The sequence below is a fragment of the Ascaphus truei genome, unplaced genomic scaffold (assembly GCF_040206685.1).
Source record: "Ascaphus truei isolate aAscTru1 unplaced genomic scaffold, aAscTru1.hap1 HAP1_SCAFFOLD_400, whole genome shotgun sequence".
NCBI classification, from domain to species: Eukaryota; Metazoa; Chordata; class Amphibia; order Anura; family Ascaphidae; genus Ascaphus; species Ascaphus truei.
In genome coordinates this window covers 66,837-138,925 of record NW_027456731.1, presented here as the reverse complement: position 1 = coordinate 138,925, position 72,089 = coordinate 66,837, and the positions used below count along the sequence as shown (strand labels likewise).

The following is a 72,089-nucleotide window of genomic DNA, read 5'->3' as shown; positions in this document are numbered from 1 at the left end:
TGAATTGTTTAATGGGATGTTCAATTTGATGTTTATCACATATCTTGTTATCATAAAAATGGACACACAACACATTTCCCACATGGGTAATTCCCCTGGGGTTTGTGTAGAAAGTTATTTGAAGGAATTTTGAGTGTATCTTTTTTCAGTACACTAGGGTCCAATACATTCTTTAAGTTAGTGGCCTTCTTGAAAGCCACTTTTGGCTTATCACCTAGTATACCCTTTAAGATAGGATCTATCTCTAAAATATTCCAGTATTACTGGATAATTCTCTTGATGTTACTCTCCTTATTACAGAAGGTAGTCATAAAAAGTGGTGTACTTGTATACCCATCATCCTTAGTGTTTTTATTTATAGGGCGTTGTGATTTAGGAACCAATAAAGATTCCCTCTGATTATCCCTACTTCTATGAATGGATTTTTCAATTAAAGCTGGATGATACCCTTTCCCCAAAAACCTGTCGCTCAAAACTTTGATTTGTTCATCAAAATCTCCTATTGACTAACAGTTTTTGCGAACCCGTAGCATTTGTCCATAAGGGATATTATTAAGCCACTGTCGTGAGTGGTTACGTGTAGAGTCCGGATAAGAGTTAACATCAACCTGTTTAAAGAATGTCTTGCTGACAATACATCTGTCAACTATTTTATGGTTGAAATCTAAAAAGTTAATCTCCACTGGATTATTCTCTCCAGATAACACAATATTTTTAGTGTTATTATTCAAGTAATCAATAAACTTAATCAGATCATGTGGCGGCCCTATCCAAATCATCAATATATCGTCAATATATTTCTTATAGTATTGAAGGTATTGCCTAAATTCACTATGGTTCCATATGAATTCCTGTTCTCACAAACCCATAAAAGGTCCCGCGTAATTAGGAGCAAAGCGGGTCCCCATGGCCGTCCCGGTGGCCTGGAGATAGAATTTCCCCTCAAACAGAAAATAATTGTGCTCTAATATGAACAATATACTATTAATAATAAATTGTTGTTGAAGAAGTGATAAGGTGTCATCCTGGTGCAAAAAGTAAGATACTGCTTCCACACCTTGTGAGTGGTGAATACATGTATAAAGCGAAAGTGACATCCAAAGTTACCCATAAAAAATGATCCTCCCAATTAATATTAGGGAGTGAATTCAAAACTTCAGTGCTATCACGTAAATAAGCCGGAAGTGCCATAGTGAGGGGTGCAAGGAAAGTGTCCACATAATGTGAGAGATTAGACGTAATAGAGTCTATTCCAGACACAATGGGACGGCCAGGGGGATCCGTCAGAGTTTTATGGACTTTGGGGATGTGGTACAGGATAGGAATAATAATATAGCAGGGAATACACCAGTGTACTGATTGCAGAGTCTGAGTGATGCCACAAGACATTTTCTTAAACAGTAAGAGGCTCTCAGAAATGCCAGCAGCTGCTCTGATGATTTTGCCCCTCCTGACAAACAAACAACCACAATGGGAGAATTCTCTGTTTCAGGAACCAGTTGAGTTTGATAAAGTTGCAATTTACTTCTCCAAGGACGAGTGGGATTATTTAACAGAAGAACAGAAGGAACTTTACAAGGATGTGATGATGGAGAATTACCAGGCTCTCTGCTCTCTTGACTAGATAGGTGTATCAAAGACAATACACTAAAGAGTCCCTTTCATAGGCACACCGCAGACCTTTATATAATAAATATAATAAATGGTCAGGGGTGAAAAAGTGTAAAGTGTTCAATTATTATTATTGAAGTATTTTACTTTATATGTTTTGTCAATTGGCACCTCCCCCCAGAGCTCACTCCTCCTCCTTCACCCTTTTAACTTGGAAGGTCATTTCACTTGCTGTAGGATCAAGACCCATTATGGTTTTCCCCTCTCACAGAGGTAAAAGGAAGGGTTCACAGTGTAGTGTAGGACCTGCATTATTTTGGTTATACCTTGACGTTGGTATGCAGGCTTATGACGCCTTTGGCTAAAGGGTTAACTAAATAACCAATTATTATTATTGAAGTATTTTACTTTATATGTTTTGTCAATTGGATGCAGCATTGGGCACCCCCTGTCTCTTGTTATATACAATTGCCACGCTCAGTAGCTCTCTGGTTGACATAAATATATATTCACTTTGTGGTGGGTGTGGGAGTTTGAGCTTGCTGGGTACCTGTGTTAACCTATGTCTCTTTGGAGGCTGTGGCACCTCCCCCCAGAGCTCACTCCTCCTCCTTCACCCTTTTAACTTGGAAGGTCATTTCACTTGCTGTAGGATCAAGACCCATTATGGTTTTTTCCCCTCTCACAGAGGTAAAAGGAAGGGTTCACAGTGTAGTGTAGGACCTGCATTATTTTGGTTATACCTTGACGTTGGTATGCAGGCTTATGACGCCTTTGGCCAAAGGGTTAACTAAATAACCAATTATTATTATTGAAGTATTTTACTTTATATGTTTTGTCAATTGGATGCAGCATTGGGCACCCCCTGTCTCTTGTTAAAGTGTTCTTTTATTTAAATTTTATTAAATCGTATTGTAATTAAAACAGTATATATTGTAGTTTAATATACTGATTAAAAATAGACACCTAAGGTCTATTCAGTATCTACCGTAAGTCTCTTATTGCTCTTCTGAAATTACCCAAATTGTTGTAGTGTGGTTATAGAAGGCTATGGGTCTTTTGCCGACAAACAGTAACTCTACCTGAACCTCCTACAGCTCACACAAAGCAAAACTTGTGCTTACATATACTCATGATTATCCATTTTGATACACCCATTTAAAGAGGTGTTAGCACTGTGCTTTCTTTGGGACGATACTTTGCGCAGTCAGCCCCTATGGGGAAAATACTTACAATTTGACTGATCTCCCCATGAAGGGGATATCTATAACATCAGGTGGAACTTTACCTTGTCTTGCACAAACGCAGCAAATATTCGAATTGTGCCATAAAAACGAAATGAGCATAAACATATGAGGCCACCCGGCTCCTGCTTACCTATAAGTACTATTGTAAAAACTCTATAAGTGTAACTCTACAGTACAGGTGACTACACAGTTCCGTTTCTGACGCATGCGCAGTCTGATTCCCAACGGAGAACATTACGTGGGATATTAATCTGTCCGGAATATATGCAGCCATGCTCTAAGTGTGTCATAACATCTAACTTAGCCTAACACATAACGCGACGTATCTCTTACTTACCCTATAATATCAGAGTAAAACCTTGTAAGGGTAACTCCAAAAAACAGGCAACAAGTCCTGACGCATGCGCAGTCCGAATTAGGAGATAGCCAGGACCTATGCGCTGCCCATAGCCCCGCTTTCGCGCATGCGCGGCTAACCCCAATAGGGGATCCACACGCATTCACCTTAACAACCAATGATACACTAGGACAAGCGCTCCACTCATTAACACGTATGACAATCATACTCTAACAATCCCTACCTGTTAGGCTGCTAGATACGAACAACTTTCAGCAAGACAAAAGTAGTGTCATTGCTCCATCCTCACGCATGTGTAGCAAACCCCAATAGGGGCTATACACGCTGCGAAACGAGTATAACAGGGACGCTATGAATATTGACTAATGGACAGCAACACCACACTGTCCATGAGTATAGATACATGCTGCCAGTGCACTTACTATCAAGCTTGAATAAAATAACACCACCTTGCTTTTTATCACTACTACTTCTGATTACGAGCACTATAGTAAACCAAGGTGCCCTGGTGGCAATACAGCCCCGTCCTAATATTTACGAAGCAGTGATCATGTATGCCCATAACCTGACCCGCTCATGAAGGGGACTCTAAACATAACCCTTTACGAACTGACAGGCATTTATTGCATGTATGTAGAACCTAGTTTTGTTCTCTGCATATAACAGACATCTAGGTGGTGGACAGGGATACCGGGACTCTCAACGTATTCCAACAGCTTCATTAGAGCTAAGATCTCCTGTTCCCAAAACCTGACCCACTCACAAGGGGAAGTGTGTACAACTATCTGACAAACTCACAGTCCCCCCAACTGCACATAAGACAGGTGTCTGTCCATCTACCTACACTAAAGGACACTGGGACTTCGGGCAGAGACACAGGGTTTTGATTAACAGACAATCATTGATCTGACTTCTATAACCACACTACAACAATTTGGGTAATTTCAGAAGAGCAATAAGAGACTTACGGTAGACACTGAATAGACCTTAGGTGTCTATTTTTAATCAGTATATTAAACTACAATATATACTGTTTTAATTACACTACGATTTATTAAAATTTAAATAAAAGAACACTTTACACTTTTTCACCCCTGACCATTTATTATATAAAGGTCTGCGGTGCGCCTATGAAAGGGACTCTTTAGTGTATTGTCTTTGATACACCTATCTAGTCATATTTGACCTATCCCCGGGCAGCACGCCTCCTCCACCAAGGGGTATCAGAGCGAGGTTTCCCTCTATAGTATCTCTGCTCTCTTGGTAAGAAAATATTACCATAATTATGCCAAATAAGATAATATACACATATACACATATACACATATACACATGTATATGTATATATGTATATGTATATAGTGTTCGACAATTAATGATAACTTCTCGCCCGTGGCGAGTGGATTTTGGCCGCTGGCGAGCCGTGCTGCGGCTCTAAGAATTCCCCCTGCTCGCGCCAATTTAAAATAAATAAATAATCCCCCTCCCTGATTCGTGTGACGCGGGGAAGAGGGCCGTCTGGTCAGCCCCAACCCCCCCTGCCCCCGATCCCCGCTTGCTGCTCGGGGCGGGAGGTAGGCTGGGGGGGGTCCCGCGGCTGCTGCTGCTCAGGCGCTTCCCCTCCGTCCCACGGCTGCTGCTGCCCAGGCGCCTCCCCTCCGTCCCACGCTCTGGTATTGGGAGCGGGGAAGCAGGCTGGCAGCTCTGGCTGCAGCCTGGGCATGCGCGCGCACGCGGGGGGGGCAGGAGGTATGCTGGGGGGGGGTCCCGCAGCTGCTGTTGCCCAGGCGCTTCCCCTCCGTCCCACTGCTGCTGCTGCCCAGGCGCTTCCCCTCCGTCCCACTGCTGCTGCTGCCCAGGTGCTTCCCCTCCGTCCCACGCTCCTTTTGCACACGCGCGGGGAAGCAGACTGGCAGCTCTCCCGTCGCCATGGCTGCAGCCTGCGCACGCGCACACGGGGGGGGGCACATTCCTCTGGCCACGTTCCTCATGGAGAGGTTGGTGTGGCCGTGTGGCTGGCCCCCGATCCTCCCGCCTGGCTGCCCGACCCCCGCGCATGTCGGCTCGACCTCCCGCCTGCTTGTCGGGTTGCCCGAGACCCCCCCCCCCGATTGGCTGCCGACCCTCAGCTGGCATGTGGAGGACAAGGCCTGGATGAACAGGTGGGCCACCTCCCTTCCAATCAATACCCACCCTGTGTGTGTGTGTGTGAGTCTGTGAGTGTCTGTGAGTCTGTCTGTGTGTTGCCCTCGCCCTGTGTCGCCCTCTCTCTCGCCCTCTCTCTCTCTCGCCCTCTCTCTCTCTCTCTCGCCCTCTCTCTCTCGCCCTTTCTCTCTCCCTCGCCCTCTCTCTCTCCCTCGCCCTCTCTCTCTCGCCGTCTCTCCCTCGCCCTCTCTCTCTCGCCCTCGCTCTCTCGCCCTCTCTCTCTCGTCCTCTCTCTCTCTCTTTCCCTCTCGCCCTCTCCCTCGCCCTGTCGCCCTCTCTCTCGCCCTGTCGCCCTCTTTCTCGCCCTGTCGCCCTCTCTCTTGCCCTGTCGCCCTCTCTCTCGCCCTGTCACCCTCTCTCTCGCCATGTCGCCCTCTCTCGCCCTGGGGCCCTCTCTCTTGCCCTGGCGCCCTCTCTCTTGCCCTGGTGCCCTCTCTCTCGCCCTGGCGCCCTCACCCTCTCTCTCGCCCTGGCGCCCTCTCTCTCTATCGCCCTGGCGCTCTCTCTCTCTCTCTCTCTCTCTCGCCCTGGCGCCCTCTCTCTCTCTCTCGCCTTGGCGCCCTCTCTCTCTCTCGCCCTAGCGCCCCCTCTCTCTCTCTCTCTCTCGCCCTGGCGCCCTCTCTCTCTCTCGCCCTGGTGCCCTCTCTCTCTCTCTCGCCCTGGTGCCCTCTCTCTATCTCGCCCTGGCGCCCTCTCTCTCTCTCGCCCTGTCGCCCTCTCTCTCACCCTGTCGCCCTCTCTCTCTCTCTCGCCCTGTCGCCCTCTCTCTCTCTCGCCCTGTCGCCCTCTCTCTCTCTCTCGCCCTGTCGCCCTCTCTCTCTCTCTCGCCCTGTCGCCCTCTCTCTCTCTCTCGCCCTGTCGCCCTCTCTCTCTCTCTCTCTCGCCCTCTCTCTCGCCCTGTCGCCCTCTTTCTTTCTCTCTCACCCTGTCGCCCTCTCTCTCTCTCTCGCCCTGTCGCCCTCTCTCTCTCTCTCGCCCTCTCTCTCTCTCGCCCTGTCGCCCTCTCTCTCTCTCTCTCTCTCTCTCTCTCTCTCGCCCTCTCTCTCTCTTGCCCTGCCGCCCTCTCTCTCTCTCTCGCCCTGCCGCCCTCTCTCTCTCTCTCGCCCTGTCGCCCTCTCTCTCTCGCCCTTTCGCCCTCTCTCTCTCTCGCCCTGTCGCCCTCTCTCTCTCTCTCTCTGTCGCCCTGTCGCCCTCTCTCTCTCTCTCTCACACTGTCGCCCTCTCTCTCTCTCTCTCTCTCTCGCCCTCTCTCCCTCTGGTCAAGGGATCGTCACTCACTGGTTCCGACTCCGCTTCCCTGGGATGACTGGTTGAGGGTTCCTCACTGTTGGCACCGGACAGACACTTCTTTGGGGTACACGACTTCTGCGTTGGGCCCTCTGGATTTTCGGTTAACTGTGGGACGAATTCTCCATTTTCTCTAGGCCGCAGGGCAACTCGGTCCCCATTTTCCTCCACAGGATCTGCGGACGTGTCTGTTACTTCCACGGTAAGTGAAGAACCGCTTTTCTTTTTCTTCCTTTTTGATTTGGATGACACCGTCCCTTCAGGGACACTGGGGTCTCCATCTTCATTTGAAGTTTTAGCCACTTCATTATATACTGTACGCCAGGCTTTTCTTGAAGCTGCTTTAGCTGACAGAAATATTCGGTGATCCACTGCTCCCGCTCTGTCTCCTGCTGATCATATTCGTCATCAAAGGGAGCGGTCTTTTCTGTTCGTGCCGAGTTCAGGCACCCCCACCATTCTTGGGGTGTTTTGTGGGTGTGACTCGGTTCGGGTTCCCCGTAAGAGATGCCTTCCTCTTTATTGGACTGGAAGGGCCACTCTTCCGTGGGGTAGGGTTCATTACAGGAACGCTGCATCTTGTCCTCCATTTTTAGGCTATCAGGTGTCATTTTCTTCCTGACCTCAGGAGGCGCTATTGCAGCTGTTGCCACAGTATTTGCTAGAAACCCCAATTGTGGTAGTCCTACAGATGGTCATATTTTGCTTGTAGAGGTCGTAGCTCTCACAGGCATCTCTGTAGACTTTTCTTTCTTGGGTAATTTTTTTTTTCAATATCAGCAGTGCTGTTGTGCATGCATTTTCTTTTATCAGGTATACAAGATGTGCAGTTGCTAGGTAAAAAAGTATATTTGCTATACACCATTTACTTGCTAGGTGCAATTCCTCCGCTTCAGCAACAGAATTTGGTTTTCTGCCTGAGTTCAGTAATTTTCAGTCTCATCTTTGGGTTTTATGGCATTCACACTTCACACTTTGGGTGTCTGTTTTGCTCCCAAGATAATAGGCATACTTTTTTACTTTCAGAAAAAAAAACATTCTTTGCAGTGGACTAACACTCAGCAATTGGCTTTGAAAAAACTTTTCCTTTATAGGGCAATTTTACACTCAGCAATTGTTTGCGAAAAATTCCCCTGCTTCAGCACAGTGTTGTATCAATTTTCACACTTTTCTGCATATACTCCATTCACAGCTGGTAGCCCTATGCGGTGTGGCAACCTTTATTTGCAAAATCAGTACCCCTCATGGGTCACCATCTGTATTCACTGCTTCAGCGAAACTTTTGAAAACAACAAACACCTATACCTTTTTAAGGGCTGACTCACTTCTTGAACCCTGACTATGGCTAGAAGCAAAATCCCTATTTCAATGACCGTATTACACTTTGTGATAGGCAATTAAAGGTTTACCTGCTTCAGCAGTCTCTTGGGATTGGGGAAAAGAGTCCATCTGTGGTTTTTGTAAGTTTCAGTGCAGTGTAAGTTTCAGTGGTGTGTATCACTTTAACTCTGCCTCTGCTGCATGAGAGATTTTTTTTTCCAAGTTGTTTAGACTGTTTGTAGGCAAAAAGCATAACAAAAAAATTTCACATAAAAATCTCCGGTCCCTTTTAACTACAAAGACACCTCTTATCCCACTTCTGACACCAAATGTAGACGGACGTTCACAGAAGTACACAATGGGAGGCTTTATAAGGGGAAATTATAATAGGCTTTATTGTGCCTTTTCCTTTTTATCAGGAAAGTATCCAAACACAGGGGGGGGAACAAAGCTATCCACTTGGGAGTATTTCTAGTGAACTCCTATGCAATTAATTCACATCTCCGTTAGTTAAGCAATTCTCCCAACCCCAAACACATAGCATGCAATAAGCAGATATAAGCAGTCTTTTAAGAATGAAAGTCTTATCTGTTCCTTGTGGTTTGGAGGGAAAATCTTCACTGTCCCTGCTTCAGCTCCCTTGTCTCCAGGGTTGGTCAGCATACAGGTTTAGAAGTTTTCCCTGTGTCTTGAAAGCAGCTCTGCTATCTTTTTGCAGAGCTCAAGACACGTGTGTCTCCAAGTTCAGGTGTCAGCTAAAGAGTTCTCACTTCCTGGTTCAAAGGCAGGCTTTTTGTAAACAATCTAATCAGGCAGGTGGTGTTTAGTAATTAACTACCACACTGCTAGATTAAAGGCACATTACTGAACAGGGATAAGTCCCCTGTTACACTCCTGCTCTCAATAGAATTGATGTATTTAAATGATTTGCGCTGGCGCCACCGTTTCCTTAGATAATAACAGTGATAAAACAATATAAACAAGATATAATAACCATGAAGTGATTACCCAACCGGATACTTCTCAACCTCTCCTGGAAATGTGCTAAGATTTCCCACGATAGAAGTCTTGGTTTGGAGTGGAAAGGGAGCGCTCCAGTCAGGGACACATCATGTAAATAGAAAACATAAAAAGCAATAATTGTGCAGTATGTTAATTCAAATGTTGATCGGATGCAGTTCTTGGCTCTTGGGGCAATTGTACTTACAGCAATAATGAGTATTTAAAGCCTGTATCTGACTTAGTCAGAAGATGTGTAGATTGTTGGTATTGTGCTATCAATTATTCCCCAGACTTTTCTCCCGCAGTTTGGGCTGTTCCAGAGTTGAAGAGACTCAAAATCCCATGTGGCAATATGTAAGTGAAGAGATAAAAAAAGCCCAATGGTGCAGATTGCAGAAACAATAGCTTTTATAAAAGTAATGGGTAAATGGATGTACTCACACTTTGTACATATACATTGTACACATAAGGGTGTCTTTCGGAGTATAGTATAGGTGTGTGTAGCGGTGTTTGTTCTCTCCCGATCCTCCTGTGTGTCCAGCCGCGCCGTCGACAGTGGCGTCTGACGTCACTTCCCTTTCGCGGTCAATCGCATCAACTTGGAATGGATTGTGACGTGCTGGAGGGAGGTCTGTAGGGGAGTTCCAGCGTCTGGCGTCTTCTCGTGAAGGCAGCTGCAGCAAGGCTCTACGCGTTTCGCTGTTACTCACAGCTTCGTCAGGAGCAGTATAATGTGTCATGTCTTTGTCTTATATTTATACCAATACATAATTGATTATATAATTGCTTAATTGCTCTGTCTAAAGCATTTTTGGTTAAAACTTCCAATCCACATTTCTATTACTAATTTTACTCCACAGGTTCGCCTTTACATAGGCACAAATAACCCTGTGGTCCAAAGAAATAAACTTTATTTAAATCATCTTTAAACACAATATTAATACTTAAAAATATGCACATAAACAACAAGAAAAGGTTAAAAATCGGATGACTAAAATATATACTATATCACCAATGAAGATTGGTCTTCATATAATTGGTACTCTCATTATTATTAAGTAGTTGGAGGGAGGAATAAGAGGAATAACACGGGGGAAGAAAATGGAGAAATAAAAAAAGAGTAAGTCAGAGTTTTAAACATAATTAATATGTCATGCATAAGAGACAAGGCTAAATATATGTGAGCATATAAGGGAGTGAATTTTGCAAAATTACATAAATGGATATCTACTATAAAATAACAATAGTTATCAAATATAGCATACTTTTTTAAGAATATCCATTTATTTTAAAATATTGATATAAATATATTAAAATATCATCTCAGATATTTAATTCTTAGACTAAAATATATCCAACTTTATACATATAAAACCATAGTGGATCATAAAAAATCTAAAAAATGACTACAAATTCTTACACAAAAATATGCGATTATCTGAATAGAGGTGCATAAAATAAGGGGCATAATGAAAGGACATGAGAGGATCGAAGCATATATATATGTGGGCTAGCAGGAATTAAAATAGTTATAAAAATTATAAAAATTGTAAAAATTAGTTACGTATGTAAAAAAGGTAAGATCTCAAAATCTGAATTCAATCCATGTGGAATTAATGTATGCAACTTGTGAATCCAGTACATTTCTCTTTTACTTAGGTCTACCTCTCTGCTACGCCCCCTCCAATGTTGTTTTACTCTTTCGATGACAGTAAATTTGAGGCTCTCTGGATTAGATTGATGATATTTCGCATAGTGTTTAGAAACACTATGAGTTAAAATGCCCCTTCTTATGTTACTTAGATGTTCTATGATGCGGGTACGTATGGGTCGTGATGTTTTCCCTACGTATTGTAACCCGCAAGGGCATTGAAGGACATAAATAACGAAATCTGTTGAACAGTTTATATATTGTTTAATTTTAAATATTTCTTTGCTTTTAAAATTCATAAAACTTGTTTTGTCTTTCATTTTATATTTGCAGGCTGTGCATGATCCACATCCATAAAAGCCTTTCAGATTTTTTAACCAGCTTTGATTGTCATCTTTCTTATTCTTTAAAGCGCTTGGTGCTATTAAACTTTTAATATTTTGAGCCCTCTTAAAAATTATTTTTGGCCTGTCCGGTAAGATTTCATTTAAAATGGTATCTGATTTTAAAATATGCCAATGTTTGCGTATGATTTTTCCTATATTTTTTGCTTCTTTATTAAAGGTTGTAAGAAAAGCTGTATCGTATGTATTATGTTCTGAATTTGAAGGTTTTTTCTGTGGTTCTAAAAGGTCTTTTCTTTTTAGGTTCTTTGCCTTTGTTAGTGCCAGATCCAAAGTTTCCTTACTGTAATTTTTTTCTATAAAACGATTTTCTAAAATCTTACATTGGTCTTCAAAAATGTCATCTTCTGTGCAATTCCTACGGAGTCTCCTATACTGACTGTAGGGAACTCCATCCATCCATTGATGGTGGTGGCAGCTTGTTCTTAAAATAAAATTATTACAATCAACGTTTTTAAAATGTGTTTTTGTTTTTATTGCACCTCCTTCTATATATATATTTAGATCCAGATATTCAATAAAAGTATCGCTGATTGTATGTGTGAATTTCAAATTAAAATCATTTTGGTTTAAATTTAAAATGAATTGCTCTAGACTTTGTTTGTCTCCCTGCCAAATTAAAATAATGTCATCAATGTAGCGCCGCCATAGGACAAGCTTTTCCCCCAGCTCGCCCCTGGACCAGATGGTTTGGTCTTCCCAAAATCCCATGAAGAGATTTGCGTAGCTGGGGGCAAACCTCGTTCCCATGGCGGTGCCACATTTCTGAACATAAAATATGTTGTCAAACAGAAAGAAATTCTTATCTAAAATGAATTTAATACTATCAAGGAGAAATTGGATTTGCAGATCTTGTAATTCTGGATCGTTCTTAAGAAAGTATTCAACGGCTTGGATTCCTAAATTGTGAGCTATAGAGGTATATAATGAACTCACGTCTATAGTTGCCATTAAATAATCATTTCTCCATACGAATGTGTCTAAAATTTTAATGATGTCGGAGGTATCCTTTACGTACGAGTTCATCTCTTTTACATATCCCTGAAGGAAATTATCGATGTATGCTGATAAGTTCGACGTGAGCGAATTTATTCCCGAGATTATCGGCCTACCGGGTGGGTTTTGAAGACACTTGTGAATTTTAGGTAAAATATAAAAGATTGGAATTTGGGGGTTCTTGTTAAGTAGAAATTTATATTCTGATTCCATTAAAATACCCAAGTCCCTTCCTCTTTCTAATAACACAAAAAGATCTTTATTAAATTCTTCTGTCGGATTTTTATTCACAATTCTATAGGTGTCAGTGTCGCCTAAAAGACGGCTAATCTCACTTAGATAATCTTCTCTGTTCATTATTACAGTTCCGCCACCTTTGTCGGCTTGTTTAATAATTATATTTTCATTTTTAATAATTTCTTCTAAGGCTTTCCTTTCCTCTAAGGTCAAATTATTTTTTGTTGTAGTTTTGGAGTTTTTAGAGAGTGCTTCAAAGTCTTTCACAATGAGGTCGTAAAAAACCTCCAGATGTTTTCCTTTATAGTATGTGGGGTTGAATGTTGACTTATTTTTTAATGTGGTGTGTTTAAATTTACTCTTATCTTGCTCTATTACTGAATTACTGGTGTGTAATCTAGATTCTACATTTTTACTCTGAAAAAATCTTTTGACCGTGAGTTTACGGAGATAACGATTAGCGTCTAAAAATAGCTCAAAATTATTGGGCCCTATCGTGGGTGCGAATGAGAGTCCCTTTGAAATTAGTTTTTGTTGAGGTATTGTTAGTTCGACTTTACTTAAATTAAAAATGTTTTTTGTATCTGAACAGTTTCCTTTATTTACTCTTTCCCTTTTTTTTCTTCTACCTCGTTTCCCTCTCTGATGTTTTCTCTTTTGTGGTATGGCTTTGGATCCCTCCTTTCTTTCGGAGGTGTGTATGAGTTCGGTATTTCCCAAACACTTAAGGTTTTGTCCATTTCTAAAAAAGAGTCATGTCCAGTGGCCCCAATTGGTGACCTAGACCTGCTTGTTTTATGCTGTTTATCCAAATAATGTCTATCTCTTTCTCTTTTTCTTTCATCTCTTTCTCTTTTCATCTCTTTCTCTCTTCTTGCCTCTTTTTCTTTCTGATATTCTTTATCTTTCAGTTCTTTCTCTCTCTGTTCCAATTCTCTCTGTTCTCTATGATAGAGATTTCATCTATCTCTCTGTTGTTCTCTATGTCTAAAGATTTCCCTTTCTTTAAGATATTTCTCCTTATCTTCTTTTATTCTTGTTTCCCTCTCTCTCTGTCTTTCTCTCTCTCTCCTTCTGTCCTCCTCCATCCTAAATTCTCTCTCCCTTCCTCTCTCCCTCTCTCTTTGATGTTCAAAGTCTCTACGTTTATCCCTTTCCTCAAATATAGTTTTTTCGGTCCGTATATTGCTTGGTGTTTGGGATAAATTTGGGACATATTTTGTGTCTCTATTTATCTGTTCTCTTGATTCCCTATAGGTTTGATGGGATTTATCTTGAGCTGGAATATATTCTCTTTCTCTGCGGTATGAACTGTTTATGTAATAGGGTTTTTCAGTTCAAGGATTGGTATTTCCATATCTATTCTCATTTTTTCTTTCTATATGGTAAGTGTTTTGCTTTTTCTTCCAATCTCTCTGTTCTCCTCTTTTATAATCCTCCTCATCTCGTAGGAATTTGTTTGTTTTATTGATATATAGGTCATTTTCTAATTTGTCAATTTTTTTCTTTAATTCTCTATCTTTAATTCTAAACTCTGGCGTGTCTTCCAAATGAGCTAGTTTTTCCTCTATTATTGTTACCTCTTCATCTATCTTTTTTATGTTTTTCTTGTGTTGGTTGACTAGTGCTAGCATTAAGTCTACTGAGCATTTGTCAATGATGTTATACCACGTTTTAACAAATTCTTCATCTTCCTGATTAGAGGACGGATCTTTCGAAAGTCTCAGTCCCCTTGGTATCCTATTACATTTGATATATTTATTTAAAAAACTAAGATCTAACCATTTTTTAGTGTCCTTAATTAATAATCTATCTAGTTTGTGAAACTCCTCTTCTAATAAATCATATGCGACCGGTGTGTGTGTGGTGTCTACATCATGATAATTAAATTGTGATTGTCTAGAGTGACGTTTAGCAAAAATATTTGGTGAGGTGATATCCATACTTGTGTTTCTAATCTAATAGAAAGTGTTCAAGTGTGATAAGGAAAGTAAAGGCAGCCTACAAATCAAAAGCAAATAGACACAATGTATTTAAATGATTTGCGCTGGCGCCACCGTTTCCTTATATAATAACAGTGATAAAACAATATAAACAAGATATAATAACCATGAAGTGATTACCCAACCGGATACTTCTCAACCTCTCCTGGAAATGTGCTAAGATTTCCCACGATAGAAGTCTTGGTTTGGAGTGGAAAGGGAGCGCTCCAGTCAGGGACACATCATGTAAATAGAAAACATAAAAAGCAATAATTGTGCAGTATGTTAATTCAAATGTTGATCGGATGCAGTTCTTGGCTCTTGGGGCAATTGTACTTACAGCAATAATGAGTATTTAAAGCCTGTATCAGACTTAGTCAGAAGATGTGTAGATTGTTGGTATTGTGCTATCAATTATTCCCCAGACTTTTCTCCCGCAGTTTGGGCTGTTCCAGAGTTGAAGAGACTCAAAATCCCATGTGGCACTATGTAAGTGAAGAGATTAAAAAAGCCCAATGGTGCAGATTGCAGAAACAATAGCTTTTATAAAAGTAATGGGTAAATGGATGTACTCACACTTTGTACATATACATTGTACACATAAGGGTGTCTTTCGGAGTATAGTATAGGTGTGTGTAGCGGTGTTTGTTCTCTCCCGATCCTCCTGTGTGTCCAGCCGCGCCGTCGACAGTGGCGTCTGATGTCACTTCCCTTTCGCGGTCAATCGCATCAACTTGGAATGGATTGTGACGTGCTGGAGGGAGGTCTGTAGGGGAGTTCCAGCGTCTGGCGTCTTCTCGTGAAGGCAGCTGCAGCAAGGCTCTACGCGTTTCGCTGTTACTCACAGCTTCGTCAGGAGCAGTATAATGTGTCATGTCTGTGTCTTATATTTATACCAATACATAATTGATTATATAATTGCTTAATTGCTCTGTCTAAAGCATTTTTGGTTAAAACTTCCAATCCACATTTCTATTACTAATTTTACTCCACAGGTTCGCCTTTACATAGGCACAAATAACCCTGTGGTCCAAAGAAATAAACTTTATTTAAATCATCTTTAAACACAATATTAATACTTAAAAATATGCACATAAACAACAAGAAAAGGTTAAAAATCGGATGACTAAAATATATACTATATCACCAATGAAGATTGGTCTTCATGTAGCGGTCATGTAAAATGCCTACAGTCATCTCTCCTGCTGGCAGCAAAGCCTGGTAAGTGTGGGCATGCCAGCAGTAATCATGGAGGTTTTCCCTCACATCCTGGTGGGGTGCCCTGTGTATGGATGGGACTGGTCACATGCTCTGACTCCATGGTTAGTGATGTCAGAGGTGTGTCAGCCTCAGAAGTTACATAAGGCACAGCACTGTGTCAAGAGTTAGTTCTGTCAGCGTTCAAGGCGAGTACAGTTGCTGGAAAGTTCGGGCAAGGTTCAGGAAGGAGTTCAAGTTCTGCAGAGTGTTAGTTATGTTCTAGTAACTCCATGGGAGACTGTGTCCAGGGACCTGGCACAGGGCAGTGATTCCTGCGGGAATAGTGAATCCCTGATCTAGGTGACATACCTATCAAAGGGGAGCACGGGCGAGATGATCGGCTAAATACACCCCATTGTGGAGGGCCGCTATGCCCACCGTGACAATAAAGATGGAGCTGATCAGAGAAACCCCTGTGTGTGAGAGTCCAATGATTACACAGGAGGTTGCACCACCGAGGAGTTCCTCGTCAGGATCATCCCCATGCGGACGCAGGGGCCTTGGTGAGGTGGAGGCGCTGCACTGGAAATAGGTGAGACTCAGCACACTACCTCAGCTGCCTGTCTGACGGGTCCTCCCCACACACCATCATGCGGGAGACTCAGGAGTCCTGTAGCCAACAGGTGCACCATCAGGCTGTACTACACTGTAATGGGGTCCGGTTAGACCACAGGGGCCAATGTGAGATTGGGTGGGTCAGGCCGGGCCAGAAACACCGTTACATTCATATAATTGGTACTCTCATTATTATTAAGTAGTTGGAGGGAGGAATAAGAGGAATAACACGGGGGAAGAAAATGGAGAAATAAAAAAAGAGTAAGTCAGAGTTTTAAACATAATTAATATGTCATGCATAAGAGACAAGGCTAAATATATGTGAGCATATAAGGGAGTGAATTTTGCAAAATTACATAAATGGATATCTACTGTAAAATAACATTAGTTATCAAATATAGCATACTTTTTTAAGAATATCCATTTATTTTAAAATATTGATATAAATAGAGGTTTAGAATTGAGACAGAGGATGAGACACGCACTCAATATCAATGGTAATAGAGGTGGGGTACTTAGCTACGTTTCGGCAGTCAAATACTGCCTTTCTCAAGGTGAGCCTTCACCTTGAGAAAGGCAGTATTTGACTGCCGAAACGTTGGACTATATGGCATATTAAACCTCCTTTTGAGTAAGACCGTGTGCTCTTCTTCTTTGTAAGACTTCTTTGAGTAAGACCGTGTGCTCTTTCTTCTTCTCCGTGTTCTTCTTCTTTGTACTCAATAGAATTGAGAGCAGGACTCGCGATGGAGCGCTAGGCCATGCCCCCGGCGGTTCAGCCTATAAGGGTGAACCTGCCGGGTGACATCATGGCCGTGCCCCCATCACTCCCCCGCCACACCCCTACCCCCCCCTCTGGTCTCTCTTCCTGCAGCTCACTGCAGACCGGGGAATCGGCTGCACGCGCCACCTGCCTCGCAGGCACGCGTGCAGCGGAGGCACTGAGGCCTAAGCATATCCGCTCCCCAGTCCAGCAGGTTGAGAATAGTGGAGGGGAGGGGGGTGAGGGGAGGGAAGAGAAGAGGGCTGCAGATTGAGAGGTGGCAAGCTGATGGGAGGAAGGAACACATTCCCACATTAATACATGCACACACACCACACACACATCCACACACACACCCCACACACCCACACTAATACATGCACACACCCCACACACATCCCACACTAATACATGCACACACCCATCCACACTAATACACACACACATCAACACTAATACATACACACACATCCCACACTAATACATGCACACACCCATCCACACTAATACACACACACACATCCACACTAATACATGCACACACACACGCACACTAATACATGCACACACACACGCACACACACACACACACACACACACACACACACACACACACACACACACACACACACACTAATACAAACACACACCCCACACACATCCACAATAATACATACACCCCCCACACACACATCCACACTAATACATACACACCACCACACTAATACATACACACACATCCCACACTAATACATGCACACACCCATCCACATTAATACATGCACACACACACCCCACACACATCAAGACTAATACATGCACACCCACACACACACACATCCACACTAATACATACACACCCTGGAGAGGGAGGGGGGGAGCGGAGAGAGAGGGGAGTGGAGAGAGAGGGGGGAGTGGAGAGAGAGGGGGGGAGTGGAGAGAGAGGGGGGGAGTGGAGAGAGAGGGGGGAGTGGAGAAAGAGACAGGGGGAGTGGGAAAATTAAATCCCGGGCAATGCCGGGTATATCAGCTAGTAGTGAGATATTTTGGTGAGATGGAAAGAGGGCCAGAGAGGTGTATAGCCTTAAAAGTGAGGAGAAGAATTGAGTGTATGAAACTGGATTTGATCGGAAGCCATGAGAGAGATTTCAGCAGGAGAGACGATCAGACAGATTTAGGAGAGAGGAAAGTGATTCTGACAGCAGTGTTTAGGATAGATTGTAGGGGAGACAGGTAAGAGATAGGAAGCCCGGACAGCAGGAGGTTACAGAAGACAGGAGAGAATACAATATATACAGAGCACAGTTACAGATTGTAGAGGAGACATGAGAGAGGCAGGAAGGCCAGACAGCAGGAGGTTACAGAAGACAGGAGAGAATACAATATATACAGAGCACAGTTACAGATTGTAAGGGAGACATGAGAGAGGCAGGAAGACCGGACAGCAGAAGGTTACAAGAGACGGGGGAGAATACAATATATACAGAGCACAGTTACAGATTGTAGGGGAGACAGGAGAGAGGCAGGAAGGCCGGACAGCAGGAGGTTACGGGAGAGAATACAATATATACAGAGCACAGTTACATACTGTCATACAATAATACAAAAAAAGATGGGATACCAGCACTCCTTATATAGTAAACAGGAGTGAACGGTGCACAAGGGGATAATAACGAGTCAACACGAAAAAACTGAATGACATGTTCCAGAGGTTCAGAAGCAAGTCCCCTATAAATGTGTACTCAATATCACTAAAAGGGAAAGGATGGAAAATGAGCCTAAATGCACAAATGGGTATGAGAGTTCCCCCTAAGAACAGTAGATGGTACAATGGTATAAATGTAAAAATCTTTTATTATATCAAAATCATTAAAATATAGGGTTTTAAAATGTATCCTCAATATGCCAACAGTGCTGCTTGATATAGGCACTACTGGACGTGTTGTAACGTGTAGCTCACCACAATCCAGACGCGACCGAGAGGCTGAGGTAGGGAATTGTATAAACGCCAACCCACAACCGCGAGGGCGCGCCTAGAGTGTAGATTGGTCTTGGAAGCCGGGTCAGGAGTACAGAAGGTAGAATAGTCGTTTATACTTGCCGGGTCTGGATTGGAGAGTAGCGGATCGTTGGGGTACTTTGCCAAGGTCAGGATTGGAGAGGGGAGAGTAATCGTTGCAAGGATAGCCGAGGTCAGGAGTAGAGAGTTCAGAATGGTCGTACGTAAGCCGGGTCAGGAGAGGAGAGATGCAGAGTCCAATTACGAAGCAGGGGTCAGGCAGCAGCAGGAACAAGGCAGGATGCAGTCAGGCACAAGACAAGGTGCAGCAAGGCACAAGGCATAGTGCAGCAAGGCACAAGGCAGGGTGCAGCAAGGCACAAGGCAGGAATGCAGCAAGGCACAGCGTCACATAAGGCTATGCTCAGCAATGAGGGAATGAGCAAGGCAGCTATTTAAGGAGTCATCAACCAATGGAGAGCCAGGGCGGAGCATAAGAGGGTATTCTATAGGCTGCTGGGTCACGCAGGTGTAGCCTATGACACAGCCCGATTAGAAGCGGAGCTATATGTTGCGCGCTTCGCCGACGTGGAGGACTGGCGACCTGGTCGCGCGTCACTTGCACACCGCGCATGTCCCTCTGTAGAGCGTGCCTGAGTTTTGCAGGTGCGCGGATCCGCACACATCACTGGGGTCAGGGGGCGGAGACCGGGATGCGCTGTGACAAAGTACCCTCTTGCTATGTACGTTTTGTCCAGGGATCAGCACTTTCACACAGCCTTCAAGGTAGAAGAGACTTCTGATACAGAGGTGAAAAGCTTTGGCCTGTTTATTTTGCCATACAAATGCTACAGCAGATAACAGGAGTAAAACAAACAAACAAACAAACAAAACAAAAGTCTTTTCTTTCCTGAACACAAAACAGCTTTTCAGTACACACTTCTTTGAGAGTAAAACAAGCTCTGCCTTGCTCTGCTCAGAGCAGGCTTTTAATCATCTCCCTGCTCAAATCAGCTGCTGCAGTCCTGTGAAAGCAGGGAGAGCTAGACGTCTGGATTCCACCTGGTAAATCTCAAAACTGTGGAGAGTACAAATCAGAGGCCCTTAGTCTAAACATACCAAAAGAAACAGAAAAATTATTAGAAATTAACTTTAATTTTAGGTGCCAGCAGAAAGCCATAAAATATCTGGGCGTGTATATTAAAAAAAGCGCAAAAACTTTATTCCAAGCAAATTACCCCAAACTTCTACAGGCCTTGAAGAAAGAGTTGAGAGATTGGGCTTCATATGGCATCTCTTGGATCGGGAAGATCTGTAGCGTAAAGATGAACCTTCTCCCCCGTTTATTATACCTGTTCCAGACTCTTCCGATACCCGTGGTGAGATTAGACATAATATCCATGCAAGCTTTAATCTCGAAATTTATATGGAAAAACAAAAAAACACGGATTAGGGCAAAAATTATGCAAAGACCTAAAGAGTCTGTAGGCTTGGCGGTACCTGACTTGTATTCATATTGCAAAGCGGCTCAATTATGCCAAATTGCACAATGGCACACAGATTCAGAAGCAAAAAGTGGGTGGCTCTGGAAAAAGAGCTATGTGCCCCACTGGAGATTAGCGATCTAAGTTGGTACCCTAAAAATAGACTAAATAGGATTAATCAACTGCTTTCCTCTGTTCTTAACTCAGTGCCAGTTTGGGAGGCATCCAAATGTAGTTGCTCATTAACTACAAAAGCCACTTTGATGGCTCCATTATACGATAACTCGGAGTTTGCCCCAGGATTAGACAGCAAAAGTTTCCAAATTTGGCGACAAAGGGGGGTCACGAGACTAAAAGATCTGGAGGGTGGAAACTCTGTAAAGACATTTGAACAAATTAAGTCAGAAAAAGACATCCCTAACACGGAATTATATTGATACCTCCAGATCCGGGAATTTTACAACAAACACAGAAACAATGGTGTGTCCACCAATGGTCATGGTCCACCTTGTCACGGTAACTTGTGATAGGATATAATATACACCAAATATCTTGATTGAATTGAACACGACTTAGATATACCGTATTTCCTCGATTCTAAGATGCCATCGATTGTTAGACGCACCATCGATATGGCCCTTAAAATCGAGGAAAATTACTTTTTCACTTGCCATGTTTCAGGAGAGGTCCCATGTCAGCAGAGGATGAAGCGGGCGGTGGCGGCAGGAGAGGTCCCACGTCTGCAGATGGTTGAAGATGGACAGCAGGCGGGCGGTGGCAGGAGGAGATCATAATAGCAGGAGAGCTGAGCAGGAGCAGAGCGGCATAGGGGAACGGCTGGGGAGGTGCGCACTGTAACACCGGAAGTTGACCGGTGTCTGACTTCTGGTTACAGTGTGCTCATCCCCAGCGGTTCCCCTATGCCGCTCTACTCCTGCTCAGCTCTCCTGCTATTATGATCTCCTGCCGCCACCGCCCTCCCGGTCTTATTATCTTCATTTACCTACAGGCGTGGGACCTTTCCTGCCTCCTGCTTCTTCCACCGCCGACATGGGACCTCTCCTGAAACATGGTAAGTGAAAAGAGGGGGTTAGTACTCTAGACACTTTTTTTTTAATTTTATTTTTTAATACATCGATTCTAAGGCGCACCCCGATTTCAGACATGTGAATATCGGAAAAAAGGTGCGTCTTAGAATGGAGGAAATAGGGTAATAAATATAGTTTATTCCTTAAAGAAGGTGAACACACAAGATATACAAATAACAGGCAAAATATACTCTTACTTAGGGGTTGGGGTGATGAAGTAATCAGGTTACAGGATTAGCAATTCATCCAGCAATCAGACATCAAGTAGTTGGTAATACAGGTTCAGATGAAGACATCACGAAAAAACATGAAGACCCTGAGCATAGGACTGACACTGGTTTATATGTAATTCCAGTCCTATACTTTGTCATTGAGTGCAGATCATTGGAGAACAATAATCTGCACCCAATTTCTCCTTGCCACCTCACTTGAGGGGCAACGTAATACCTGCCCACTGGCGGATATTATTCTAATCATGGGCTTATTTCCTTAGCCACCCTCCCACAAGACTGGCGTCTGAATGTCTGCTTTGGCAAGGAAACAGTTTGTCTCGAGGTGTGAAACACGACACTTATCCTAAAGTGCCCACGTCCTGCTATTCTTTGTGCTAACATACACAAGCAGGGTGGGGGAGCCTTTGATCAGGGGTTTATTGTAGACCACTTGTCTCCCCCCTGAGCATTAACATACCATATGGGCTCGTAGTTTTTATACCAGACCCAAAATATAATTCATTCTTTAATATATACACATATTAAAATAATCCGTTCTGTGGGTCTGAGCGGGCTGAAATTTGCCAGGTCCTCATGCCGGAAGACCTTTGCCAAAGTGGCCAAGTTTCAGCCTTCCACAACCCCCTGAACCGGAGATACAAAAAACAAGTTAAAATCTCTTATTAACTTTAATGCAGGATTTTCCGCTATAGCTAAAATAAATCTCTGCTTTTCACTCTCCCATTGAAATCAACGGGCTCCGCTGCTATAGGCTTTCAATGGAGCAATTCCACCATTGAAGTCAATGGGCTCCACCGCTATAGGCTTTCAATGGAGCAACTCCGCCATTGAAGTCTATAGCAAAACCACAATTCTTTACATTTGCCCATTCTCCGTCTGGTTGATTGGAGAGGGCTGGAAATGGCCATGCAGTCATGCCGGAACAGTGACTACATGCGACCAAAATCCCAACCCTCTGGTACTCACAGAACCGGAGACATAGGCTTACCCTTTTTAACTTTTCGGACTTAGCCGTTTTACAGCCACGCGGCTTTCCCCCATTGGAACCAATATGGCCAGCGCCGCCATAGGCAATGCATGGGCCTGGCGCCGCCATTTGATTCAATGGGACCTCCACTCCGCCATTAGAGTCAATGGCGCGGCCCTCGTGGCGAGCGCGACCCTTTACGGGGGTCCTTCATTCCCGGACCCGGTGGTGGTCGAGTGTGGGGGTTCCTAGGGTCTAGGGGCAAAAAGAATTTCATTTCTGGGTGCCCTAGAACCTAAGTTTCCCACGACAATTGTGTTTGAACTTGAACTCAGTGTGATCAAAGCTCTCTTTCAGATAATGTTTCCGCTCTTGCGGTCTGCGGTTTGGATGGCTGCCAACCCGTTCCTGGAGGTCGCCGTCGAGGAATCCCCATTGAAATGAATGGCTCCATTGACTTACAATGGGGAACTGCCGCTCCTCCTCTCGGGCGCCACCTGCAGGTCTTCTACCGAAATGGGCCCAAATCGCCGGAATCTCCATAAGGTTGTATTGAGCTGCAATGGCGACCTATGGAGAGCTGCAAAATGGAGCCTGAAAAGGCGGGAAAGTGGAACAAAGGGCTATAAACACTGAATTAACATTAACCCTTTCCCTCCCACATAGATCCCAGTGTATGTGTTGGTGCAGACACTGGAATGGGAACAATACATATTTACAGGGGAATACACATTTGGGTACTGAAGCAGGGTAAAAACACATTACTGGACCGCAGTCCAGTTAACCCCTTGCTTCCCAAGTGAGAGCAGGTGGTGGCCAAATGGGGTGTAACCCCTTTAAACCGGGCTAAACCCCCTCTCCCATGACACCTCCCCTGCTCAATGGGTGCCTTGTGACCCAGCTGCCCACCCTGGCACTGGGACACCACTGGCATCCTTGAAGCACTTGATAAGTCCTGAGGGGTTGGCCTGGCAAAATTGTCCTCCGGCATTGTCCAGTACCTTGTCCTGGCCACATTGGATTGTGAAGTCCAGATCCTGCTGAGCAGGGCTCCAACGTGGCCGCTGGGCATTCTCCTTTGCCACCCTCTGCCCCCCACCCAGTGCCTGGTGAACCAAGCCCATCATGAAGGGGCACCTCTGCAGACCAGGCTGCATGTTGCCCAGAGACTGGCAGGTCTCTGTACCAGCGAGAGACCAGCTACCAAGCACAGACCATCACTTCTCCATCAACCAAGTCTGGGAAGGAGCTATGTCACTATCCTGTAGGGACCCTACCTGCCCTGGCCCTGTGCCCACCTGTAGCTGCTCCGCTATGCCCTTGCCTCTCCTCCCTGGCTCTAGGGCAGTCCCCACCGCGAGTGGCATCACTTCCAGATTCCAGAAACCACCTGGGATGCTGACTACCACCTTCTCCTGTACCTCATGGGACAAGGCAACCCCCCAGTGCCCTGTACTGTTGTTCCTGGTACCCAGATGCTTTGCTCCTACCCTCTCAAAACTGAAGGCCAGGAAATAAGCACCTGCTACCACCACTTCTGCTAGGGCCAGCATCACTCCTCTCCCCTCCACTGTGCTGCCCTTCCTCCCTGTAGCTACCCTTGGCTGCCCTGGGGACAGAACCCTCTGCTGTACCCCCCTAGCCCTGGCTACTGCTCCTGGCTGCCTACCTACCCACAGCCCTGCCTCTGGAAACCCTCGGGAATCTGTCATAGGGGTCGCTCCTGGTAAGTCAGAACAAGGGACCTCCTGCCTTCCTAGCCCATCCCTAGCTTCTATCAGCTGCCTGACACCCCACTGAGCTCCTATCTCCCCCTGCTCCACAGCGTCTCGCTGCCTAGCCTCCCCTAAGCTCAGCACCTCAGCCCCTGCTGATGACTCCTGCTGTCTACCTCCCTGCAGCCCACCTTCACTCTGCTCCCCCCTAGGCCATCCTAACCCAGACACAGGGACTACCGAGTGCACCTACCTCCCTGACCTTGTCTCCCCCTTACCAGGGATGAGCTCAGGGGCATCTCTCCAGATGCAACCGCCTTAGCTCTTGGCTGGCAGGTATCCCTGGGGTGGCACAAACTTGCGACTTCCCATGATACCTCCAGCCCATAGCCAGGCTGCAACAGGGGGTTGCTGATCTGAGAGACCCCCTGAGGCTCCACCAGGGTAATAGGGAACTCTAGCTGCCATACCTGCTACTTTCCCTCCCAGGCTACCACTGGCCTGTCTTCTCCTACTGCGACCTTGTGCTGGCTACCTACCTGCAGCTTTCCCTCACTCCGCTTCGCCCTAGCTAGTCCTAACCTGGATACTGAGGACACCTGATTAAGGCCATCTCCCTGACACTGCCTCCCCATTACCAGAGAGGAGCCCAGGGGCACTGGTGCAGAAGCACCTGCCTTGGCTCCTGGCTGGCAGGTAATCTGGGGGTGGTCTAATGTTGCCACTGCCCCTGATACCCCCAGCCCATAGCCAGCCGACAACAATGGGGCTCTAAACCGAGAGACCCCCTGATGCTCTGCCAGGGTAATGGGGAAATCCAGCTGGCTCACTTGCTGCCTTTCCTCCCCGGTTCCCACTGGCCCACCCAACCCTCTCCCAGGCAATCCTACCCTAGAGCTGGGTGCTAACGGGGCTAGCCCCTCTCCCTGAAGCTGTGCCCCCATTACCGGAGACGAGCTAAGGGTTGCTGGTGTGGATGCACCCGCCTTAGCTCTTGGCTGGTAGGTAACCCTGGGGTGGTCTAACTTTTCCACAACCCCTGGTACCTCCAGCCCATAGCAAGGCTGCAACAGTGGGGCTCTTAACTGAGAGTCCCCTTGATGCTCCACCAGGGTAATGGGAACGCCTAGCTGCCCTACAAGCTGCCCCTCCTTCCCCTCCCCTGGTAACCCTATCTCCTGCCACCCACCAGTCACTCCTACAGGGGAATAACAGGGTACAGTCATAAGAAAAAATAAGTCAGGGTCAGTCTGCGACTGGGTCTGGCTTACCTCGCTGATCCCCGCAGGGCCTGCCGCCTTTGCTGGTCCCGATTGCAGGGGGACTGGAGTGGCCGCCGCCGGCATCATCTTGGCCGGGAAGCAACGGGCAACTGCTGCAACAGCTCCCGGGTTTGGCACAGGGAAAACGGTGCAGGACATGGGTCCCAGGTCCTCGTGGAGAAACACAGCTCCATTCAAACCAGGTAAAACAACCCCCTCCCGCAACCCCTGTTCCTCCCCCCACTCAGAAAGGGCTCCGGCACTTTGCCGGAATCGCGGCTCTTCCACCGCCGCCACCACGGGCGAGTTCCGGGTGTCTGCCGCAACAGCACCCGGCTTCGGCACAGGGTCGCCGGAGTAGATCGAGGGGCTCCGGTCATCACTGAGGATCGTCAACTCCGCCAAACAATGTAAAACACCCACCTCCCGCACACCCCGACCCTCCCCCCAAATCAAATCGGCTCCGGCAGCTTGCTGGAATCGCACCTTCTCCTCTGCCGCTGTCGCCTGCATCCCGCGTCCTGGGAGCACTTCCACTGGCCGGACCATATCAGGTCGGGCCAGGGGTATCACAGCACCTTGCTGTAGCAAGACGACCGCTTGCCGAGCACCGCTGCTGATGACCGGCAAAGATGTGCTCCGGACGCCGCTCCACTGTTCTCCGCCGGGATCAGATGGATGGCCGTCGCTCTCCGCCGCTGTTGCTGATGCAGCCCGGCCAGGTTCTCATGGGGACGTCCCACGAAGGGATGTCGCCCTGGCTGGGGGGGAGCCATCGGAGGATGCCGCTAAATGGGTCACCTTTTCCGCAGCTCGTGAGCGCTGGCCCTGAGGGGCTTCTTCGCCCGACCGCGCACGGTCCGGGCATCGGGCTTTGATGTGGCCCGCTTTGTTGCAGTGGTAACACCGCCGCTTCTGTCGGAGCTCCTCCGCCGCCGGTGGACTACCCCCCGCAAGAGGCTGCTGAGTCCAAGGCGGAGTTGCTTGAGCGCCGGGCTCAGGGAGGGGGTAAGCGGGTCGGGACATCGCCAGCTTCTGGAGCTCGTTCCGCTCCGCCTGGGACCACATCCCTCCCCACGCAGACATCAGTGAAAGCTCTTCCAGGGAAAATGTACTGGCCGCCGCAACGGCCGATACCTCTCCGGCTGTAAGACTCCCATGGTCTCCGCGATCACCCACTCCCTCCGCAAGTCTCTGCCGTCCCGGAGCTGGGTCCATTCCCTGCTCTCCGGGCGGTTTAGTGTCTCCTGTTCACATGCGCATGCGCCTACCGTCGATGTGATGACACACATATGCATTTCAAGAAGGTTCCAATGCGCATGCGCCTAGCGTTCCACCAATTGTTCAGTATCTGAAGTACAGTACTGTAGAAGCCGCTCAGCCAATGATATTGCTTACAGGAGAATCGCTTGACTTTTGAATCGCACCGATATTGATTGTCAAAATAAAAAAAAACAGAAAATAATACGGCAACAATACTCACCATAGAATTTCCCAATCAGCTGGCGCCGGGCCATTGCCAGTCCAGTATTCTTGATCATAAACGTTGACAGTTGGCAGCGGGACTGCTACACCTGTAGTCAGCTGATGAGGCTGGAAATCGCTTAGGTACATGCAAGCTTGCTCTAAACTGCACGCGAAATCCAGCTGAGGCTGCAGGTATCCGTGAGTGGACAGACAGCAAGGGTTGTCACTGACGGTAGGGCCGTTATTGGAAGCTGGTGCTGGTGCTGGCGCATTGCTTGCCAGCGACTGTCGTTTCTTAGTTGGTTTTAACACGACCTTTCGCCTTTTGCCGTCTGCATGATCATAGATACAGGAAAAAAACGGTGATACACACCAATACCCTCCAATAAATTCGGGATCAATACGATAAAAACATGGATCGCTACATAACCTTTTCCTTATTGCACGCTTCCACACATGAGGAGCTGGCGAAAATGTGTAAAAGTCATAGTTTTCGATAAAATACTGATAAATTTGAACAACTGTTGCCATCTTATCATCTGTTGCATTAATCGCGGCCCATATCAAATACGAGTAAGTTCTGTCGGGTTTTTGGAAAACGGGCTGCACTTGAACACTCATGGCGGGCGGGTCTCTGGAGAATAACAGAAACTGGTCTTTGTCTTCCTTTAATATGAAAAGCCTAAATTGATACATTATTGTAACCTATTCCTTCAGTCTCAAGGCCAATTTACAATAGCACACTGTGGTATCTTTTTTAAACGAAACACCTGCAAGTCGACACATTACTGAAGCGCATGCGCATTACAATTCATGAATGTCTGCCATCTGGCGGGCACGCGAAGAATTGCAACCTATTAAATCCGCATGTGAACAGGAGACGCCCCCGTGAAAATTATTGGTGGGACTGACTGGGAACTTCTTTAGGGGACTGACCATTACAGTAAAACTTTTCTTTTTGTTTTTTCTCAGAAAAGAAAACGGCTAATGGAGGGATTTCGATGGATAATATCGCTTTGTGTAACAATGCCTGCACATGGCTGAATCGGATTTAAAAAAACCACGTACCGGAGTCTACAGTTTAGTGACCGTTGGTATTGATTAGGATAGAATACCTGAAACAGTATGCTGATGTTTTCCGACCGTACAGTATACAATACTTTTTTATATACAGTATACTGTGTAATAAACCCGAAAAAATAAAAAGTATGCATTAATTCTACATGTATTACAGTACATACAGTATGTGTCGTCTATACAGTACCAGTACATACTGTACAGTACAGTATGTGTCTTCTATTTTTTTTTAATACTCTTGTGATGTACAGTGCTGAGCATGCCTACATTATACAGTACAGTATGCCTGGACAGTAGTGTACATTCTAGAAACACTGTATTTTGTTACAGTATCAAAGGAGCCAATGGAACAATTTAAAACAAATCAACATGTTCTTTTATTGGTGGAGTAAGTACAAAAACATTTATTTACAAATACTGTACAATGTAAAAACATTTTAAGTGCACAGCAATTCAAAACATCAACAGGTGTATGGTTTACTGCTAGTGAAAGCATTTATGTACAGAAAGTAAAAACATTTACAGTCAGTCAGTCAGTATGGTTTACAGTCATATGTTATATAAAAAAAATCTTTATTCATTAAATATACAAAACGCAACATCTCCTTTATTAAAGAACGGCAAGTCAAAACATTTACAGTGGGATGGTGTGCAAAACAGTCAGTCAGGCCTGCACCACTATAGTCCTCGAGGGCAGCAAACAGGCCCGGTTTTCAGGGTAACCTTTGAAAACAGAGCCTGTTTGCGGCCCCCGGGGACTGGAATTGTGCAGGTCTTGTGTACAGTAAATACAATTTTTTTTTATTAATACAAGTTAAAACACACAACTTCTCCTTTATTTAAGTACAGCAGGTCAAAACATGTACAGTACAGTTCAGCACAACAGTATGGTCTTACCTGTGATTAAAAAAATTCTTTATTCATAAAATATAGAAAACGCAACATCTCCTTTATTAAAGAACGGCAAGTCAAAACATTTACAGTGGGATGGTGTGCAGAACAGTCAGTCAGGCCTGCACCACTACAGTCCTCGAGGGCCGCGAACAGGCCCGGTTTTCACCTCTCACCTGTCTCCCCTACAATCTGTAACTGTGCTCAGAACATATTGTATTCTCTCCCATCTCCTGCTGTCCGGCCTTCCTGCCTCTCACCTGTCTCCCCTACAATCTGTAACTGTGCTCTGTATATATTGTATTCTCTCCTGTCTTCTGTAACCTCCTGCTGTCCGGGCATCCTATCTCTCACCTGTCTCTCCTACAATTTATCCTAAACACTGCTGTCAGAATAACTTTCCTTTCTTCTAAATCTGTTTCATCGTCTCTCCTGCTGAAATCCCTCTCATGGCTTCCGATCAAATCCAGTATCACATACTCATTTCTTTTCCTCACTTTTAAGGCTATACACCTCTCTGCCCCTCTTTCCATCTCACCAAAATATCTCACTACTAGCTGATATACCCGGCGTTGCCCGGGATTTAATTTTCCCGCTCCCCCTGTCTCTTTCTCCGCTCCCCCCCCCTCTCTCTCCGCTCCCCCCCTCTCTCTCCAGGGTGTGTATGTATTAGTGTGGATGTGTGTGTGTGCATGTATTAGTGTGGATGGGTGTGTGCATGTATTAGTGTGGGATGTGTGTGTGTGTGGGGGGGGGGTGTGTGGGGGTGTGTGCATGTATTAGTGTGGGATGTGTGTGCATGTATTAGTGTGGGATGTGTGTGTATGTATTAGTGTGGATGTGTGTGGGGCGTGTGCATGTATTAGTGTGGATGTGTGGGGTGTGTATGTATTAGTGTGGGGTGTGTATGTATTAGTGTGTGTGTGTGTGTGTGTGTGTGTGTGTGTGTGTGTGTGTGTGTGTGTATTAGTGTGGGTGTGGGTGTGGGTGTGTGTGCGGTGTGTGTATATATTAGTGTGTGTGTGTGTGTGGGGGGGGGGGGGGGTATGTATTAGTGTAGATGTGTGTGTGTGTGGGGGGGGGGGTGTAACAGGGGACTTATCCCTGTTCAGTAATGTGCCTTTAATCTAGCAGTGTGCTGGTTAATTACTAAACACCACCTGCCTGATTAGATTGTTTACAAAAAGCCTGCCTTTGAACCAGGAAGTGAGAACTCTTTAGCTGACACCTGAGCTGAACTTGGAGACACACTTGTCTTGAGCTCTGCCAAAAGATAGCAGAGCTGCTTTCAAGACACAGGGAAAACTTCTAAACCTGTATGCTGACCAACCCTGGAGACAAGGGAGCTGAAGCAGGGACAGTGAAGATTTTCCCTCCAAACCACAAGGAACAGATAAGACTTTCATTCTTAAAAGACTGCTTATATCTGCTTATTGCATGCTATGTGTTTGGGGTTGGGAGAATTGCTTAACTAACGGAGATGTGAATTAATTGCATAGGAGTTCACTAGAAATACTCCCAAGTGGATAGAAGCTTTGTTCCCCCCCCTGTGTTTGGATACTTTCCTGATGAAAAGGAAAAGACACAATAAAGCCTATTATAATTTCACCTTATAAAGCCTCCCATTGTGTACCTCTGTGAACGTCCGTCTACATTTGGTGTCAGAAGTGGGATAAGAGGTGTCTTTGTAGTTAAAAAGGACCGGAGATTTTTATGTGAAATTTTCTTGTTATGCTTTTTGCCTACAAACAGTCTAAAAAACTTGAAAAAAAAAACTCTCATGCAGCAGAGGCAGAGTTAAAGTGATACACACCACTGAAACTTACACTGCACTGAAACTTACAAAAACCACAGATGGACTCTTTTCCCCAATCCCAAGAGACTGCTGAAGCAGGTAAACCTTTAATTGCCTATCACAAAGTGTAATACGGTTATTGAAATAGGGATTTTGCCTTCTAGCCATAGTCAGGGTTCAAGAAGTGAGTCAGCCCTTAAAAAGGGATAGGTGTTTGTTGTTTTCAAAAGTTTCGCTGAAGCAGTGAATACAGATGGTGACCCATGAGGGGTACTGATTTTGCAAATAATGGTTGCCACACCGCATAGGGCTACCAGCTGTGAATGGAGTATATGCAGAAAGTGTGAAAATTGATACAAGACTGTGCTGAAGCAGAGGAATTTTTAGCAAACAAATGTTGAGTATAAAATTGCCCTATAAAGGAATAGGTTTTTCAAAGCCAATTGCTGAGTGTTGAGTCCACTGCAAAGAATGTTTTTTTTTCTGCAAGTAAAAAAGTATGCCTATTATCTTGGGAGCAAAACAGACACCCAAAGTGTGAAGTGTGAATTCCATAATACCCAAAGATGAGACTGAAAATTACTGAACTCAGGCAGAAAACCAAATTCTGTTGCTGAAGCGGAGGGATAGCACCTAGCAACTAAATGGTGTATAGCAAATAGACTTTTTTACCTAGCAACTGCACATCTTGTATACCTGATAAAAGAAAATGCATGCACAGTACTGCTGATATTGAAAAAAAAATTACCCAAGAAAGAAAAGTCTACAGAGATGCCTGTGAGAGCTACGACCTCTACAAGCAAAATATGACCATCTGTAGGACTACCACAATTGGGGGTTCTAGCAAATACAGTGGCAACAACTGCAATAGCGCCTCCTGAGGTCAGGAAGAAAATTACACCTGATAGCCTAAAAATGGAGGACAAGATGCAGCGTTCCTGTAATGAACCCTACCCCACGGAAGAGTGGCCCTTCCAGTCCAATAAAGAGGAAGACATCTCTTACGGGGAACCCGAACCGAGTCACACCCACAAAACACCCCAAGAATGGTGGGGGTGCCTGAACTCGGCACGAACAGAAAAGACCGCTCCCTTTGATGACGAATATGATCAGCAGGAGACAGAGCGGGAGTAGTGGATCACCAAATATTTCTGTCAGCTAAAGCAGCTGCAAGAAAAGCCTGGCGTATATAATGAAGCTGCTAAAATTTCAAATGAAGATGGAGACCCCAATATCCCTGAAGGGACGGTGTCATCCAAATCAAAAAGGAAGAAAAAGAAAAGCGGTTCTTCACTTACCGTGGAAGTAACAGACACGTTCGCAGATCCTGTGGAGGAAAAGGGGGACCGAATTCCCCTGCAGCCTAGAAAAAATGGAGAATTCGTCCCACGGTTAACCGAATATCCAGAGGGCCCAAGGCAGAAATAGTGTACCCCAAAGAAGTGTCTGTCCGGTGCCAACAGTGAGGAACCCTCAACCAGTCATCCCAGGGAAGTGGAGCCGGAACCAGTGAGTGACGATCCCTTGACCGGCCCTGAAGACGCCCTAAAAATTGCCAGGCATGACTGTGATCTGCTCTGTGAAGAATTGGAAAGGGAGAGAAAAAATAATGCTAAGCTACAGAAGACTGTGCTCGCAATTTACTCTGCGGCCAGGACAGAATTGGACGATCTCAAGACTGAGCTAGATACTGCAAAGGCTACTATTTCCGCCATGGATGAAAAGCAGAGCCAATCTGATAAAATGGTGGCTACGCTAAAGCGGAAGTATGAGGAGGCACTGAAGCAGATGACAGTCTTCCAGCAAGAGGTTCATACTCTTCGTATAGAGCTGAATGCCTCACAACAGGAGGTCAACAGTGTCCGGATAGAAGTGGACGTATCTCAGAAAGAGGTTCAGACACTCCGCAGAGCACTTGATGCCTCACATCATGAGACCAACAGCTGCCGCACAGACCTGGAAGTTTCCAGAAAGGAACTACACAGTCTCACTGAGGAGCTGGACATTGCTAAAGAAACTATTGGTAATCTTGATACAGATCTCAAAGTCTCTCAGAAGGAGCTTCAGACCCTCAACCTAGAGAAGGAAGTCTCACGCCAGGAGATTGTCATTCTCAAAGCAGATATGTGTAAATGGAAGGAGGACTGCAAAGAAGCCCTGAAGAATACAGAGACTGAAAAAGGAGAAAATTCAAGATTAAAAAGAGAAAACTTAAAACTGAAAGAAGAAAATTTTCAGTTAACAGAAGTCAAGGAAAAGTTTGACGCAGAGCACCGACTGCAGAACCAACTGCAAGGTCTGCGTACACACCTCCAGTATGCTGAGGAGAAGCAGCAAACGCTACAGGAAGAAAAACTGCAGGCTGCTAAAGAGGTACAAGCGCTGCAGGAACATCTGAATACCCAGTATGTCCCCACAGAGCAGTATGAGGAGCTAAATGCCACACTGCATGTCTTCAGAGCATCGTTGGAAGCGGAGCTTCGATACCAGGTGACTCTGTATGAGAGGGAGCGTGAGAAGGCTCAGAAACTGGAGCAAGAGCTGGAGAGACAGAGAGACTGTTCCATTCCCTTGATTCAGTACATCAAGGAGAAAACAGACGCAGCGGCAACCTTGACGACAAAAATTACAGAGCTCCAGAATATGAAGGAGACTCTGATACAGATTCCTCCAATACGGAAAAAGGTATTGGCTCTGCCCAAGCACCAGTATCCCACAGTAACTAATGCCCGCAAGGACAAGGGTACAGTGAGAGTTGGGGACTCCACGCAACTTCAAAACAACATTATGAAGTTTGAGCCACCAAAGAAAGCACTAGCCAAACCTACAGCTGCCCAACAGGCAACAAACAGAGGTAGGAGTGCAGAATCAAAGCCAGAAGAATCCTTAGCTGAAGAAGCTGAACTGGCGACTCCGTGGTGTGGAGAAGCTGCAGAAAGACCACTTCAAGAGCAGATAACTCTAAGGGCTAGTCCTAACTGCTCTACAACTGTTGCCATACACTTTGTCTACAAAAAGAGGAGTGCCCGACGCAACAGAAATCTCAAGACCGCGCTCGCGATAAAAAGACTTTACGTGGAAAAAGTCCTCGAGTGACTGAGGAGTGCTGATCTCAAGCATCTTCGCGAGGACACAAAAATAAACTGGAGAAAGGGCTCCAATCCCAGCGGGACAGAGGGTTCTCTTCCTCCATCCACTCTCATTCAAGTCACAGAGATATCTAGAATAAGAGTGGAAGGGTGGGCTTTGGCCGTGGTAAGTCTGAGCTTCCCACAAACAGGGGAGGTATGTAACAGGGGACTTATCCCTGTTCAGTAATGTGCCTTTAATCTAGCAGTGTGGTAGTTAATTACACCACCTGCCTTTTTAGATTGTTTACAAAAAGCCTGCCTTTGAACCAGGAAGTGAGAACTCTTTAGCTGACACCTGAGCTGAACTTGGAGACACACTTGTCTTGAGCTCTGCCAAAAGATAGCAGAGCTGCTTTCAAGACACAGGGAAAACTTCTAAACCTGTATGCTGACCAACCCTGGAGACAAAGGAGCTGAAGCAGGGACAGTGAAGATTTTCCCTCCAAACCACAAGGAACAGATAAGACTTTCATTCTTAAAAGACTGCTTATATCTGCTTATTGCATGCTATGTGTTTGGGGTTGGGAGAATTGCTTAACTAACGGAGATGTGAATTAATTGCATAGGAGTTCACTAGAAATACTCCCAAGTGGATAGAAGCTTTGTTCCCCCCCCCCCCCCTGTGTTTGGATACTTTCCTGATGAAAAGGAAAAGGCACAATAAAGCCTATTATAATTTCACCTTATAAAGCCTCCCATTGTGTACCTCTGTGAACGTCCGTCTACAAGGGGGTGTATGTATTAGTGTGGATGTGTGTGCGTGCATGTGTTAGTGTGTGTGTGTATGTGTGTGTGCGCATGTATTAGTGTGGATGTGTGTGTGTTTTAGTGTGGATGTGTGTGGGGGTGTGTTTGTATTAGTGTGGATGTGTGTGTGCATGTATTAGTGTGTGTGTGTGCGCATGTATTAGTGTGGATGTGTGTGTGGATGGGTGTGTGCATGTATTAGTGTGGGATGTGTGTATGTATTAGTGTGGGATGTGTGTATGTATTAGTGTGGATGTGTGTGGGGTGTGTGCATGTATTAGTGTGGATGTGTGTGGGGTGTGTGCATGTATTAGTGTATTAGTGTGGATGGGGGTGTGCATGTATTAGTGTGGGATGTGTGTCTATGTATGAGTGTGGATGTGTGTGGGGTGTGTGCATGTATTAGTGTGGATGTGTGTGGGGTGTGTGCATGTGTTAGTGTGTATTAGTGTGGATGGGTGTGTGCATGTATTAGTGTGGGATGTGTGTGTGTGTGTGTGTGTGTGTGTGTGTGTGTGTGTGTGTGTGTGTGTGTGTGGATGTGTATTAGTGTGGATGTGTATTAGTGTGTGGGTGTACTATATGTATTAGTGTGGATGTGTATGGTTGTGTGCATGTATTAGTGTGTGTGTGTGTGTGTGTGTTGGGGGAGTGTATGTATTAGTGTGGATGTGTGTGGGGTGTGTGTTTGTATTAGTGTGGGTGTGTGAGGGGGGTGTATGTATTGGTGTGGATGTGGATGTGTGTGTGTGTGTGTGTGTGTGTGTGTGTGTATATGTATTAGTGTGTGAGTGTGGGGGTGTATGTATTAGTGTGGGTGTGTGTGTGTGGGGTGTATGTATTAGTGTGGATGTGTGTGTGGGGGGGGTGTATGTATTAGTGTGGATGTGTGGGGTGTGTGTGTGCATGGATGTGTGTGCATGTATTAGTGTGGGAATGTGTTCCTTCCTCCCATCAGCTTGCCACCTCTCAATCTGCAGCCCTCTTCTCTTCCCTCCCCTCACCCCCCCCCCCTCCTATTCTCACCCTGCTGGACTGGGGAGCGGATATGCTTAGGCCCCAGTGCCTCCGCTGCATGCGCACCTGCGAGGCTGGTGGTGCATGCAGCCGATTCCCCGGTCTGCAGTGAGCTGCAGGAAGAGAGTCGGGGAGGGGGGGGGGCGTGGCGGGGGAGTGACGGGGGCACGGCCATGATGTCACCCGGCAGGTTGCCCTTATAGGCTGAACTGCCGGGGGCGTGGCCTAGCGCTCCGTCGCGAGTCCTGCTCTCAATTCTATTGAGAGCAGGAGAAACTCTCGCCACAGAGCTGCGGCCCCCCCTCGCAGCGGGCCCGGCGCCATTGAGGGGAGGGCTCTCTTCCCTGCAGTGTCCGCCACAGTGGGCGCTGCAGTAGCATGCGGGGACTCAGCCTAATGGTGGTGTGACTGTCACGCCCTGCATAGGCAGGTCCGCAGACAAACAAACATTTTTTCAGTTATATATATAGATACCCTCCTCTGCCCCTTCTTACATCTCACCCAAATATCTCACTATACCCTCCTTTGCCCCTCCTTACATCTTGGCCCTAATATCTCGCTATACCCTCCTCTCCCCCTTCTCTCCCCCTCCTTACATTTCACACTAACTGTATAGACAAAAACTGTCCAAGCTCACAAAATGTGTAAAGTGAATATATGTGTATTAGCTTGGTCCAAAAAGAATCCTAGTAGTGATAAACAATGTTGGATAGTAAGTATAATCAGTGACCCAAATTATGGGCAATACATAAAACACAGGTTAATCGTAAGGGTCTGCTGCTATTTCAGAAGGGCGGGGATGTTAGGACATCACCATCTAAAGATGCAAAAAGACAAGAAAGCACAGAACCCTCATAGCATAGTATTTAGGCAAATGGTGTATTGATAAAAAATTGTGAAATATACACGTACATAAAGATAATAAAATATGAGCATTTGAGTATATTACCAGTCTCCAGACAGCACGAGGGTGCTCACTCATCTGCTGCATGATATCCAGGGAGGGCGATGGGCGTCCTCTCGGAGTCACACTCTCGGACTGGTAAGGGTCTTATCCTCCACACCTCCGTTCCTCCAAGATCCACAGGGACCGATCCAGGGCACGCTGGTCCGTCACCGAGCCTCCCACTGTACACTCCTCTGAGTAACTGGATCTTCTCTCGTCTGGCTCCTAGCCGCCGTACAAGGTGGCTGTGTGCTCGGGAGGGGAATCCCTCTCAGTTAACTGGCTCTGTCATGGAGTGGACCCTCACACGTCACACGCCCCTCAGCTGTCCCAACCCCGGTCTCAAGAGAAACAGCGTGCACCAGGGGAAACGCCACAGCTGCGGTGCAGTGGGTATCACGCAACAGAGATTACTGCATCTAAACCTCTACAGGCTCTAGTATCGTCCAGGAAATCCAGCAGGAAGGCCAAAGATGCTAAAAATTTGCAAAGAGCAGCTGGAAACATATGCTACAATTGCTCTGATAAAATCCAACATGTTTCGTGACGCTAGGTTCCCTGATGAAGTGTATTACCACTGTGACGCGCTATGTACATAGTGCTATAGAAATAAAGTTATACGTACCTACGTACGTTGGCAAGTGATTGTACACACACGTTGGCAAGTGAGGGTGCAGCATTAGACCCCATCATGGCCCCTGTCAATTGTAGATAAAATTGCGACACAAACTTGAAACGGTTATGTGTTAAGATCGCAGATAATAATTATACAAAGTGTCCCACGGGTGGGCCCACATATATAGGGTTATTAGTAATGCCCATAGCTTGTAAACCTTAATATTTACTGACATGGAAATTTGGACTATGAGGGTCTTTTTGCTGATAAGGGGGGCCAGAGTTGCTTGTAATGTAATAATTACATTACGTGGTGAATGGTTTAAATGTATCTGTATGTATGTCAGGATGACTAATGGGTTTTGCCCTCAGTTAAAAAAACTGTCATTATGCAGTTTACAATCAAGGACAGGGTTGGTCAATCTTCCAGAGTATTAGAGGCTGTATGGTCTGTTTTTACAAGATAAAGACAGATATAGAATTGCAGAGAAGATACAATTCAGCCTTTTAATATAGAATTGCTAAGGAATGACGTCAGGTTTTGTAATCTGCTTGGTAATGTAACATGTGATGTATAACAAACTGTAAAAGCTGAAGAAAGCGAGAGTGCCTTCCTTCAGAATCAGCCAGAAGTCTTGCATGACAGACGGATTCTCCCTGCACGTGTTTGTATTGTAAGTATCAAAAAACTTTCTCTTTCTTTCAAAGAACCTGGACTCCAGTTATCAGCCTGAATCAGTGTGAGTTACTGTCCCGCAGAGCTTACACTCTATATATACTCACACTACTTCTATATATAACCATGTAATCAGTGTGAGAGTTACTGACCCACAGAGATTACACTCTACACACACACACACACACACACACACACACACACACACACACACACACACACACACACACACACACACACACACACACACACACACACACACACACACTACTTCTATATATAACATTGTAATCAGTGTGTGTTACTCTCCCACAGAGCTTACACTCTGTATACAGTATACACTCACACTACTTCTATATATAACAATGTAATCAGTGTGAGAGAGTTACTGTCCCGCATAGCTTACACAATATATATATATATATATATATATATATATATCAACAGTGGTTGACAAATCACCAAAAAATCTACTCGCCACACAAAAAAATCTACTCGCCACCTAGTACCAAACGTGTGCTGCTTGGGCCAATATTTACTCGCCCGGGGGTTAAATCCACTCGCCCGGGGCGAGCAAATATATAGGTTTGTCGAACACTGTATATCAATATATATATATATATATATATATATATATATATATATATATATATATATATATATATATATATATATATATATATAATAAATAAATAAATAAAAAAAAAATATATATATATATATATATAAAGATAACAGCAGGCACTTCAAAGGCTCCAAAGAAATAGGTGGTTGTTCAACAAAAATAACAGGAAACCAGGTGTCCCACCAAGGAGACAAAAAACAGCACTCAAGGTATATTGCAAAAGTGTATTTGAAAAAAAAGCAGGCACATATAAATCCAACGTTTCGGTCCTGTATAGCACGCCCCTGAGGAAGGTCCTATACAGGACCGAAACGTTGGATTTATATGTGCCTCCTTTTTTTTCAAATACACTTTTGCAATATACCTTGAGTGCTGTTTTTTGTCTCCTTGGTGGGACACCTGGTTTCATATATATATATATATATATATATATATATATATATATATATATATATATATATATATATATATATATATATATATATACTAGCTTTTGTACCCGGCTTCGCCTGGGGAATGTATCTCCCCGCTCACCGCCCCCACCCCCACCCACCCCTGTTGGTACATATCCCCCCGCTGCCAGCACATCTCCCTGCCCCCCCCCACCCCCTGCTTCCAGCACATCTCCCCGCCCCCCCTCTCCCTCCCTCCCCGCTGCCGGCACATCTCCCCACCCCCCTCCCCGATGCCAGAACATCTCCCCGCGCTGGTTTAGGCTGCGGCCACGCTGCCGCTGAGCTCGCTCATGCTTGAGAGCGGTGACAGTCACAAGCTCTCCAAGCATGAGCAATCGGCTGTCCTGCATTTTTTTAGAGCAGAAGCGGGGGACATATCATTGGCTGGATAGTGGCTGTCTCTGCGTCTGTATGTGTGTGTCTGTCTGTCTGTCTCTGTGTGTCTTTGTGTGTGTCTATTTGTGTTTGTGTGTGTGTTTCTCTGTGTCTCCATTTTTCCTTTACAACCTTCCCTCCCCTCTCTCCCCCCATTGCTCTCTCTTTCCCACCATTGCTCTCTCTCTCTCACCCCCCATGGCTCTCTCCTGCCCCCCTCCCCCCTCTCTCTCTCTAGCCCCCCTCTCTCTCTCTCCCGCCCCCTCCCCTTCTCTCTCCCCCTTCCATCTTTCTCTCCCTTCCCCTCTCCTTTCACTCCCTTACACTCTCTCTCTCTCTATCCCCATCTCTTCTTTCTCCCCACTTCCACTCCGTGTACCTCCTCCCACTCCATGTCCCCCTCCCACTCCATTTCCCCCCCCACACTCTGTTTTCTCCCCTCCCACTCTGTGTCCCCCCTCCCACTCCATTTCCCCCCCCACACTCTGTTTTCTCCCCATTACTCCGTTTTCTCCCCCCTTCACCCCTCCCTCTGTTTTCTCCCCCTGTCCCTCACTCACTATATATCCTCCCCCTCCCTCACTCCGTTTTCTCCCCCTCACTCACTCCGTTTTCTCTACCCTCTCTCACTCCGTTTTCTCTACCCTCTCACTCCGTTTTCGCTCCCCTCTCTCTCAATCCATTTCCCCCCTCATTCACTCTGTTTTCTCCCCCCCTCACTCACTTTGTTTTCTCCCCCCCTCCCTCACTCTGTCTTCTCCCCCTCACTCACTCTGTTTCCCCCCCTCACTCACTCTGTTTTCTCCCCCCTCACTCACTCTGTTTTCTCCCCCCTCTCACTCACTCTGTTTTTCCCCGCCGCCACTCACTTTGTTTTCTCCCCCCCTCACTCACGCTATTTTCACCCCTCACTCTGTTTTCTCCCCCTCACTCACTCTGTTTTCTCACCCCACTCACTCTGTTTTCTCCCCCACTCCATTTTCTCCCCACCCACTCACTCCGTTTTCTCCCCCCACTCACTCTGTTTTCTCCCCCCACTCACTCTGTTTTCTCCCCCTTCACTCTGTTTTCTCCCCCCCACTCATTTATCTCCCCACCACTCCATTTTCTCCCCCCAACTCCGTTTTCTCCTCCCACTCACTCCGTTTTCTCCCCCCCACTCACTCCGTTTTCTCCCCCCCCCCACTATCTCTGTTCCCCCACCAACTCACTGTTTTCTTCCCCCCTCACACACTCCATTTTCTCACCCCACACACTCCGTTTTCTCCCCCCTCACTCCATTTTCCCTCCCCCTCTCTCTGTTTTCTCTCCCCACTCCCTCAATTTTCTCCCCCCACTTCCTCCATTTTCTGCCTCCCACTCCCTCCATTTTCTGCCCCCCTCACTCACTCTGTTTTCTCCCCCCTCACTTTGTTTTCTCCCCCCTCACTCACTCTGTTTTCTCCCCCCCGCACTCACTCTGTTTTTTCCCCCCCGCACTCACTCTGTTTTCTCCCCCCTCCCTCACTCTGTTTTCTCCCCCTCACTCACGCTGTTTTCTCCCCCCTCACTCACTCTGTTTCCCCCTCTCACTCACTCTGTTTTCTCCCCCCTCACTCACTCTGTTTTCTCCCCCCTCTCACTCACTTTGTTTTCTCCCCCCCTCACTCACTCTGTTTTCTCCCCCCTCCCTCACTCTGTTTTCTCCCCCTCACTCATGCTGTTTTCTCCCCCCTCACTCACTCTGTTTTCTCCCCCCTCTCACACACTCTGTTTTCTCCCGCCGTCACTCACTTTGTTTTCTCCCCCCTCACTTACTCTGTTTTCTCCCCCCTCCCTCACTCTGTTTTCTCCCCCTCACTCATGCTGTTTTCTCCCCCCTCACTCACTCTGTTTTCTCCCCCCTCTCACTCACTCTGTTTTCTCCTGCCGTCACTCACTTTGTTTTCTCCCCCTCACTCACTCTGTTTTCTCCCCCCACTCACTCCGTTTTCTCCCCACTCCATTTTCTCCCCACCCACTCACTCTGTTTTCTTCCCCCTCACTCTGTTTTCTCCCCCCACTCACTCTGTTTTCTCCCCCTTCACTCCGTTTTCTCCCCCCAATCAGTTATCTCCCCACCACTCCATTTTCTCCCCAACTCCGTTTTCTCCTCCCACTCAATCTGTTTTCTCCCCCCCACTCACTCCATTTTCTCTCCCCCCACTCACTCCATTTTCTCTCCCCCCCACTCACTCCGTTTTCTCCCCCTCACTCACTCCATTTTCTCTCCCCCACTCACTCCATTCCCACCCACTCACTCCGTTTCCCCCCCACTCACTCAGTTTTCTACCCCCACTGACTCAATTTCTCCCCCCACTCCGTTTTCTCCCCCCCACTCATTCCACCCCCCCACTCACTCCGTTCCCCCCACTCACTCAATTTTCTACCCCTCACTCACTCTGTTTTCTCCCCCTCTCACTCTCTCTGTTCCCCCACCAACTCACTGTTTTCTTCCCCCCTCACTCACTCCATTTTCTCACCCCACACACTCCGTTTTCTCCCCCCCTCACTCCATTTTCCCTCCCCCTCTCTCTGTTTTCTCTCCCCACTCCCTCAATTTTCTCCCCCCACTTCCTCCCTTTTCTGCCTCCCACTCCCTCCATTTTCTGCCCCCTCACTCACTCTGTTTTCTCCCCCCTCACTCACTCTATTTTCTCCCCCTCACTCCGTTTTCTCCCCTTTCACTCACTCCGTTTTCTCACTTCCACTCACTCCGTTTTCTCCCCCACTCCGTTTTCTCCCCCCACTCTGTTCCCCCACTCACTCCGTTTTCTCCTCCCCACTCACTCCGTTTTCTCCCCCCTCACTCTGTTTTCTCTCCCCCTCACTCTGTTTTCTCTCCCCCTCACTCCGTTTTCTCTCCCCCCACTCACTCTGTTCCCCCGGCTCACTCCATCTCCCCCTCTCACACACTCAATTTTCTCCCCCCCACTCGCTTCATTTTCTTTCCCCCCATTCACTTTGTTCCCCCCACTCACTCCGTTTTCTTCTTCCCCTCACTCACTCCGTGTTCTCCCCCTCACTCACTCTGTTTTCTCTCCCCACTCCCTCCATTTTCTCCCCCCCCCCACTCCCTCCATTTTCTGCCCCCCTCACTCACTCTGTTTTCTCCCCCCTCACTCACTTTGTTTTCTCCTCCTCACTCACTCTGTTTTCTCCCCCCTCACTCACTCTATTTTCTCCCCCTCACTCCGTTTTCTCCCCTTTCACTCACTCCATTTTCTCCCCCACTCCGTTTTCTCCCCCCACTCCGTCCCCCCCCACTCACTCCAGTTTCTTCTCCCCCCGCTCACTCCCCCCCACTCACTCACTCTGTTCCCCCCACTCACTCCGTTTTCTCCCCCCACTCCGTTTTCTCCCCCCACTCACTCTGTTATCTCCCCCCACTCACTCCGTTATCTCCCCACCACTCCATTTTCTCCCCCCCACTCCATTTTCTCCCCCCACTCACTCTGTTTTCTCCCCCACTCACTCCGTTTTCTCCCCCCTCACTCTGTTTTCTCCCCTTCACTCAATTTTCACCCCCCTTTACTCCATTTTCTCCCCCCTCACTCCATTTTCTCTCTTCCCACTCACTCCATTCCTCCTCCACTCACTCCATTCCCCCCTCACTCTGTTTTCTACCCCCCACTCACTATGTTTTTCCCCCCCCTTTAACTCTGTTTTCTCCCCCCACTCACTCTGTTTTCTCCCCCACTCACTCCATTTTCTCCCCCACTCCGTTTTCTCCCCCCACTCCATTCCCCCCCACTCACTCAATTTTCTCCCCCCACTCCATTTTCTCTCTCCCCACTCACTCCATTTCACCCCACTCACTCCATTTTCTTCCCCCACTCATTTTTCTGCCCCACTCACTCCATTTTCTTCCCTCCCACTCACTCTGTTCCTCCCCACTCACTCCATTTTCTTCTTCCTCTCACTCACTCCATTTTCTACCCCTCCCTCACTCACTCCGTGTTCTCCCCCTCACTCACTCTGTTTTCTCCCCCCACTCCATTCCCCCCACTCACTCCATTTCCCCCCACTCACTCCATTTCCCCCCACTCACTCCATTTCCCCCCCACTCACTCCATTTTCTTCCCCCACTCATTTTTCTCCCCCACTCACTCCATTCCCCCCCACTCACTCTGTTTTCTCACCCCCACTCATGCCGTTTTCTCCCCCCCACTCACTCCGTTTTCTCCTCCCCCCACTCACTCCATTTCCCCCCACTCACTCCATTTCACCCACTCACTCCATTTTCTTTCCCCCTCACTCACTCTGTTTTCTCTCCCCCCGTCATCTCACATCAGACACACAGCACCGAAGCAGGCACAAACACGCCCCCTCCCTTAGTAGCCATGAACCCTCCCTTAGTAGCCACGCCCCCGCCCCTGCTGTAAGAGATTTGCTGGACATTAGAATGTCCATAATTTGGGATGTGAGTCACATTGGAAGCTCAAAATAGTTGCGTTGACCTACAAATCCGCAGCAGAATGTACAGTGAAAGTTTAGTGGTGCTACTGTACATGGTGCCGTTTCTGAGATTTCGATGCTTCTGCCATACAAACGGAAAACGGAATCCAACTTAGCATTATAATATAGATTTATATACTGTATACTCGCACTACTTCTATATATAACATTGTAATCAGTGTGAGAGATACTGTCCCACAGAGCTTACACTCTATATATACACTCACACTGTCTCTGCGTCTGTATGTGTGTGTCTGTGTGTCTTTGTGTGTGTCTATTTGTGTTTGTGTGTGTGTCTCTCTGTGTCTCCATTTTCCCTCTACAAACTTCCCTCCCCTCTCTCCCCCCCTCTCTCTCTAGCCCACCCCCCTCTCTCTCTCCTGCCCCCTACCCCTCTCTCTCTCCCTTCCTCCTCTCTCTCCCTTCCCTTCTCCTTTCACTCCTTCACCCTCTCTCTCTATCCCCCTTCTCTCCTTTCTCCCCACTCCCACTCCGTGTCCCTCCTCCCACTCCGTGTCCCCCCTCCCACTCCATTTCCCCCCCTCACTCTGTTCCCCCACCACAACTCCATTTTCTCCTCCCTTACTCCATTTTTCCCCCCTTCCCTCCCTCACTGTTTTCTCCCCCCCTCCCTCTGTTTTCTCCCCCTCTCCCTCACTCACTCCGTTTTCTCCCCCCTCCCTCACTCACTCTGTTTTCTCCCCCTCACTAACTCTGTTTTCTCCCCCTCACTAACTCTGTTTTCTCCCCCTCACTAACTCCGTTTTCTCCCCCCTCACTCACTCTGCTTTCTCCCCCTCACTCACTCACTCTGTTTTCTCCCCCTCACTCACTCTGTTTTCTCCCCCCTCACTCACTGTTTTCTCCCCCCCTCACTCACTATTTTCTCCCACCCTCACTCACTCTGTTTTCTCACCCCCAATCACTCCATTTTCTCCCCACTCTGTTTTCTCTCCCCCACACTCCGTTTTCTCCCCCCCAACTCACTCACTTTTCTCCCACTCACTCCATTTTCTCCCCCCACTCAGTTATCACCCCACCACTCAATTTTCTCCCCACCACTCCATTTCCCCCCCTCACTCCGTTTTCTCCCCCTCACTCCGTTTTCTCTCCCCCCTCACTCTGTGTTCTCTCCCCCACTCACTCCACCCCGCCAATCACTCAGTTTTCTCCCCCCACTCACTCCATTTTCTCCCCCCCACTCACTCTGTTTTCTTCCCCCACTCCATTTTCTCCACCCCACTCACTCTGTTTTGTCCCCCCCACTCACTCGGTTTTCTCCTCCCCCACTCACTCCACCCCCACTCACTCACTCTGTTCCCCCCACTCACTCCATTTCCCCTCCCTCACGCTGTTTTCTCCCCCCCTCACTCACTCAATTTTCTACCCCTCACTCTCCGTTTTCTCCCCCTCTCACTCACTCTGTTTCCGATTCACTCTGTTTTCTCCCCCCACTCACTCCGTTTCCTCCCCCTCACTCCATTTTCTCTCCTCCTCACTCCTTTTTCTCTCCCCACTCCCTCCATTTTCTCCCCCCCACTCACTCCATTTTCTTCCCCACTCAATTTTCTGCCCCCTCACTCACTCTGTTTTCTCCCCCCTCACTCACTCTGTTTTCTCCCACCCTCACTCACTCTGTTTTCTCCCCCCCTCACTCACTCTGTTTTTTTCCTCCCTAACTCACTCTATTTTCTCCCCACTCCGTTTTCTCCCCCCCACTCCATTCCCCCCACTCACTCTGTTTTCTCCCCTCCAACTCTGTTATCTCACCCTACTCAGTTTCCCCCCCCACTCAGTTATCTCCCCACCACTCCATTTTCTCCCCCCCACTCCATTTTCTCCCCCCACTCACTCCATTTTCTCCCAACTCACTCTGTTTTCTCCCCCCTCACTCTGTTTTCTCCCCCCTCACTCCGTTATCTCTCCCCCCTCACTCTGTTTTCTCCCCCCACTCAATCCATTTCCCCCCACTCTCTGTTTCCCTCCCACTCACTCAGTTTTCTCCCCCTCACTCCATTCCCCCCCACTCACTCTGTTTTCTTCCCCCATTCCATTTTCTCCACCCCACTCACTCTGTTCCCCCCCCACTCACTCTGTTCCCCCCCCCACTCACTCTGTTCCCCCCCCACTCACTCTGTTTTCTCCCCCACTCACTCAGTTTTCTCCCTCCCCACTCACTCTATTTTCTCCTCCCCTCACTCACCCTGTCCCCCTCACTCACTCCATTCCCCCCACTCACTCACTCCGTTTTCTCCCCCCCATTCACTCCATTTTCTTCTTCCCCTCACTCCCTCTGTTTCTACCCCTCCCTCACTCACTCTGTGTTCTCCCCCTTCACTCACTTTGTTTTCTCCCCCCACTCACTCTGTTTTATCCCCCCACTCCATCCCCCCCACTTCATTTTCTCTCCCACTCACTCTGTTTTCTCTCTCCCCACTCACTCCATTTTCTCCCCCCCACTCACTCCATTTTCTTCCCCCACTCAATTTTCTCCCCCCCACTCACTCCACCCCCCACCACTCACTCTGTTTTCTCCCCCCCCTTCCACTCTGTTTTCTCCCTCCACTCACTCCATTTTCTCCCCCCACTCACTCCGTTTTCTCCTCCCCCACTCACTCCGTTTCCCCCCCACTCACTCCGTTTTCTCCCCTCCCCTCCCCCCCGTGAAACCTCACATCAGACACACAGCACCGAAGCAGGCACAAACACGCCCCTCCCTTAGTAGCCACGCCCCCCCCCTCCCTGCTCCTGCTGTAAGATATTTGCTGGACATTAGAATGTCCATAATTTGGGATGTGAGTCACATTGGAAGATCAAAATAGTTGCGTTGGCCTACAAATCCGCAGCAGAATGTACAGTGAAAGTTTTGTGGTGCTACATGGTGCCGTTTCTGAGATTTCGTTGCTTCTGCCATACAAACAAACAAACGGAAAACGGAATCCAATTTAGCATTATAATATAGATTTATATATACTCACACTACTTCTATATATAACATTGTAATCAGTGTGAGAGTTACTGTCCCACAGAGCTTACACTCTATATATACACACACTACTTCTATATATGACATTGTAATCAGTGTGAGAGTTACTGTCCCACAGAGCTTACACTCTATATATACACCCACACTACTTCTATATATAACATTGTAATCAGTGTGAGAGAGTTACTGTCCCGCAGATCTTACACTCTATATACAGGAGGGTAGTCAGAGGGGATAGTCAGGCGGTGCACAGCTGCCGTCAGAATATGAATCAGGAAATCCACACGCTTTATATCTAAAAGGCTATATTTAATGAGTGCATCCACAAAAAAGCATACTGCTACAAAAAAACTTCTTGACGCGTAGCAGTAGCAGTATGCTTTTTTGTGTATGCACTCATTAAATATAGCCTTTTAGATATAAAGCGTGTGGATTTCCTGATTCATATTCTGACGGCAGCTGTGCACCGCCTGACTATCCCCTCTGACTACCTTACCTGCATGGGCTGGAGCACGCCTCATCACATTCCCGGATCAGAGGAACTTCTCTCAGCATTTGAGTCGGATGCGACGTGTCAAGACTGTGAGTAAATACCCTTTCTTTCCCCGCAGTGGGATTGCTTTCCGTGTGTGACACTGGGTCTGTGAGGGCAGTGGCGGAGGATCGCGGTGTGTGTTGCCGGTCATAGTCTCCTGGCTGGAGACGCGGCGCCGCCGTTTGCATCTATCCTCCCTACCACATGATTACCCCGTCCCGTGGCTGAGTCACTAACACACGGAGCATATACAGGGCTCACATTGATTAACTATTTTCTAAAGTTGGACTCTGAACGGGAGTTTTTATTACGTTATTTATCCATTGGATCTCTTTTGGATTATTTGTAGTGTCTGTGTGTGCACGATTCTGGTAGCATCGGTCATACCTTGAAGCAATTCTGGGACACTTTGTATATACAGGAGGGACCCGGGTATACGGCGGGTTCCGTTCCAGAGTCCCGTCGTATAGTGAAAATCGGCGGAAAGCGGATCCGGCGATTTTCAGTGCTGTGCATGCGCAAACCAGCATTTGCGGCGTTCTGCGCATGTGCGATCTATACGCTGCGCGCGCAACCTGCAGTCTCCGCATGGACGCCGGGCGCACCCGCCCGTTCTGCGCATGCACGATTTCAAATTCAACATGGCGGCCCCCTTTTCGGTGCCGCCGTATCAGCGGATCGCCGCGAAGGGGGGCCCTGCTGTATACACTCACACTACTTCTATATATAACATTGTAATCAGTGTGAGAGTTACTGTCCCGCAGAGCTTACACTATATATATACACTCACACTACTTCTGTATATAACAATGTAATCAGAGTGAGAGTTACTGTCCCGGAGATCTTACACTCTATATATACACTCACACTACTTCTATATATAACATTGTAATCAGTGTGAGTTACTGTCCCACAGAGCTTACACTCTATATATACTCACACTACTTCTACATATAACTTTGTAATCAGTGAGAGAGTTAGTGTCCCACAAAGCTTACACTCTACTGTATATATACACTCACACTACTTCTATATATAACATTGTTATCAGTGGGAGCGAGTTACTATCCCGCAGAGCTTACACTCTAAATATACACTCACACTACTACTATATATAAAATTGTAATCAGTGAGAGTTACTGTCTCAGAGCTTACACCCTATATACACTCACACTACTTCTATATATAACATTGTAATCAGTGTGAGAGTTACTGTCCCGCAGAGCTTACACTATATATATACACCCTCACACTACTTCTATATATAACATTGTAATCAGTGTGAGAGTTACTGTCCCACAGAGCTTACACTCTATATATACACACTCACACTACTTCTATATATAACATTTTAATCAGTGTATTGTATTGTATGTCTTTATTTATATAGCGCCATTAATGTACATAGCGCTTCACAGCAGTAATACATGTGGTAATCAAATAAATAACAGATAATATAAATAACAGATCATGGGAATAAGTGCTTCAGACATAAAAGTAACATTAAGGAAGAGGAGTCCCTGCTCCGAGGAGCTTACAGTCTAATTGGTAGGTAGGGAGAACGTACAGAGACAGTAGGAGGGAGTTCTGGTAAGTGCGTCTGCAGGGGGCCAAGCTTTATGTATCATGTGTTCAGAATATCCACAGTGCTATTCATATGCTTCTTTAAGCAAGTGTGTCTTAAGGTGGGTCTTAAAGGTGGATAGAGAGGGTGCTAGTCGGGTACTGAGGGGAAGGGCATTCCAGAGGTGTGGGGCAGTCAGTGAGAAAGGTTTAAGGCGGGAGAGGGCTTTAGATACAAAGGGGGTAGAAAGAAGACATCCTTGAGAAGAACGCAAGAGTCTGGAGGGAGGGAGAGTTACTGTCCTGCAGAGCTTACACTCTATATATACACTCACACTACTACTATATGTAGCCGTGTGTAAAATTGGTATACAGACCTCTCCTTTGCTGGCAGTAATCCTGTTAAGAAGGCAGGGTTGCCAGTACTTATCATGGAGGTTTGCCCTCAAACCCTGGTGATGTGTCATATGTAACAAAGGAAGTGACAGCATGTTTTGTGTCCACTGTTAGTGACACAAGAGGTGGGTCTCTTCTAGAGTCTATAATACACAGCACAGCCAAAAGTTAGTCTGTCTGTCTGTTCCACTGTTGAGTTCAGATCTAGTTCTAAAAAGTGTGCAGTTCAAGGTTCAGCTCTGCTGGTCAGAGTCTACACACTGTGTCCAGGGACCTGGCACAGATGGTGATCTCCTAACCTGGGCTCGATGCCAAACTGTCTTCTCCCAAGTAATGCCTCGTGATAAGTTATATTCTGCACTAAGCAGACGCACAAATCGTGAGGTTTTACTTGTAGATTCTCAGATTCACACCCTTACGGAGGGGAATTGTGAGATTATTATAAAGAAAGGTCACTCAGAGTTTGTATAAGATAAGGTTTGTTGTTTATTGTATTACAACAAAATAACCAGAAATATCACAAGCAAAATTGCAAAGATAACAAGCTAACTTTATGAGCTAACAGCTAACAGTAACAATCCATTTCTAACTATGCAGAGATAATTATTTAATTAGTATGCCTGTCATACTCACGAACACCAAGATATTATGATAGGTCACGCCAGTCTCAGCTAGGTCTCGTCTCAGTGTGGTCTTGCCACTTCGGTTCTAATCAATCAGGTGTCACGCTAACCTTATATTGTGTCTATTGTTTACTGCGTACATGTCGGACGTGTGACATGTGACAATCTTCTATGGCTACTGATGTGTGTTACTAGCATTTACAGTTTGACCACAGCGTGTTTACTTGACCCACTTCTGCTTTTATGCGTAAGTCCCTGTGTACCAACGAAATATGTTTCAACACTACATCCTTGCCACTTCCCAGCAATTCTAATAACCTGATATTATTTCTAAGGCAAGAAAAATAGCTAACATTCAAACAGTATACTCTAAGCTGTACTAAGACATATGTACCTGTAACCTATAATAATATGCTATATACAGCTAAACCCCGTTATAGCGCGATCCTCGGGGGCCGCCCGATCCAACCGCGCTAGAACCGGGGTCGCGCTAATTTTTAAAAAAATGGCCGCCGCACGCCTGATCGGGAGGGAGCGAGGAGGGGTGGAAGGAAGAGGTGGCCGGAAGCCCTACACGTCCCCTAGCAACGGCGAGTCCAGCCGCAACCTGCTCCTTACCTCCCACCACCGGCATCCATTTCCTCTCCCCCAGGCCCCCACACCTACCGGTCCTCCGCGGCATAGCCCACGCGGCCCTCCGAGTCCCAGTGTGCAGTGAGAGTGTGTGCTGTGAGCAGTGTGCAGTGAGTGTGTGCAGTGAGAGTGTTTGCAGTGAGAGTGTGTGCAGTGAGTGCTGGGAGTGTGTGCAGTGTGGTGTGTGGTGTGTGCAGTGTGCAGTGGGAGTGAGAGCTGGGAGTGAGTGCTGGGAGTGTGTGCTGGGAGTGTGTGCTGGGAGTGTGTGCAGTGAGAGTGTGTGCAGTGGTGCGGTAAAAGTGTGTGCAGTGAGAGTGTGTGCAGTGAGTGCTGGGAGTGTGTGCAATGTGCTGTGAGCACTGTGCTGTGTGCTGTGTGCAGTGTGCAGTGAGAGTGTGTGCAGTGTGCAGTGTGCAGTGTACAGTGTGCAGTGAGAGTGTGTGCAGTGCACAGTGTGCAGTGAGAGTGTGTGCAGTGTGCTGTGAGTAGTGTGCAGTGTGCAGTGAAAGTGTGTGCAGTGTGCAGTGTAGAGTGTGTGCAGTGTACAGTGTGCAGTGAGATTGTGTGCAGTGCACAGTGTGCAGTGTGTGTGCAGTGTGCGCTGGGAGTGTGTGCAGTGTGCAGTGAGTGTGTGCAGTGAGTGTGTGCCGTGTGCAAAAAAAGTTTTAAAAAAAATGTTAAATTTAAAAAAAGATGTGCACAATAATGACCCAGGTTGTATTACATTTAAGGGACTTGAAAGTATATCACTAAATAACAGACAGGGAAATAGAGAAAATCATTTATTAAAACGTGAACAATTTTGGATTTATGAAATGTTAACTAGACATCCTACTGGTTTCAATGAACGTATTGAATTAACCCAATTTTTAAGATGATGTTTAATAGTTTTTTACTATGATTCTATATTAGAGTTTTTATATATACATATATATATATACTTTTTTCTTTCTTTTGTTTTTCCTTTCCCCCTATTTATATATATATATAATAGTATTATGTTTTGCTCTAATTCATTATTGTTAATATGTATTGATTTACGGCATAAGCTAGAGGTCATATATATATATATTTTCTATCTCAGAAGGGTTCTGTTGTTAATGGAATGCTTTATGATGTTGATATGAGCGATCTATGTATCTCCTGTTAAAATGTTATAAGTCTTAGCTGCTTATCTGTAGTGCATAAGCCGTTTTGTCTTCATTAGTTATATAGAGTAAGAGGTTCTGTTGTGATCGTAACTATCAGGCATGAAAGGGTGTTAGTTTGGGGGCCGTCCCCATTTGATTATATGCCGCCTATAAATACGCGCGGATGACGCTGTACGTGACCTCCTGACGAAGCACGTGGTGCGAAACGCGTAGAGGTCACGACAGGTCATCCTGCGCGTGTTTCCTGGTAAGCTGAGACGGAGCCTGCGAGAGGCATAAGCAGTGTGTTCCAACTTCACAGTGTCAAGATCCGGATCCTTTTGCTGACACTGTGACCCCGCAACACTGCCTCTGTGTAAGTGTCCATCTCCCCTTGCCAGTAGTATATATCTATGGAGGTTTTTATCCAAATCGTTAGATAGATTTTGTTTTATTCATTATATGTATTTTTAATGTATTATGTATGCTGTACTGTTTAGGGTTAAAGTTAGCTTCTGAGATCATCATCTATGATCACTGTGTCTAAGCTCTATAGCAATTTTAGCTGAGGTGGGGTTGGATCTCCTCAGTAATTGTGTGTATTTTTAATAAATTACCATTAACTGATCCCTGGTGCACATTTGTGCATTTTTTTCTTTCAGGGATTTGCCAATAACCCTTTGTAAGATCTAAAGTGGTTAGAAAACGGGCCCTCGCCAACCTCTCAATTAACTCGTCTACCCGCAACATAGGATAGGCATCAAATTTCGAAACTTCATTTACTTTTCTAAAGTCATTACAGAACCGTACTGACCCATCTGGCTTAGGTACCAAGACAATAGGGCTGGACCATTGACTATGGGACTCCTCAATTACGCCTAACTCTAGCATCTTCTTTACCTCTGACTGAATAGCCCCTCTTCTGGCTTCTGGGATTCTATAAGGTCTTATCTTAACGGCTACGCCCGGTTTGGTGACGATATCATGGGAAATCACCCTAGTTTTCCCTGGTACGCTGGAAAATACATCCCTGGTCCTTTTTACCAAGTCTACAGCTTCTCTATATTGTTCAGGAGTGAGTTCTGCCGATATTCGACTGAGTGGTTCCTCCCCTTTCCCGGATTTATTAGCTACAACCGTCAGACATACCTGTCTATCCTTCCAGGAATTTAATAGATTTATGTGATAGATTTGCTCTACCTTCCTCCGATCTGGCTGTCGAATTTTATAATTCACCGGGTCGACCTGTTCTAGAACTTTATATGGTCCTTGCCAATGTGATAACAGCTTGCTTTCGGCCGTGGGAACAAACACCATTACTCGGTCCCCTGGTCGGAAGTTGCGAACCGTAGCCTGTCTGTTGTAAAGGTTCTGTTGGGCCCTCTGTGCCTCTTCTAAATGTTGTCTGACTATGGGGGTAATATGCGCAATGCGTTCTTTTAAATCTTCCACAAATTGGACGACATTTTTCCCTGGAACAACTTGTTGCTCCCACTCTTCTTTGCGGCTATCCAGAATCCCTCTTGGGCATCTCCCATACAGGAGTTCAAATGGGGAAAACACTGTAGAGGCCTGTGGGACCTCTCGGATAGAAAACAAGAGATAAGGCAACAAGGTGTCCCAGTTCTTTCCATCACTAGCCACTACCTTTCTCAACATCATCTGAAGAGTTTTATTAAATCGTTCTACCAGTCCGTCCGTTTGCGGATGGTAAATAGAGGTTCTTAGGGACTGTATTTTTAGCTCTACACATAAGTCTCGCATAAGCTTAGATGTAAACGGGGTACCCTGATCTGTCAAAATTTCCTTCGGTATCCCGAGTCGGGAGAATACCTGTAACAATTCCTTAGCTATAGCTTTGGAGGAAGTATTACGTAAAGGCAGCGCCTCTGGATAGCGAGTGGCATAGTCTAGGATCACTAGGATGTATTGATGACCCTTGGAAGATTTCTCCTAGGGACCCACTATATCCATGGCGATCCTCTCAAATGGGATCTCAATAATAGGCATAGGGATCAATGGGGCCCTCAAACTTGGTCGGGGGGCTGTCAACTGACACTTAGGACAAGAGGCACAGAATCTCTTTACTGCATTATATATCCCTGGCCAGTAAAATCTTTTTAGGATTCTTTGCTTTATCTTCTCTACTCCCAGATAACCCCCCAATAAGTGAGAGTGTGCTAGCTCCAGGACCTTCCTTACTAATGAACTGGGTACTAGCAATTTTTCTATTTCATGGCCCTCCTCTTGGCTCACATGGTATAACAAATCATTTTTAATACAAAAATAGGGATAGGATTCCTTGTTTGTCCCTTCTACCGGGACCCCATTAACTTCTACCGCCTGGCTAAACCCATTTTTCAACAGAGGATCATTAGCCTGGTCCCTACCAAAGTTAGTCAGGGAAAGTTCTAGACTTCCAAAACCTTCCTCATCTGGAGTTTGGCCGGTTACCTCCACGGGTGACTCGGACACCTGAGCATCAACAGGCCCTGTCTCAGACAACTCCTCTCCCTCTGGTCTCCCTCCGTTAGGAGTAGTAACCAGTGCTAACTGGGGTGGGGGCGTACCTCTTTTTTTTCCCCTCCTACATTCTCATTTCGACTTAGGGGTTTTAGACACCTCGGAGACTAATTCAGGGTCTGTAAATGGAAAAAGCTCATCCGGAGTAGGATTGTTTAAGGTGAGCTGTCCTCTGATCAGGGTGTTAAAACCAGGGAAATTACAGCCTAACACTAGGGAATGGGGTAACTTTGGTACAATTGCTGCCATAGTTTGGATGACTTGCCCCTCGACTTTCACTTTTATCAGAGTTGTGGTGTACGGAAGCGTACACCCATGCACACATAATACCCGCAACTTCTCACCCTGGTGTAACCGGAGAGGCTTAACCAACTTCCCTGATACCAAGCTAATATTACTCCCTGAGTCTACCAGGGCGGAGACTGGTTTACCATTTAAAATCACTGTGGTGAGGAAGTTGTGGGTATGTTTTCCCTCGCGGGTCATACCTACCACTCCACAAAATTCAGACTTCACAGAGCCATACGCACACTCCATTGGCTCAGACAACTGTGGGCAGTGAGCCTTAATATGCCCCGTCTCCCCACAGTCAAAACAAACAATTGGCCCAGTTCGTTCTTGAAATCCTTTCTGAGATTTAGAGTTTCTGTCCCTATCCGGGTTTTCTTCCACCCTCTCAAATCGTGCGAATGGTCGTGGGTCCTGGCGCCAGTGCTGGCCTCTACCGTTCATGTTGGGACGTGGGTTGTGGTTTGTGCGAGGGGAGCGTGACAGTTCACGGTAGCCAGAAAATGCTCCACTGCGCCTACCATGGCATCGCAAGTGAGGGGATCTCCCTGCCCAACCCACCATTGAAGATCCTGGGGTAACGCTCGAATGAAGCGGTCCAACACCACCATCTCAAGGATCCGTGTCAGGCTATATACCTCTGGTTTTAGCCACTTGGACGCTAGGTGAACCAAATCCCATAACTGGGATCTAGGCGGCTTCTGTTTCTGATATCTCCACGTATGGATCCTCTGCGCACAAACTGCGGGAGTCACTCCAATCCTTGCAAGGATTTCGCTTTTCAGACAGTCATAGTCTGCTGCGGCTTCTTCGTCGAGGTCACAATATGCTTTTTGGGCTTCCCCCAGCAAAAAGGGTGCGATACTCCCAGCCCATTTGGAGCGGGCCCAACTTCCCCAGGAAGCGATTGGCTCAAAGGACCGGAGGTATCCCTCGACGTCATCGTGCAGCGTCATTTTCTGCAGGTACACATTCGCCTGGACGGGCCACGCCTGGGCCGTACTGGTCGAGTCCATTTTAATCTGGGCCAGCTGCTCAATCAGCTGCCTCTGTGTTTCTGCGATAACGTCAAGCTGGGCTTCAAGTATCCGGTTTGTCTCGCGGTGTGCAGCCGTGCTTTCCAGTCCCTGTTTGTTAGCTTCTTGCTGGACAGTGGTACTGTGTACTAAGGCCTTCACAACGTCCTCCATAGTGACAGCTACTGCATGGACAGGTTCCACCAGTCGCAATCTGTAGCTCCGCCCCTTTTACAGGGTGTTCGACCCACAAAAACCTAACCCCGGTCGGGGTACTGACTAAACAAAAGTGCAGGCTATCTACCTGGCTGGCTAGCTAACCTAGTCCAGCCCAACAATGTTCAACAATACCAGTTGGCTCTTTACCTGGGAGCTTTATTCCCCCCTTGGGACAGGATCAATCTGAGCAGCTTGTGTCTGTCTGTCAACACTCCTCTGTCTTCTCTCTGTGCCTGAGAGAGAGACTGCTGCCTCAGAGGCATTTCCTCTTCCTGTTTTAAAGCAGGTGAACTAGCTTAATTTGAATCACCTGTGGACTGCTTAATAATCTGTTAACCCCTCGTCTACTGGAAAGCATGCATACTGCTATCTCCTACTAATATATACAGAGTCAATGACCCTGTCACATATCCCCCTTCCCAGCGTAACGTTACCGAGTGGAGGGGCTCGTGCACTGAGACTGTGCCCCCTAGAGAGTGCATCAGCATTCATGTGCAGTATACCTGGCCGATGTTGGACCGTGAAGTTGAAAGGTTGCAACGACAGAGACCAACGGGTAACTCTCGAGTTCTTTTCTTTATTTCTATGCATCCACTGTAGGGGTGCATGATCTGTAACGAGCGTAAAAGACCTGCCTGAAAGGTAATAGTAAGTCCTGTAAATCAGCAGGTGCACCACATCACACTGACATGTAATTGGGATGGTTTCTCACATATGAGGGTCAGGATCAGAAGGGCCCAGGGAAACACCGTTACATATATATAACAATGTACATTAGTGTGAGAGAGTTACTGTCCCACAGAGCTTACACTATATATATATATATATATATATATATATATATATATATATATTGTGGCAGGATGGCCGTGGTAAGTGAGGAGACAACACGACTTTTCTGGGTAAATAGTGCTGGTGGATTTATTGTCCAAAAAGGGTAACTAAAACAATGGGTACTCTGTCCCTTTAAATGAAATACATAAACAAAAACCTAACCCCGGTCGGGGAACTGACTAAACAAAAGTGCAGGCTATCTACCTGGCTGGCTAGCTAACCTGGTCCAACCCAACAATGTTCAACAATACCAGTTGGCTCCTTACCTGTGAGCTCTATTCCCAACTTGGGACAGGATCAATCTGAGCAGCTTGTGTCTGTCTGTCAACACTCTTCTGTCTTCTCTCTGTGCCTGAGAGAGAGACTGTCGCCCCAGAGGCATTTCCTCTTCCTGTTTTTAAAGCAGGTGAACTAGCTTAATTTGAATCACCTGTGGACTGCTTAATAAGCTGGGTTAACCCCTCGTCTACTGGAAAGCATGCATACTGCCATCTCCTACTAACATATACAGAGTCAATGACCCTGTCACAATATATACACACACTCACACTACTTCTATATATAACATTATAATCAGTGTGAGTTACTGTCCCACAGAGCTTACACTCTATATAAACTCACACTACTTCTATATATAACATTGTAATCAGTGTGAGAGAGTTTCTGTCCTGCCGAGCTTACACTATATATATACACTCACACTACTTCTATATATAACAATGTAACCAGTGTGAGAGAGTTACTGTCCCACAGAGCTTACACTCTATTTATACACTCATATACACTCACACTACTTCTATATATAACTTTATAATGAGTGTGAGAGAGTTACTGTCCTGCAGAGCTTACACTCTACTGTATATATACACTCATACTACTTCTATATATAACTTTGTAATCAGTAGGAGAGTTACTATCCCACAGAGCTACACTCTATATATATATACTTGTCATGATAATGTCATGAGATATTGGGTATTTTTAATCCCTCTGGTGCTTAAGGGGTTAATGAGCTACACTTTTAAGAGAAAAATACAAAATGCTTAGTCTGAAACAGGTCAGAACTGTTTCTTTGAACTGCTCTGAATTTCAAAGGGATTTACTTGGGGAGGGGGGTCCGTGTGGATGGCCCACTCAAGGTGTCAATTGAATTAATCAAGGTCTACAGACAGGGTTGGGGGAAAACAGCTTCAAGGTATTTTGTAGAAAGGGTTGGCTTATGAAGGTGCCCTAAGAAAGAATTGTACTTAAGTCTGGGCCATGTTGTAAAACATCAGATCTGACCAGGGGCATGCTTGGATATAAAAAACAAGAAAAAAGCGCAAAACGCAAATGGTGAAGTACATGAAAGTAAATATTTTAGTAATAAAAAGGTGAGTATTCTGCGTACATCAGAGATAAAGAACATTCGCATTTACGTGCAACATTACACGAGATTACCATACAGCAATCATCAGGGTGGATGGTCTGGAGGGTGTAGCTCTAGTGGATCGTCTCCTGCTGTTATTCGGATATCATCTGCGTCTCTCACGACGACGGCGACCTGTAGTCAGCATCCAAAACGTCCGAGGAGTCAAGATCGATAGACCACTGAAACGTCCGTCCTGTATTGTGCACTGTGTGCACGTTGTAGGTAAAAGTTCCTGTAACTGGTAACGTAGGTGCACGAGGATATGCTCCCACCGCAGTCTAACTGACCGGCATACAGCAGTAGTAATCCGCCTTGGTGGTCGCGCACTACAGTGACGTCACCCGTGGAGCGTGTAGTTACACACGGAATGCACCCGAGCAGTAATAACAGGGGCCGTAGGTAAAAAAACACTCAAATGATCTTAAGCGGACAATACTGGCAATAAAGTATTAAAAGGTACCACAAATTAAGCAATAATTAATCCAACGCGTTTCGAAGCTGTAAATGCTTCTTCTTCAGGGATAAATTCAATGTCACTACCCCAGAGCACTAAATACACATACAGCTTCCATTATTGGTCATCCAATTGAGACCAGGAACCAATCAAATGTACAGGTGCTTGTGTGGTATCTGGGTCGCGAGAAAACAGAGGTGTCCACTTGCAATCAGTCCTGGTGGGTCAGAAACTCACCCAAGGATTGAGAGACTCTGGCGCTACCCTTACCCTGGTGCGGTCTGAGGAAATCATTCCTGGGAGGGTTCTGCATATGGGGGTGGCGGGAGGAGGCTGCCACGTTTTGCCGGTGGCAAAGGTATACTTGAATTGGGGAACTGGGCAGGGAGTGCGGGAGGTGGGAGTAATGAATGATATTCCTGCTAATGTGTTGCTAGGTAATGATCTTGGAAAGGTGGTTACCCACTATGAGACCGCTGTGACCCAACCAGCTCAGGGACCCGCCGAACAGTTCCAGGTACTAACGCACGCTGGGTACTGGGGAAGGGTGACTGACAGGTGTCGCACCGGAGTGGGGGGGTGTGGGAGCCTCCCCGTACAATCCCTCCACACAAACCAGACCATCCACCAGGGAAATGGAGAGAGAGGCTGGAAGAGACATATAAAGCAAGAATATGAGGCACAGGGACCGTCCGCCGAGGGAAGAGAGAGCAAGTCTGGGAGAGGTATATACAGCAAGACCGCGAGGCACAAGGACAGTAAACCGAGGGAAGCGATATACAGCAGGACAACGAGGCACAGGGACCGTCCGCAGAGGGACGAGGAAGCAAGGCAGGGAGAGATATACCGCAGGACAGAGAGGCACCAGGACAGTCCGCAGAGGGAAGAGAGGGTGAGGCTGGGAGAGATATCTACAGCAAGAAAAAGCAAGACAGCTTGGCACAGGGCCAGGCCGCAGAGGGAAGAGAGAGCGAGGCGGAGGGAGATATATCAAGCAAGAAAGCGCAAGACAGCGGGGCACAGGGACAAGACGTAGAGGGAAGAGAGAGCGAGGCGGGGGGAGATATATCCAGCTAGAAAGAGCAAGACAGCGAGGCAGAGAAACCCAGAGGAAAGGGTAAAGGTTTTATTTGTTTGAACGTGGGACTAGCGTGCAAGCCAGTCCCTTCGCTCAATTTAAGGAGATGTCATGATAATGTCATGAGATATTGGGTATTTTTAATCCTTCTGGTGCTTAAGGAGTGAATGAGCTACACTTTTAAGAAAAAAATACAAAATGCCGAGTTTGAAACAGGTCAGAACTGTTTCTTTGAACTGCTCTGAATTTCAAAGGGATTTACTTGGGGAGGGGGATCCCTGTGAATGGCCCACTCAAGGTGTCAATTGAATTAATCAAGGTCTACAGACAGGGTTGGGGGAAAACAGCTTCAAGGTATTTTGTAGAAGGGGTGGGCTCATGAAGGTGCCCTAAGAAAGAATTGTACTTAAGTCTGGGCCATGTTGTAAAACCTCAGATCTGACCAGGGGCATGCTTGGATATAAAAAACAAGAAAAAAGCGCAAAACGCAAATGGTGAAGTACATCAAAGTAAATATTTTAGTAATAAAAAGGTGAGTATTCTGCGTACATCAGAGATAAAGAACATTTGCATTTATATGCAGCATTACACGAGATTACCATACAGCAATCATCAGGGTGGATGGTCTGGAGGGTGTAGCTCTAGTGGATTGTCTCCTGCTGTTAGTCGGATATAATCTGCGTCTCTCACGACGACGGTGACCTGTAGTCAGCATCCAAAACGTCCGAGGAGTCAAGATCGATAGACCACTGAAACGTCCGTCCTGTATTGTGCACTGTGTGCACGTTGTAGGTAAAAGTTCCTGTAACTGGTAACGTAGGTGCACGAGGATATGCTCCCACCGCAGTCTAACTGACCGGCATACAGCAGTAGTAATCCGCCTTGGTGGTCGCGCACTACAATGACGTCACCCGTGGAGCGTGTAGTTACACACGGAACGCACCCGAGCAGTAATAACAGGGGCCGTAGGTGAAAAGCGCTCAAATGATCTTAAGCGGACAATACTGGCAATAAAGTATTAAAAGGTACCACAAATTAAGCAATAATTAATCCAACGCGTTTCGAAGCTGTAAATGCTTCTTCTTCAGGGATAAATTCAATGTCACTACCCCAGAGCACTAAATACACATACAGCTTCCATTATTGGTCATCCAATTGAGACCAGGAACCAATCAAATGTACAGGTGCTTGTGTGGTATCTGGGTCGCGAGAAAACAGAGGTGTCCACTTGCAATCAGTCCTGGTGGGTCAGAAACTCACCCAAGGACTGAGAGACTCTGGCGCTACCCTTACCCTGGTGCGGCCAGGACTGGTGCGGCCTGAGGAAATAATTCCTGGGAGGGTTCTGCATATGGAGGTGGCTGGCGGAGGCCGCCACGTTTTGCCGGTGGCCAAAGTATACTTGAATTGGGGTACTGGGCAGGGAGTGCAGGAGGTGGGAGTAATGAATGATATTCCTGCTAATGTGTTGCTAGGTAATGATCTTGGAAAGATGGTTACCTACTATGAGACCGCTGTGACCCAACCAGCTCAGGGACCCGCCGAACAGTTCCAGGTACTAACGCACGCTGGGTACTGGGGATGGGTGACTGACAGGTGTCGCACTGGAGTGGGGGGGTGTGGGAGCCTCCCCGTACAATCCCTCCACACAAACCAGACCATCCACCAGGGAAATGGAGATAGAGGCTGGGAGAGACATATAAAGCAAGACTACGAGGCACAGGGACTGGCCGCCGAGGTATGAGAGAGCGAGTGTGCGAGAGACATATACAGCAAGACCGCGAGGCACAGGGACAGTCCACCGAGGGAAGAGAGAACGAAGCTGGGGAAGCGATATACAGCAGGACAACGAGGCACAGGGACCGTCCGCAGAGGGACGAGGGAGCAAGGCAGGGAGAGAGATATACCGCAGGACAGCGAGGCACAGGGACAGCCCACAGAGGGAAAAGGGAGCGAGGCTGGGAGAGATATATCTACCACAAGTAAAGCAAGACAGCGAGGCACCAGGACAGTCCGCAGAGGGAAGAGAGGGTGAGGCTGGGAGAGATATCTACAGCAAGAAAAAGCAAGACAGCGAGGCACAGGGCCAGGCCACAGAGGGAAGAGAGAGCGAGGCGGGGGAAGATATATCCAGCAAGAAAGAGCAAGGCGAGGCACAGGGACAGGCCGCAGAGGGAAGAGAGAGCGAGGCAGAGGGAGATATATCCAGCAAGAAAGAGCAAGGCGAGGCACAGGGACTGGACACAGAGGGAAGAGAGAGCGAGGCGGAGGGAGATATATCCAGCAAGAAAGCGCAAGACAGCGGGGCACAGGGACAGGACGTAGAGGGAAGAGAGAGCGAGGCGGGGGGAGATATATCCAGCAAGAAAGAGCAAGACAGCGGGGCACAGGGACAAGACGTAGAGGGAAGAGAGAGCGAGGCGGGGGGAGATATATCCAGCAAGAAAGAGCAAGACAGCGAGGCAGAGAAACCCAGTGGAAAGGGTAAAGGTTTTATTTGTTTGAACGCGGGACTAGCGTGTAAGCCAGTCCCATCGCTCAATTTAAGGAGATGTCATGATAATGTCATGAGATATTGGGTATTTTTAATCCCTCTGTGCTTAAGGGGTAAATGAGCTACACTTTTAAGAAAAAAATACAAAATGCCGAGTTTGAAACAGGTCAGAACTGTTTCTTTGAACTGCTCTGAATTTCACAGGGATTTACTTGGGGAGGGGTGTCCGTGTGGATGGCCCACTCAAGGTGTCAATTGAATTAATCAAGGTCTACAGACAGGGTTGGGGGAAAACAGCTTCAAGGTATTTTGTAGAAGGGGTGGGCTCATGAAGGTACCCTAAGAAAGAATTGTACTTAAGTCTGGGCCATGTTATAAAACATCAGATCTGACCAGGGCCATGCTTGGATAGCATGGCAGACCTCATCTTCTGAACCACTGCCTCTCTGAGAAAAGTCCATAGCATGTGGTAATGTACTGTATAGCAGGGGTGAGCAAACTTTTTATGCCGAGCCCCCCTTTTAATCCATAAAATTTCTCGGGCCCCCCCTGCCTGATGTAATCAAAATCACATGACGTCAGTGCACGTGAGCTGGTTCAGCCATTGAGGGCGAACCAGCTTTGTAACGCCCCCGCCACGCGTCTACAAAAAAAGTATTTATAGCTGAAACTACATAACTTAAAAATAAATATTATAATATTTGTCTAATAGCGTTCCCATTTCTGCTGTATTATTAATCTCTCTCTTCCCGCCACATTAGAACCTCTCAGGACCTCTCTCCCCTCTTCCAGTCTCTCCCTCTCCCTGTATTTCTCACTCCCCCTCCAGTCCCTTTCTATTCCTCCCCTCAGTGTCTCCCCCTCCATCCCCCCAACTCTCTTTCCCTCCAGCCAGTGTGTCTCTTTCTCCCTCCACCCATTGTCTCTCACTCTCTCCCCTCTTCCAGTCTCACACTCCTCTTCCAATCTCTCCAACTCCCTGTATTTCTCACTCCCCCTCCAGTCCCTCTCTATCCCTCCCCTCAGTGTCTCCCCCACTCTCTTTCCCTCCCCGTGTGTCTCTCTCTCTCTTTCTCCCTCCCCCTAGTGTCTCCCTCCCTCCATTGTCTCTCACTCTCCCTCCAGCCATTGCCTCTCCCTCCCTCCAGTGTCTCTCTTGCACTCTCCAACCAGCTATTGTTTCTCCCTCCACCCGGTGTCTCTCTCACACTCTCCCTCCAGCCATTGTGTGTCTCTCTCCCTCCTGCCAGTGTCTCTCTCATCCCCATCCCCATGTAGCTTTCACCCCCCCTCCCCATGTCACACTCACTCTCACCCTCCTCCCCATCTCACACTCTCACCCCCCTCATGCCACTCACACCCTCCCCATGCCACAGTCTCACACTCACTCCCCCATGTCCCAGTCTCACTCTCCCACCCCCCCATGTCCCAGTCTCACTCCCCCCCATGTCCCAGTCTCACTCCCCCCATGTCCCAGTCTCACTCCCCCCCCATGTGCCAGTCTCACTCACCCCTTCTCCCCATGTCACATACGCTGATACAGGAAGCAAGGAAATGCTGCTGTGTACTGTAGCACAGCGGAGCACTGCGCCACCTAATGGCCAAAAGAAAAATTGCAGCTGCAGACGGCTTTTTTTCCTCTGCTCCTGGCAATATCGCCGCTGCTTCCTGCGCCCCCCCTAAACAATCTTGCGACCCCCAGTTTGCGCACCGCTGCTGTATAGGATGCTTTGGGCTCTGAATTAACTTTGTGCATGCTGGAGAGAATAGCTTGCTAAATTCAGGCACATGTTACTTCAACTGATTTTGTGTTAAAGTGCATAGTTCTCCTTATAATAAACAGGGACCTGAGGCCCTGGCGGATATTTTCGTCTAAGATCTTTTATCATATCTGCATAACCTCAAGTGGTGGCAGTGGATGGTTATGATGTGCAATTGAGAAGGGGTTAATACTAACTCGCTGGTTCCTTGAAGAGGAGAAATGGGGGTTGCTAGAGAAGCCTTTGTGTATTAACCCTGGTTGCATATCTAAAGTCACGTGCTCACTTGTGTGCTGTCCGAGGCGGTGGTATATTGGAACATCTTGAGGAGAGATGGGACCCTTGAGGGGGTGAAGAGTGGGGCAGCTTGCGGGTTGTGTATTGATCCTTGATCCTGTAAGAGGGGATACTGTCCATTTGACGGACCTTTGCGGAGGTGAAGAGTGGATGCACTTGCGAGCGTCGGTATTAACCCTTGTCCCGTATGCAGGTCGCGTGCTAGCAGGGGGTCGTACGTGACAATACTCACCCTACTTCTATATATAAAATTGTAATCACTGTGAGATTTAAAATCAGAGACAGAACATGAAACACAGACAGAGCTCAGTGCTACATCCAAAGACACTAATAAACGGTACAGTGCCTAAATATATATATATATACAGTATATAGATATCTTTTGAATAAAATGGTATTTTAGTTTAACTCTATGGCCAAAGTGTTGCAAGCCCTTGAGCCCCTTGAAGGCAGACCACGTCTCAAGGGTCCTAACACTAAAATAGATTCTTAATAACCTGTACATTACCAGGAAGATTGATTTATAATCTGTCAAAATTTGTTGCATAGTTCTAAGTCTGATTGAAGCTCTTATTAACCTGTATAACACCAGGAAAAGCACTCTGTATTAGATTTGTCGCAATCAAACTGGATGCAAGTTCCCATGGGGTGTGGAAGGTGCAAAGGAGTGAGCTTTAACCATTTAAAAGTGGGAGGGGGTGAGTTTCAAACTAGGGAAGGAGGAGCCACCCTCCAAATCAGCTAGGACCAGCTGGACAAGAATTGCAAAATCACTGTGTTTTTTTAATCAGTGTGAGAGTTAGTGTCCCGCAGAGCTTACACTCTATATAAACTCTCACACTACTTCTATATATAACATTGTAATCAGTGTGAGAGTTACTGTCCCGCAGAGCTTACACTCTGTATAAACACACACTGCTTCTATATATAACAATGTAATCAGTGTGAGAGAGTTGCTATCCCGCAGAGCTTACACTCATATAGATACCCAATCTACTTCTATATCTCTCTCTGGGAGGCAATATCGTCACAAATTAAGTTTATTGCAATTTTGAATGCTTTTCTGCACTTCTACTTGGAAACATTTACTGAATACCTGATTTGTTACACATCTTACCATGTGTATCCTGTCTCTTTACAGTCTTAAATTAAATCTGACGTGTGAGAATCATTTTTTGTGTCCGATGTTAATTAATTTCTTTACTCAAATGTTTTTCCCCAGCTGATGGATTCGTGAGCAGGAATTCCTCTGAAGGATATCACATTTTGCTCTGTTCACCATGGAAGATACCAGTGTTACCCAAATGTATCACGGAGCAAATCACATTAGTCAGGATTTACCAAACCAGAGTATGAGAGAAACTGTGAGCATTATGGCTAAGGAATCAACCTCACAGAAAGAAGGAAATCTCCCAGACTCCCACATTTATACCATCAGAGAATATACAGGGACAGAATATGCATCTACTCCTATTACAACGTGTAACAAAGGAAACATGAATGCAGGGAACGTTCCCAAGAACTTGTCAGTAAAAGAAAAACCATTTGTATGTTCTGATTGTGGGAAATGTTTCACATGTAACTCTACTCTTGTTATACATCAGAGAAGTCACACAGGAGAAAGACCATTTGTATGTTCTGAATGTGGGAAATGTTTTACCCAGAACTCTAATCTTGTTATACATCAGAAAATTCACACAGGAGAAAGACCATTTGTATGTTCTGAATGTGGGAAATGTTTTACCCTGAAGTCTACTCTTGTTACACACCAGAGAATACACACAGGAGAAAGACCATTTGTGTGTTCTGAATGTGGGAAATGTTTTACCCGGAACTCTACTCTTGTTATACACCAGAGAATACACACAGGAGAAAGACCCTTTGTATGTTCTGAATGTGGGACATGTTTTGCAAAAAACTGGAATCTTGTTGCACATCAGAGATTTCACACAGGAGAAAGACCCTTTGTATGTTCTGAATGTGGGAAATGTTTTACCCAGAACTCTCATCTTGTTACACATCAGAAAATTCACACAGGAGAAAGACCATTTGTATGTTCTGAATGTGGGAAATGTTTTACCCAGAACTCTACTCTTGTTACACATCAGAGAAGTCACACAGGAGAAAGACCATTTGTATGTTCTGAATGTGGGAAATGTTTTACCCAGAACTCTAATCTTGTTACACACCAGAGAATACACAAAGGAGAAAGACCATTTGTATGTTCTGAATGTGGGACATGTTTTGCACAAAACTGGAATCTTGTTGCACATCAGAGATTTCACACAGGAGAAAGACCCTTTTTATGTTCTGAATGTGGGAAATGTTTTACCCGGAACTCTAATCTCGTTACACATCAGAGAAGTCACACAGGAGAAAGACCATTTGTATGTTCTGAATGTGGGAAATGTTTTACCCATAACTCTAATCTTGTTACACATCAGAAAATGCACACAGGAGAAAGACCATGTGTATGTTCTGAATGTGGGAAATGTTTTACCCAGAACTCTAATCTTGTTACACACCAGAGAATACACAAAGGAGAAAGACCCTTTGTATGTTCTGAATGTGGGACATGTTTTGCAAAAAACTCGAATCTTGTTGCACATCAGAGATTTCACATAGGAGAAAGACCCTTTGTATGTTCTGAATGTGGGAAATGTTTTACCCTGAACTCTAATCTCGTTACACATCAGAGAAGTCATACAGGAGAAAGACCATTTGTATGTTCTGAATGTGGGAAATGCTTTACCCAGAACTCTCATCTTGTTACACATCAGAAAATTCACACAGGAGAAAGACCATGTGTATGTTCTGAATGTGGGAAATGTTTTACCCTTAACTCTTCTCTTGTTATACATAAGGGATGTCACACAGGAGAAACACGATGTTTTCTATAAATTTCATCAATATTTTGCTCACACAGGTTTACTTTGTAATATAGCACTCTGAAAAGTATTGATTTTATTTAAAAAAAAAATGTTATAAAAACATAATACATTTCTAAACTACTATGAAAAGAATGCATTTCTTGTAATTGTGGGGAATAATTTGCTTTTTATTATTTCATTTAGAAAAATTAAAGGAAAGTGTGGAATTTTTATTGTTTTTGTTTTGAAAAAAAATGTACCAATAATTCCAAATTCCTTATAGGATAATGTTTCTATAAATCGTTTTTAATATGTGTCTCTAGTTTATTTCCATACGTTTGAGTTTGAAAATGAGTGTCGTCAGGTTCTTTATAATGCCATGGTCCGCAGTACCCATGCAAAACCACCGGGAGTGCTGCTGAATCCTGTCCTTGCTGAGATCCAGTTCTGCGGTTCTTGTCACTCTGGAACCTGATAGCCTTCATCAGTCTCTAGCTTTCAGCCTGCCCTATATAAACCTCCTCTTCCTGTCTCAGTGCCTGGTTATACTGGTTCCTTCAGCACCTGCTTGCTTTCCTGCTGTTGCTGTGTTTGCTGTTCCCTTGTTGGTGTTTCCCTTGTCTCATCCTATTCCTGCCTCCTCGCTGCCGATCTCTGCCGTGACCTGACTACAATATACTGCCAGATGCAAAATAATAGGAATGGCGCTCCTAAACAGTATTAAAGTGAATATATCTCTGTACATTATACAAAAGTGAACGTGTGTAAGCAAACTCACCTAAAACAATATTTAATCTTCTACTGCCACCCTGTGGTGATGAGTGAGAATTGTTCCTCAACAGAAACTAAGTTAAATATCTATACACCCAAAAACATATATAATCTAAGTGATAATCTAAAATGAGATACTCTTCCTCGCACACAACCTTCAAAAGAAAGAGCCCCCCAGTTTCTCACAAATAGCAGATCCAACGATATGAGGGAGCGGGGTGCATCGTAATCATGTGTGAAAAAGAAAAATATCACCATAAAACAGTATTTTTGGGGTTAATTAAAAGGTACAAATCTAAAAAATGTAAAAACCTTTAGTTATTAGGAACTGGAAACGACGTCATCAGGATCGCCTGCCGAATCTCCACCCGCTCCGTGGTCACGCACCGGAAGTGCGTCTAGGACCTGCAGGGGCGGTGGCGGAGCATCCGGTACACGGTCGAACAAGTAGGCCTCAAGCCTCTCTTTCTCGTTCGCCGGGGTTGCGGTCTGCGCCTGGCGGGAGTAAGGGGGTGGTGGAGTCTCCTTACCGCTCTGCTGCTTTTCGATGACATCGGGCTCCTCTAGGATCGTCTCGGTCTCCGTCTCCGCCGCACTGGGAGTCACCACTGCGGTGGGACTCTTACGGGCCTCCGGCCGCACCAGCGCGTGCCGTCGAATGGCTTCCGGACTTGTCTGCTCTCGCTTGATGCCTTTGGGGTGGTTCGCCGGTAGGCGCATCGCCACCGATGTCACGCCAATCTCTTCCTCCGAGGAAATCACGATCGGTTCCTCCTCTGAGGAGTCACCTGGTTCTTCGGCGATACAACCAGTGGGTACAGGTACAAAGTGGTCTCGCTCAGGTACAGTACCTCCACTGCGGTCGCACTCTTCTCTGTTCCCAGCTCGCTCAGTTCAATAGCGGGCTGAGCCTTGGTTCCTCCCGATTTGGTATAACGGGGAACCAGGGCAGTCTTTTCTTTTCCTTCCGCCACCTCCGTCAATGTTCCCGGAGAGGCACCCCTCGGAGTTCCGAACAAAGGCCTCGGCTCGTTCGGCCAAAGGTAAAACGTGCCACATTGAGGGCATCGGGCCTTGGTGCTTGGTACCGCGCCCGGTATCCCGCAGTGAACGCACAAACACCGAATGTATTCGTGCTCAGCTACCTCCACTATCAGTAGGCCTCCTGGTAATTGGCAGATGGAAATATTCATCTCATACATGGTTCGCTCAGGGTTGGAACAACTCAGTGTTTCAGCTCCTTGCTCCTTGAATGTCAGACAAAAGTGAAGCTCTTCGCTCAGGCTTCCGGTCCCTCCCTTCGCTGGGGAGGACTCTCCTGATTGGCTCTCCTTGCGCCCCCTCCCTCTGGTGGAATCCAGAGGCGGGATCTTTTCTTCTTCAGCGTGACGTGGCCTGGCTTTCTGACCATTCACGGCACAGGTGGGTGGGCTTTCGGCTTTCGCGCCGCTCCCCTTGCAAAGAATCCGGGTTTGGCGCCAGATTATTACACATGTCCACCACATTCTCCTAATAGTCTCTGTACACAACGCACATGCTTGCTCCAGGCTTGGTGGGAACCGCCATTTTAGAGCAATGTTCTTGCTCCGCGGAGCACATGTAGCGATGGACGCCATTTTGAATGAGTCCTCCAAACGCCCATGTGCCCTATCCTCAGTGTCTAACGGGTATCTCGTACCTAAACACTGACTGACTGCCAACTATGTGCTCTGCATTCTGTTTCTCACTAACTTGAGGTGGCTTAGGCTCAGCAGAACTCCTTTCCTCCATGCACTGTACTCAATGACTACCATGCAAGTGTTCTGTGGTGCGTGTGTGTGGGTGATAGCTAGGATACCTCTTGTCTAAGTACGGGCGTCTCCTACTTTTGGCCACTCATAGCGAGGGCCCTGGGCAATGGACCCTGGACTGGTTAACAGGCTGACCCCCCCAGTTGCCTCTTTCCCCTACCCCCCCTCCCGCCCTCCCCCCCAGTTGCCTCACGCTACCTGCCTCAAGGGACTCGGTCAGCTCTAACTATTCACCCTTCCTACGCCACCTCCTATGGGCGCCCATCTTTCTCCAACACTTGCACGGAGAGTGCATCTCACTCTGCCCGTTCCGCCTTGCTATAAGCCGGAACTGTTCTGACATATATCTCAGAAGCGCCTCCAAATGTAACCCTGCTTCCCCCCTCCCCCAGACTCTACGGTGATGTCTAGGGTGCATGAGGGCAGATTACATGCGGTGTGGTGCATACCTGTGAGGAACAGGAGGGCCTGAGCTTCCCGCGATGTTATTGGGGAGCCAGGACCGGGCTTCTGGGGTCGTAGCCTCCATGATCTCTTAGTGGCGCAGCGCCTCCATCTTCTATACTCCCAGAAATATGGGACAGGACCTGTATAGAAGAACCCCTTGGGTCCCAGGGTAATAGCTTCCAATTCACACACAGTCTTTGGTAACAAAAGGATAGTCTCTTTATTGGCAGATCAGCAACTCCCAACGGTAGTGGCGTCCAGTAGCCGCAACAACAACAGCAAAGCTGTTGTTACGCCGGTGCTGCCCACAGACCAGACCCGTCCCTTCTACTGAGGTGAGGAACGTATATGGGCATGCACCCGCAGCAAAAGGAGCGTGTCCGGATTGTGGTGATTGCGGCGTTGCCAGGCCAGGTGATGTTAGCTAGCAATACTTGCCGGTACCGGTGAAGAAGTGCCGTCGTCGTTGCCGTTTTAGCCTAGGTCAGGGATTGGAGAATTCCGGAAGGTCGTTGTCCAAGGAGGGGACATATATATTTTTTTTTTCTCGTTTCATGGCCCACTCCATACGGATGAAGTTGCATCCGGATACCCTAAGACTGAGGAATTGCTAAATCATCATTTTGGGACATAAACTATTCTATCTGGAATTCCAGGACTATCACCTAATTGGACACATTAGGCGCCGGTATCTCTTTTGTTTTTATTAATTTTTTATTAAGTACAGTATAGATTAGAAAGTGTTACGCCGGGCAGACCAGACCCGTACCCTGAGCTGAAGGGGAAGTGGTAATACACGCACCTGCAGCAAAGGGAGCGTGTCCGGAGTGTGGTATAAAGTGTTTCCAGGGCAGGTGTAGTAATGTAGACAATACTTGCCGGTACCGGTTGTAGAGAGAGAGTGAAGAATGCCTTGCCGAGGTCAGGGAGAGGAGAGCGGAGATAGGTTGTAGTCCAAGCCGTGTTCAAGGGGTTACCAGAGTGAGCGTTGTCCAAGGAGTGCCGAGATCGAGAGCCAGAGGAGGTAGTCGTACGAGCCGTATCAGAATCTGAGAAAACACTAAGAGAATCCAGGAGGTAGGTAGGGTTGAGTTGTGTGTCCAGGGGCTCCCTGTGAGAAGAGAGTGCTCTGTGTGGGGAGCGCGGAGAACGCCGATTCCTGACAGAAAGTAAATTTCAGATTTCAGGCTGCAAAGTGGTTTGTTTTATTTACTTCTCTATATACACAAACACATACTTCAGGGCCCACCTCTGTATACAGAAACACACACTGCAAGGCCCACACACTGCAAGGCCCACCACTGTATACAGAAACACACACTTCAGGGCCCACCTGTGTATACAGAAATGCACAATGGAGCCCCACCTCTGTATACAGAAACACACACTGCAGCCAGGGTTGCCACCTTCTATTGAAAGCTAACCCCGAGATCATTTTTTTAGATCTATTTATTATATATTTATCTTGCCTTTGGCTGTATCCTCCCCTCCAAATTCCGTCAATATGGCTGCGCGACGTCACGTAATGCACATTGCCATAACAACGAGACGCTCTGTGACGTCACGTGGCATCAAGTTGACATGACAACGGGATGCATTATGGTGACGAGGCATCACGTGATGCCACATTGTCATGGAAACATGTCACCGCCTCACGTTAGTGTCTCGTTGTCATGGCAATGGGGGGCGTGACGTGATGTACATTGTTTTATAAATATTTTTTTTTAAGTGTCCCGGTTTTTCATTTTGAAAATCTGGTCACCCTAAATATTCTGTAAGTTTGATATGAATTCTCATTCATAAATGTTAACATAATAAAAGTATTTCTGTAGCCAGGTCCCCTTGGGCTACTAATTCTCTGGCCCCTTTAGCACTGTAAGTCCCAGTAATGAATGGGCTGTGTAAAGCCTCGGCCATGTTCCCTGCTTGCTGGCGGAAGCGAGCTGACGCGCGCTCCCGTTCAGCACTGAGCCCCTACAGCCGCAATTAGAGCGTGCGGAAGCATAGGTCATAGGCCTCGGCCAGGCTCCCTGCTGGCATGCTGAGGCTCAG

The 72,089-nt window shown here is 46.6% G+C and overlaps 1 protein-coding gene across 2 annotated transcripts; it reads left to right on the top strand.

Annotated features, from left to right (window-relative positions):
• Positions 1-37,838: 37,838 nt before the first annotated feature.
• Positions 37,839-67,274, top strand: LOC142483942 (uncharacterized). 2 transcript variants are annotated; one of them, XM_075583858.1, is made up of 3 exons: positions 37,839-37,986; positions 52,448-56,387; positions 65,382-67,274. In XM_075583858.1, the coding sequence occupies exon 3, from the start codon at positions 65,440-65,442 to the stop codon at positions 67,057-67,059; it is 1,620 nt and encodes a 539-aa protein (XP_075439973.1). In that variant the 5' UTR covers positions 37,839-37,986; positions 52,448-56,387; positions 65,382-65,439; the 3' UTR covers positions 67,060-67,274. The 2 variants fall into 2 exon arrangements, with proteins under 2 accessions (XP_075439973.1, XP_075439974.1); XM_075583859.1 differs by lacking the exon at positions 52,448-56,387.
• The last annotated feature ends 4,815 nt before the right edge of the window (positions 67,275-72,089 follow it).

What these genes read in the sequence shown, in the direction of transcription:
- LOC142483942 (XM_075583859.1), top strand. Translation starts at nt 65,440, where the DNA reads ATGGAAGATACCAGTGTTACCCAAATGTATCACGGAGCAAATCACATT.